This window comes from Chiloscyllium plagiosum, unplaced genomic scaffold (assembly GCF_037043375.1).
Source record: "Chiloscyllium plagiosum isolate Xiang-an unplaced genomic scaffold, Cpla_swu_hap1 HiC_scaffold_9, whole genome shotgun sequence".
Classification (NCBI taxonomy): domain Eukaryota; kingdom Metazoa; phylum Chordata; class Chondrichthyes; order Orectolobiformes; family Hemiscylliidae; genus Chiloscyllium; species Chiloscyllium plagiosum.
The window spans coordinates 101,509,672-101,581,760 of NW_028270147.1; the positions used below are offsets into that span (position 1 = coordinate 101,509,672).

A 72,089-nucleotide genomic window follows, 5' to 3' on the forward strand; every position below is an offset into this window, starting at 1 on the left:
AGTTCAGTGTTTCTTTATCTGTACTGTCAGTTCTGTGTGCTGTTTCTCTATCTGTACTCTCAGTTCATTATTTTGTTTCTCAATATGTACTCTCATTTCAGTGTGCTGTTTCTCTATCTGTACTCTCATTTAAGTGTACTGTTTCTCTATTTGTACTCTCAGTTTAGTGTGCTGTTTCTCCATCTGAACTTGTAGTACAATGTGTTGTTTCTCAATCTGTACATTAAGCTCAGTGTGTTGTTTCTCTATCGATACTCGCAGTTCACTCTATGGTTTCTATATCTGAGCTCGCAGTTCAGTCTGTTGTTTCTCTACCTGTACATTAAGTTCTGTGTGCTTTTCGCTATCTCTACTCGCAGTTCAGTGTGTTGTTTCTGTATCTTTACTCGCAGTTCAGTGTGTTGTATCTCTATCTTTATTCACAGTTCAGTGTGTTGTTTCTGTATCTGTTCTCACAGTTTGGTGTGTTCTTTCTCTAGCTGTACTCGCAGTTCGGTGTTTTGTTTGTCTATCTCTACTCGCATTTCAGTGTGTTGTTTCTCTATCTGTACTCTCAGTTCAGTGTGTTGTTTCTGTATCTGTTCTCACAATTCAGTGAGGTGTTTCTCGATCTGTACTCTCAGTTCAGCATGTTGTTTTTCTATCAGTTCTCTCAGTTCAGTGTGTTGTTTCTCTTTGTACTCGCAGTTCATGGTGTTACATCGGTATCTGTTCTCAAAGTTCAGTATTTTGTTTCTCTATCTGTACTCGCAGTTCAGTGTGTTGTTTCTCTATCTATTTTCTCAGTTCAGTGTTGTTTCTCTCTCGTTACTGTCAGTTCAGTGTTTTGTTTCTCTATCTGTACTTGCAGTTCAGTGTGTTGTTTTGCTGTCTGTTCTCAGTTCAGTGTGTTGTTTTGCTGTCTGTACTCACAGTACAGTGTGTTGTTTCTCTATTTGTACTCTCAGTTCAGTGTGTTGTTTCTCTGTCTGTTCTCAAAGTTCAGTGTGTTGTTTCTCTATCTGTACTCTCAGTTCAGTGTGTTGTTTCTCTATCTGTACTCACAGTTCAATATGTCGTTTCTGTATTAGTACTCTTGGTTCAGGGTTTTGTTTCTCTATCTGTAATCGCAGTTCAGTGTGTTGTTTCTGTATCTGTTCTCACAGTTTGGTGTGTTCTTTCTCTAGCTGTACTCGCAGTTCGGTGTTTTGTTTGTCTATCTCTACTCGCAGTTCAGAGTGTTGTTTCTGTATCTGTGTTCGCAGCTCTGTATACTGTCTCTATCTATTTTCGCCGTTCAGAATGTTGTTTCTCTGTCTGTATTCTCATTTCTCTGTTGTTTCTCTATCTGTACTCCCAGTTCAGTGTGTTGTTTCTGTATCTGTTCTCACAGTTCCACGTGTTGTTTCTCTCTCTGTACTCACAGTACAGTGAGTTCTTTCTCTATCTGTACTCTCAGTTCAGTGTGTTGTTTCTGCATCTGTACTCGCAGTTCAGTGTGTTGTTTCTCTATCATTACTCACAGTCCACTGTATTGTTTCTCTATCTGTGTTCGCAGTTCATTATATTATCTCTATCTATATTCGCCGTTCAGAATGTTGTTTGTCTACTGTACTCCCAGTTCAGTGTGTTGTTTCTGTATCTATTCTCGCAGTTCCGTGTGTTATTTCTCTGTCTGTGCTCACAGTTCTGTGTTGTTTGTCCATCTGTACTCTCAGGTCAGTGTGTTGTTTCTCTGTCTGTGCTCACAGTTCTGTGTTGTTTGTCCATCTGTACTCTCAGGTCAGTGTGTTGTTTCTCTGTCTGTGCTCACAGTTCTGTGTTGTTTGTCCATCTGTACTCTCAGGTCAGTGTGTTGAGTCTCTGTCTGCACTCGCAGGCCAGTATGTTATTTCTCTATCTGTACTCACAGTTCACTGTGTCATTTCACTATCTGTTCTCACACTTCTGTGTGTGGTTTCTCTGTCTGTACTCTCAGTTCAGTGTGTTGTTTCTTTATCTGTACTGTCAGTTCAGTAAGTTACTTCTCTATCTGTACTCTCAGTTCAGTGTGTTGTTTTTCTATCTGTGCTCGCAGTTCAGTATATTGTCTCTATCAATCTTCACAGTTCAGACTGTTGTTTCTCTGTCTGTACTCTCATTTCTCTGTGTTGTTTCCATAGCTGTTCTCACTGTTCAGTGTGTTGTTTCTCTGCACTCACAGGTCAGTGTTTTGTTTCTCTCTCTGCCCCCTCAGTTCAGTGTTTGGATCTTCTATCTGTACTCCCATTTCAATGTGTTGTTTCACTGTACGAACTATCAGTTCCATGTTTTCTTTCTCTATCTGTGCACTCAGTTCAGCGTGGTGCTGCTTATCTGTACTCTCAGATCAATGTGTTGTTTCTCAATCTGTACATGCAGTTCAGTGTATTGCTTCTGCATCTATCCTCTCAGTTCAGTGTTTGTTTCAGTATCGGTTCTCGCAGTTCAGTATGTTGTTTCTCTGTCTGTACTCTCAATTCAATGAGTTGTTTCTCTGTCTGTTCTCACACTTCAGTGAGTTGTTTCTCTATCTGTCGTGTCAGTTCTGTGTGTTGTTTCTCCATCTGTACTTGCAGTACAATGTGATGGTTCTCTATCGTTACTCTCGGTTCACTGTATGTATTCTCTATTTGTGCTCGCAGTTCAGTGTGTTGTTTGTCTATCTGTACTCTCACTTCATTGTGCTGTTTCTCCGGCTGTACTTGCAGTACAGTCTGTTGTTTTCAATCTGTACATTTCATTCTGTGTGTGTTTTGCTATCTGTACTTCCAGTTCAGTGTATTGTTTCTGTATCTGATCTCGCAGTTTCCGCGTGTTGTTTCTCTGTCTGTTCTTGCACTACATAGAACATAGAACATAGAACAGTACAGCACAGAACAGGCCCTTCAGCCCACGATGTTGTGCTGACCACTGATCCTCATGAATGCACCCTCAAATTTCTGTGACTATATGCATGTCCAGTAGTCTCTTAAATGTCCCCAATGACCCTGCCTCCACAACTGCTACTGGCAACGCATTCCATGCTCTCACAACTCTCTGTGTAAAGAACCCGCCTCTGACATCCCCTCTATACTTTCCTCCAACCAGCTTAAAACTATGACCCCTCGCGTTAGTCATTTCTGAACTGGGAAATAGTCTCTGGCTATCGACTCTATCTATGCCTTTCATTATCTTGTATACCTCAATTAGGTCCCCTCTTCTCCTCCTTTTCTCCAATGAAAAAAGTCCGAGCTCAGTCAACCTCTCCTCATAAGATAAGCCCTCCAGTCCAGGCAGCATCCTGGTAAACCTCCTCTGAACCCTCTCCAAAGCATCTACATCTTTCTTATAATAGGGCGACCAGAAGTGGACGCAATATTCCAAGTGTGGTCTAACCAAAGTTTTATAGAGCTGCAACAAGATCTCACGACTCTTAAACTCAATCCCCCTGTTAATGAAAGCCAAAGCACCATATGCTTTCTTAACAATCCTGTCCACTTGGGTGGCCATTTTAAGGGATCTATGTACCTGCACACCAAGATCCCTCTGTTCCTCCACACTGCCAAGAATCCTATCCTGTACTCAGCTTTCAAATTCGACCTTCCAAAATGCATCACCTCGCATTTATCCAGGTTGAACTCCATCTGCCACCTCTCAGCCCATCTTGCATCCTGTCAATGTCCCGCTGCAGCCTACAACAGCCCTCTACACTGTCAACGACACCTCCAACCTTTGTGTCATCTGCAAACTTGCTGACCCATCCTTCAATCCCCTCATCCAAGTTATTTATAAAAATTACAAACAGTAGAGGCCCAAGGACAGAGCCCTGTGGAACACCACTCACCACAGACTTCCAGGCAGAATATTTTCCTTCTACCTCCACTCGCTGTCTTCTGTTGGCCAGCCAATTCTGTATCCTGACAGCTATGTTCCCCTGAATCCCATTCCTCCTGACCTTCTGAATGAGCCTACCATGGGGAACCTTATCAAATGCCTTCCTGAAGTCCATATACACCACATCCACAGCTCGACCCTCATTAACTTTTCTAGTCACATCCTCAAAGAACTCGATAAGGTTTGTGAGGCATGACCTGCCCCTCACAAAGCCGTGTTCACTGCATTTAATCAAGCCATGCTCTTCCAGACGGTCATAAATCCTATCCCTCAGAATCCTTTCTAACACCTTGCAGACGACAGATGTGAGACTTACTGGCCTGTAATTGCCGGGGATTTCCCTATTTCCTTTCTTGAAGAGAGGAATTACATTTGCCTCTCTCCAGTCCTCAGGTACGACTCCAGTGGAGAGCGAGGATGAAAAGATCTTCGCAAGTGGCGAAGCAATTGCATTTCTCGTTTCCCAAAGCAGCCGAGGACAGATCTGGTCTGGGCCTGGCGACTTGTCAATCTTAATGTTTGACAAAATTTTCAGCACATCAGCTTCCTCTATCTCTATCCATTTCAGCATGCACACCTGCTCTTCAAAGGTTTCATTCACTACAAAGTTCATTTCTTTCGTAAAGACAGAAGCAAAAAACTCATTTAGGGCTTCCCCTACCTCCTCAGACTCCACACACAAGTTCCCTATGCTATCCCTGATCGGCCCTACTCTTTCTTTGACCATTCTCTTATTCCTCACATAAATGTAAAATGCCTTTGTGTTCTCCCTAATCCGTTCTGCCACGCCTTTCTCGTGCACCCTCCTGGCTCTCCTCAGACCATTTTTAAGCTCCTTCCTCGCCTGCCTGTAATCCTGTAGAGCTGAGCTTGGCCCTAGCTTCCTCCACCTTATGTAAGCTACCTTCTGCCTTTTGATGAGAAGCTCTACCGCTCTCGTCATCCAAGGTTCCTTTATCTTACCACTTCTTGCCTGTCTCAGAGGGACATATTTATTCATCACTTGCAACAACTGTTCCTTCAACAGTCTCCACATGTCTATAGTGCCTTTACCATGGAACAATTGCTCCCAATCCATGCTTCCTAACTCATGTCTAATCGCATCATAGTTTCCTATTCCCCAATTAAATATCCTCCCATTTTGCCTAATCCTCTCCTTCTCAATAGCTATGTAGAATGTGAGACAGTTGTGGTCACTATCACCAAAATGCTCTCCCACCACAAGATCTGATACCTGCCCCGGCTCGTTTCTGAGCACTAAGTCTAGAATGGCCTCTCCCCTCGTCGGCCTGTCAACATACTGAGTTAGGAAACCCTCCTGAACACACCTTACAAAAACAGCTCCATTCAAATCTTCTGCTCGAAGGAGGTTCCAATCAATATTGGGAAAGTTAAAGTCACCCATTACAATAACCCTACTACGTCCACACTTTTCCAAAATCTGCCGACCTATGCTTTTTTCCAGCTCCCTGCTGCTATTGGAGGGCCTGTAGTAAATCCCTAACGAGGTGACTGCTCCCTTGCTGTTCCTAATTTCCACCCATACTGACTTGGTAGGCAGATCTTCCTCGACAATGGAAGCTTCTGTAGCTGTGATACCCTCTTCAGTGTGTTGTTTCTCTGTCTGTGCTCACAGTTCTGTGTTGTTTGTCCATCTGTACTCTCAGTTCAGTGTGTTGTTTCTCTATCTGTGCTCACAGTTCAGTATATTGTCTCTATCAATCTTCGCAGTTCAGACTGTTGTTTCTCTGTCTGTACTCTCATTTCTCTGTGTTGCTTCCATAGCTGTTCTCACTGTTCAGTGTGTTGTTTCTCTGTTCTCACTGTTCAGTGTGTTGTTTCTCTATCTGTACTCACAGGTCAGTGTTTTGTTTCTCTCTCTGCCCTCTCAGTTCAGTGTTTAGATCCTCTATCTGTACTCCCATTTCAATGTGTTGTTTCACTGTCAGTCCCATGTTTGCTTTCTCTATCTGTGCACTCAGTTCAGCGTGGAGTTGCTTATCTGTACTCTCAGATCAGTGTGTTGTTTCTCTATCTTTACTCACAGTTCAGTGTATTGCTTCTGCATCTGTCCTCTCGGTTCAGTGTGTTGTTTCTCTATCTGTTCTCGCACTTCTGTGTGAAGTTTCTCTATCTGGACTCTCAGGTCAGTGTGTTGTTTTTCTATCGTTACTCACAGTTCACTGTATTGTTTCTCTATCTGTGCTCGGAGTTCAGTATATTGTCTCTATATTCGCAGTTCAGACTGTTGTTTCTCTATCTGTACTCTCATTTCTCTGTTGTTTCTATAGCTGTCTTCACTGTTGTGTGTTGGTTCTCTATCTGTACTCACAGTTCACTGTGTTGTTTCTCTATTTGTTTTTGCAATTGAATGTGTTGTTTCTCTATGTGTACACTCAGGTTAGTTTGTTGTTTCTCTATCTGTTCTCGCAGTCCAGTATGTTGTTTCTATTCAAAAGGGCCACAACACACTGCAGTACACCAGAACTGCAAAAAGAAGAAGAGGAACACCTATACAAGGTATTCGCCAAAAACGGATACCCGCGCAACTTCATCAACAGATGCCTAAGAGAAAGACCACGGAACGAGGACATACCACAACCAAAAGTACTAGCCAGACTACCATACATCAGGAGCATCTCGGAACTGACAGCCAGACTACTGCGACCCCTAGGACTCATAACGGCATACAAACCAACAGCCACGCTCAGACAACAACTCACCAGAACGAAGGACCCGATACCCAACATGAGCAAGATGAATGTAGTGTACAAAATACCATGCAAGGACTGCACTAAACACTATATAGGACAAACAGGAAGACAGCTAACAATCCGCATACATGAACATCAACTAGCCACGAAACGACACGACCAGCTATCCTTAGTAGCCACACACGCAGACAACAAGCAACATGAATTCGACTGGGACAACACTATTATCATAGGGCAAGCCAGACAGAGAACAGCCAGGGAATTCTTAGAGGCATGGCATTCATCCACAAACTCCATCAACAAACACATCGACCTGGACCCAATATACCAACCACTACTGCGGACAGCTGAAACTGACAACCGGAAGCGGCAGGGACAGACCACTATAAACACTGGAGGAAACATCAAAGAAGCACTTCGCAGGAGGCTCCCAAGCACTGATGATGTCGCCTAGCCAGGGGATGAAACGTTTGCAACAAAAACTTCCAGCTCGGCGAACAGAACCACAGCAACGAGCACCCGAGCTACAAATCTTCGCACAAATGTTGTTTCTCTAACTCTAGTCACAGGTCAGTGTGTTGTTTCTCTATCTAGACTCTCAGTTCAGTGTGTTGTTTCTTTATCTATTCTCGCAGTTCACTGTGTTGTTTCTCTATCTGTGCTCACAGTTAAGTCTCTGTCTCTGTCTATATTCGCAGTTCAGACCCTTGTTTCTCCACCTGTACCCTCATTTCTCTGTGTTGTTTCTATAGCTGTCTTCACTGTTGAGTGTGTTGTTTCTCTACCTGTACTCACATTTCACTGTGTTGTTTCTGTATCTGTGCTCGCAGTTCAGTGTGTTGTTTCTCAATCTGTGCTCGCAGGTCAGTGTGTTGTTTCTCAATCTGTGCTCGCAGGTCAGTGTTTTGTTTCTCTCTCTGCTCTCTCAGTTCAGTGCTTAGATCCATTGTCTGTACTCCCATTTCAATGTGTTGTTTCGCTGTCTGGACTGTCAGTTCCATGTTTTCTTTCTCTATCTGTGCACTCAGTTCAGCGTGTTGTTGCTTATCTGTACTCTCAGATCAGTGTGTTGTTTCTCTATCTCTACTCACAGTTCAGTGTATTTCTTCTGTATCTGTCCTCTCAGTTCAGTGTTTTGTTTCTCTGTCTGTATTTGCAGTTCAGTGTTTTCTTTTTCTAGCTGTACTCGCAGTTCAGTGTGTTCTTCCTCAAACTGCACTCTCAGCTCAGTGTCTTGTTCTCTCTCTGTTCTCGCAGTTCAGTGTTTTGTTTCTCTGTCTGTACTCTCAGATCATGAGTTGTTTCTCTAACTGCGATCTCAGTTCTATGTTTTTTCTTTTCTCTACTCAAAGTTCAGTGTGTTGCTTCTCTATCTGTACTCTCAGTTCAGTGTGTTGTTTCTCTATCTGTACTCTCAGTTCAGTGTGTTGTTTCTCTATCTGTTCTCTCAGTGTGTTGTTTCTCGAGGGCAACTGGACATAGTAATAAATGTTGGCCTCACTTTCAAGAGTGAATTAAACTGAATTCTGTTTAATTAGCCCAATGCTGTGATTTACTACCTTGTGCGGCAATCTCTTACATGGCACTTTATGGAATGATTTCTGGAAATCCAAATACATGACATTTACTGGCATCCCTTTATCAACCTGACTGTTATATCTGGCATGTTATGTTGGAAGAATGTCCCATTAAGTGGTGAGCCACATGAGCGCTGTCATGTGTGTATCTGAGAGAACAGTAGTGTCTGTGTATCTGAGGGAGAAAAGTAGTGTTTGTGTATCTGAGGGAGAACAGGAGCGTCTGTGTTTCTGAGAGAGAACAGTAGTGTCTGTGTATCTGAGAGAGAACAGCAGAGCCTATGTATCTGAGAGAGAACAGCAGTTCCTGTGTATCTGAGAGAGAACAGCAGTTTCTGTGTAGCTCATAGAGAACATCAGTCCTTGTGTATCTGACATCAACCGAACTGACATACCCTTCATTTAATATCATCCATGTGCTTATTCAATAATCACTTCGATGCCCCTAATATATCTGACTCTGCTACCACTGCTGGCCGTGCGTTCCATGAACCCACCACTCTCTGTATCAAGAACTGACCTCTGACATCTCCGCTAAACCTTCCTCCAACCGCATTAAAGTTATACCCCCTTGTGATATCCATTTCTGCCCTGGGAAAAAAATTTCTGGCTATCTATTCAATCTCCTCTCATCATCTTGCATACCTCTATCAAATCACCTCTCATCCTTCTTCACTCCAATGAGTAAAGTATCGAAGAGCATGGTGCTGGAAAAGCACAGCCTATCAGGCAGCATTCAAAGAGCAAGAGAATCGTCATTTCTTTACTCAGCGAGTCGTGAGTTCATGGAATGCCCTGCCAGTAGCAGTGGTGGACTCTCCCTCATTATGGGCATTTAAGCGGGCATTGGATAGGCATATGGAGGATAGTGGGCTAGTGTAGGTTAGGTGGGCTTGGATCGGCACAACATTGAGGGCCGAAGGGCCTGTACTGCGCTGTATTCTTCTATGTTCTATGTTCTATGTTCTATTTCAGGCATATGCCCTTCATCAGGCTTACGCTTGAATTGTCGATTTTCCTGCTCCTCGCATGCTGCCTAACCAGCTGTGCTTTTCCAGCACCACGCTTTTCGACTGTGATCTCCAGCATCTGCAGTCTTCACTTTCTCCAATGAGAAAATCCCTCGCTCCCTCAACCTTTCTTCATAAGACATGCCCTCCCATCCAGCATACAGTCCACTACAGCATACAGTCCACCCTCTCTAAAGTTTCCACATGTTTTCTATAAGGAGGTGACCAGAACTGAACACAATATTCCAAGTGTGGTCTGACCAGGGCTCGACAGAGCTGCAGCATAGCCTAATGGCTCTTAAACTCAGTTCCCCTGCTAATGAAAGCCAACATACCATAAGCCTTGTTAATAACCCAATCAACTTGGGAGGCAACTTTGAGGGATCTATGGACGTGGACTCTAAGATCCCTCTGTTCCTCCACATTGCCAAGAATCCTGCCTTTAACCCTGTATTCTGCATTCAAATTTGACTTTCCAAAATGAATCACTTCACATTTTTCCAGGTTGAACTCCATCTGCCACTTCTCAGCCAAGCTCTACATTCTGTCAATGTCCTGTTGCAACATCCAACTTCCCTCCACATTATCCACAATTCCACCAACCTTTGTGTTATCAGCACTTACTCACCCATCCTTCCACTTCCTCATCCAAGTCATTTATAAAAGTCACAAATAGCAGAGGTCCCAGAACAGATCCCTGCAGAGCACCACTGGTCACCGAACTCCACGCTGAATACTTGCCATCTACTACCACATTCTGTCTTCTGTGGCAGAGCCAATTCTCCATCCAGACAGACAGGTTTCCCAGTATCCCATGCCTCCTTACTTTCTGAATGAACCTACCATGGCAAATCTCATCAAACTCTGATGGTCTTGTGGTCTTCTGATCTACAATAAGAAACAATCTAACTACCATCCTTTGATATTCAATGGTGATACCATTTCAGAATCCCCCGTTATCAACATCATGGGGGAAACTCAACTGGACTTGTCATGTAAATATAATGGCTACAAGAGCAGATCAGAGGCTGGGAATCCTACTGCAACTGACTCACCTGCTGACTCCCTGTCCACAAGGCACAAGTCAGGGATGTGATAGAACATTCCCCATGTGCCTGGATGGCTGCTGCTCAACAACACTCAAGAAGCTTGACATTACGCAGGACAAAGCAATCTGTTTGATTGGCACCATATCCACAAACATTCACTCCCTCTACTACTAACGCTATTACTCTTACTAATGCTCAGTACTATTTACAAGATACACTCCAGAAATTACCAATGCTTCGACAACAGCACCTTCCAAACCCATGACCACTTCTATGTAGAAGGACAAGGGCAACGGTTTCACGAGGACACCACCAAGACAAGTTCCCCTTCAAGCACTGCTGCTTCACATTCCCAGGGACCCGAGTTCGACTCCAACCTCAGACGACTCTGTGCAGTTTGCACATTCTCCCGTGTCTGCGTGGGTTTCCTCCGGGTGCTCCGATTTCTTCCCACAATCCAAAGATGTGTAGGTTAAATGAATTGGCCATGCTCAATTGCCCATTGTGTTCAGGGATGTCAGGGGTAAATGTATAGTAGTGGGGTAGGGGAACAGATCTGAGTGGGTTACTCTTCGAAGGGTTGGTATGGACTTGTTGGGCCAAATGGCTTGTTTCCACACTGTGGAAATTCTATGATTCTACAAAGCCACGCACCATCCTGACTTGCAAATATATCTCTGTACCTTCAGTGTCATTTTGTCAAAATCCTGATATTCCCTCCCTTAGGGCATTATGTGTCAACCTACATCACATGGACTACAGTAGTTTAAGGAAGAACAGGAGAGGACAATAAATGTTGGCCCAGCTTTCAAGAGTGAATTAAACTGAATTCTGTGTTAATAGATTAGCCCAATGCTGTGATTTCCTACCTTGTGTGGTAATCTTTTACACGACACTTTATGGAATGATTTCTGGAAATCCAAATGCATGACATTTACTGGCATTCCTTTATCAATCTGACTGTTATATGATTAGATAAGATAGTCTACTCTACACCGACCCTCCGAAGAGCAACCCACCCAGACCCATCCCCCCACCCTATACTTACCCCTGACTAATGCACCTAACACTATGGCCAATTCACCTGACCTGCACATTTTTGGATTGTGGGAGGAAACCGGAGCATCCGGAGAGAACCCACACAGACACAGGGAGAATGTGCAAACTCCACACAGACAGTCGCCTGAGACAGGGATCAAACCCGGGTCCCTGGTGCTGTGATGCAGCAATGCTAACCACTGGGCCGCCGTTCCGCCCACGGTTATGTTATATTGGGTGAGCCACATGAGCACTGCCAATATTTGTGGGATTATTCTAACTTGCTTTGGTTTTTTCCAGAGTGCAAACTTCAGAACAAAGCCTCCCTGTAAAGGAAGTTCATATGTTCTTTAATTCTGACTGGAGCCTGGCAACTACCTTGTACATCAGAACTGGTGACGAGTGGGAATTGGTCAGTGTGTGTGAGAGACAACAGTTACATTTTTTTGTTTTTAACTCACCAGCATACATTGGGCTGTAAGGAGAGGAGCCACATCTGACTTCAGACCTGTATGAGACAGCAATGGGAAAGGATGGTCAATTCCTTGCTCATGAGCAAAACAAAAATGAGAGAATTCAAACTTTAAATGGGAGGAAAGGCAAAGATTATCACCAAAGTCTGGATCATATCCCTTGGCCGTTTGTGGGATCTCCTTGTGGTGGTTGTGCTGGACTGAGTGTATCGGATCTCCCCCTGCCAGTGTCAAATCCTTTCTGCCTGTGTGGCATCTCCTTATGGCCTGGCATGGGAGTCTTCCTGTGCTGGAATCTGGGGGATAACACATTACTGGTTATGAGATCTCACTGTACAGAATGTGTGCTCTCTTTGAGCTCGGTGCAGGATGTACCAGTGCTGCTTCTGGGATCTAGCTGCGTCAGGCTGTGTGATTTTTCTGTGCCAAGTGCAAACTCTTTCTGCCTCTTGCGTGGGTCGTTGAGGTGCCTTGTTTCATGGGTTCTTGCAGTATTGAGCATGCATTATCATGGTAGCTTATGGAATGGGCCCTTGCTGTACTGGGATGGGGATGTCTAAGTGCAAGTCATAGAGTCACACAGCATGGAAACAGACCCTTCGGTTCAAATCGTTCACACCAACCAGACATCCTCATCTGACCTAGTCCCACTGCCATTATTTAGCCCATATCTTTCTAAACCATTCCTAGATGCCTTTTTAAAAGTTATAATTGTACCAGGCTGCACCAGCTCATGCCATTCACAGTTACATGAAAAAGTATCAGCTCCTTTTTAAATTTTTCCCTTCTCACCTGAAATCTATGCCCTCTAGTTTTGGATTTGCCCACACTAGGAAAAAATACCTTGGCTGTTCACCCCATGATTTCATAAACCTCTGGAAGATCAACCCTCAGCTTTCGACAGTCCAGGGAAAAAAGACCCAGCCTATTCAGCCTCTCCTGATAACTCAAACCCTCCAGTCCCGGCGACATCCTTGTCAATCTTTTCTGCACCCTCTCAAGTTTTAACAACATTCTTCCTTTTGAAGGGCGACCAGTATTTTAAAAGTGGCCTTGCTAATGTCCTCTCCAGCCACAGCATGGCGTCTCCACTCCGAAACTCAATGATCTGACTGGTGAAGGCAAGTGTGCCAAGTGCGTTCTTCACCAGTCTACCTCCAACTCCGCTTTCAAGGAACTATGCGCCCTTGGTCTCTTTGTTCAGCAACGCTCCCCAGGGTCTTACCATTACTGTGTTAGTCCTGCCCTGGTTTGCCTTACCAAATCGCAACACCTCACATTAAACTGTATTGGGCACCTCCGTCCATTGACTCATCTGCTCAAGGTCCCGTTGTCCTCTGAGCTAATCTTTTTCACTGTCCACTCCACCACTTTTTTTTTGGTGTCAACAGCAAACTAACTAACCATGTGTGATCCCGTTGTGCGGGTTCTGGGATCTTCCTCTGCCGGTGCGGTATCTCACGGGGCAGCATCTGGGATCTTGCTGTGCTTGGAGTGGAATCTTGCCGTGTGAGGCTGCGGGACCTTTATGTAACCTGCTGCCAGAGCTGCCTGATTTGTCGGTCATGCTGGGTGGCTTGTTGGATCTCCCTGTGCTGGGTTTTCGGGTCAAGCTCTGCGGGATGTGCGATCACCCTGTGCTGGGGCTGAGGGATTTCGACCTGCTGTCTGTGAGATTTCCCTGTTTTTGGCCGTGGGACCTCCTAGTGCCGGGCAGTGGGATCACACTGTGCCTCCCTGTACAAGGTTTAGGGATAATTACTAAACGTGGTGATCTTCATCGATTTGCCTGCAGCGGTTGCGGGATCCGTGCCGAACTGTGGGAACTCGCTCTGCAGGATGCAGCCTCTCGCCTCCTGGGGATCCTCCTGTGGGGATTCCCCGACGCCCGGACTGTGCAGGCCGGGTGTGGAATATTGCTGCGCTGATTGTGGGATTCCCGCTGTGCCGACCCCCCCCGTCAGCTTGCAGCACCGTGCAGCGATGCTGAGCGCGGGCTCTCTTTTTAATCTTGCCTGCTTGACCAGATTCTGGGATCTTGCCGTGCCTAGTGTGGGATCTTGCTGCGCCAGGTGTGGGGTCTTGCTGTGCAAGGTGCGGGATCTGGCTGTGCAAGGTGTGTGATCTTGCTGTGCCAGGTGTGGGGTCTTGCTGCGCCAGGTGTGGGGTCTTGCTGTGCCAGATGCGGGATCTTACTGTGCAAGTGCGGGATCTTGCTGTGCCAGGTGTGGGATCTTCCTGTGCCAGGTGTGGGATCTTGCTGTGTCAGGTGTGGGATCTTGCTGTTCCAAATGAGGTATCTTGCTGCGCGAGGTGCGGGATCTTGCTGTGCGAGGTGCTGGATCTTGCTGTACGAGGTGCAGGATCTTGCTGTGCCAGGTGCGGGATCATGTCGTGCCAGGTGTGGGATCTTGCTGCGCCAGGTGCGGGATCTTGCTGTGCCAGGTGCGGGATCATGTCGTGCCATTAGTGGGATCTTGCTGTACCAGGTGCAGGATCTTGCTGTGCCCGGTGTAGGATCTTACTGTACCAGGTTTGGGATCTTGCTTTGCCAGGTGTGTGATCTTGCTGTACAAGGTGCGGGATCTTGCTGTGCCATGTGAGGGATCTTGCCGTGCCAGGTGCGGGGTATTGCTGTGCCAGGTGCGGGGTCTTGCTGTGCCAGTTGTGGGATCTTGCTGTGCCAGGTGCGGGATCTTGCCGTGCCAGGTGAGGGATCTTGCCGTGCCAGGTGCGGGATCTTGCCGTGCCAGGTGCGGGATCTTGCTGTGCCAGGTGTGGGATCTTGCTGTGTAAGGTGTGATCTTGTTGCGCCAGGTGTGGGATCTTGCTGTGCCAGGTGTGGGATCTTGCTGTGCATGATGCAGGGTCTTGCTGAGCCAGGTGTGGGATCTTGCTGTGCATGATGCAGGGTCTTGCTGAGCCAGGTGTGGGATCTTGCTGTGCCATGTCGGATCTTGCTGTGCCAGCTGTGGGATCTTGCTGTGCATGATGCGGGGTCTTGCTGTGCCAGCTGTGGGATCTTGCTGTGCATGATGCGGGGTCTTGCTGAGCCAGGTATATTCCCCCCCCCGTTTGTGTGATCACTTCTCGCCGTTAGGGGGAGCGCGCGTGACGCGGAAGTGGAGAGGAGCTTCCGGACAGAGCAGGGCCTGCACGCGCGTCGGAGGGTTGCCTGAGCGCGGGGGCGGGGCCTGAGCACGGGGGCGGGGCCCGAGTGCGGGGGCGGTGCGTGAGCACGGGGGCGGTGCGTGAGCACGGGGGCGGGGCCTGAACGCGGGGGGGGAGGGGCCTGCACGCGGGGGCGGTGCGTGAGCGGTGCGTGAGCACGGGGGCGGGGTCTGAACGCGGGGGGGCGTGGTCTGAACGCCGGGGGCGGCGCCCGAATGCCGGGGAGTGGGCGGACACCCGGAGTGGTAAAGGGTGACACAAGCGGAAACTGGGGCCTAATCGGCCCGGGGGGAGTGGAGAAGGCCAAGGTCCGTCCTGAGAGTGAGTGAGCAAGCGCGAAGTCCCGCAGCGACCTGAGGCCGGGGCCTAGCCTGAGCCCCGCTCCGGCTCCCGCTGCCATGGTTCTCCTGACGATGATCGCCCGGGTGGCGGACGGCCTCCCACTCGCCGCCTCCATGCAGGAGGATGAACAGGTGAGGGAGAGAGAGGGAGGGGGCCACAGACAGACATCTTCAACAGGCAGGCAGCTGGGTAATCTTATCAGAATAACTTCCTCCTGATCACCAGCCTGTGAGTAATGCCCGTCCAAATACTGCCCTCAATAAGACTCTCCAGATAATACCCTGGTGAGTAAAGTCCCTCCAAATACTGCCTTAAATAAGACCTTTCCGATAATGCTTCTGTGGGTAACACCTCTCCAAATGTTGCCTGAGCTACTACCCTTCAGATAATGCCCCCTCCCCAGTACTGCCTGAGATAATAACCATGTGAGCAATGCTGCCCTAAATAAGACCCTCCAGATTATGTCTGTGAGTAAAGCCTGTCCAAATACTGCCCTAAATATGACCCTCCAGACAATGCCCCTGCAAGTATTGCCTGAGATAACACCCTTCAGATAATGCTCTTCCAAATACTGCCTGAGATGATAACCATGTGAGTAATGCCCCTCCAAATACTGCCCTAAATAAGACCCTTCAGATAATGTTCCTCCAAACACTGCCTGAATTAACATCCTTCAAATAATATCCCTCCAAACCACATCCTTCCAAATACTACCCAGCTGACTAAAGGCCACAACCCTATGTTATTTTGGTCCCTCCATTATTGGAAGAATGTGACTGTACTAGAGAGAGTGCAGAGATTTACCAGGATATTGCCTGGGCTGGAGAGAGTCTGAACTATGAGAAGGGATCGGATTAGCTGGGGATATTTTCCTTGCAGCAGCGAAGGTTCAGAGGAGAGTTGAAGATAATTTATTCACTGAGGAAACTGGGAGTCTGGAATTCACTGCCTGAAAGGGTGGTTGGGGCAGAAATACAATATTGAGCAGTATTTAGGTATTCTCTTATGTTGCCACAGCCTCCAGACCTTGGGCTAAAAGACAACAAATTAAGTTAGGTTTTACGTACTTAAAACAGACACAATGAACGGAAAGGATTCCTTCTGTTCTGCAAGCCTCTGAATTTGACCAAATATTGTCCAGCCAAATGCCACTTCTCTGAATATTGCCTTACCAGTGCTACCTATCCCAAAAATGCAGACTGAGTTGGAGAGAAATATAAATATGTATATGTTATCAATATGAAATCAGAGTAAAATTTATGTAGTTGTTACATTTAACACTCCTGATCTTCATTCCATTCCCTAGTGTTCCATTTTTACTCTCACTTTGCCCTTGCCCTGAGGATATCCCCCAGCCCTCATCTCTGCATTTCTTCCTTGTTCTCTCATTCCACCTTACTCATCTCTACCCTTTGACTTTCACCTCTTCCATTTCATGCCATCTTCATTCCATCCCCTTTTACTTCACTCCCTCAGCTCCAACCTTTGCTCCTCCATCCTCTCTTGGGACAGACTATGATAAAAGGTTCAATCTCAGAATGAAGGGGTTCCTTTAAGACTGAGATGAGGAGAAATTTCTTCCCTCAGAGGGTTGAGTGTCTTTGGAACTCGTTGCTAAAGAGACCCACAAGGATCCAAGTCCTTGTGTACATTTAAGGCTGAGATAGATAGATTCTTGATCAGTAGGGGAATCAAGGGTAGGTAAGTGGATGTGAGGATTATTGGATCAGCCGTGATCCTATTGAATGGTGGAATAGGGTGAAGAAGCTGAAAAATTGCCTCCAGTTCCCCTCAGAATCAGAAATTGCTGGAGAAACTCAGCAGGTCTGACAGCATCTGTGGATGCAAACACATTAGATTACTTACAGTGTGGAAACAAGCCCTTCGGACAAACAAGTCCACACCGACCCTCCGAAGAGCAACTTATCCAGACGCATTCCCCTACATTTACCCCTTTACCTAACACTACGGGCAATTTAGCATAGCCAATTCACCTAACCTGCACATTTTTTGGACTGTGGGAGGAAACAGGAGCACCCGCAGACACTGGAAGAATGTGCAAACTCCACACAGAGTCACCTGAGACAGAGTTAATGTTGAGGCCAGTCTTCAGAACTGATAGCAGCTAAGAAAAAGTGGTATTTATGTTTTTGACGGAAGGGTGGGGGGTAAGGAGTGAGCAGTTAAGTGGAGAGGAAGCACAGAGAGAAAAATAATGTTCGGCAAGGCAAAGGGATTGCAATAATCAGCCAGATAAGTGGTATGAGTGAGTGAAATTGATTTGGCTGTGCTGGAAGCAACCCATGTCATGGCAGTATCTGGGATGTGGGGGTGATTAAAGGACAGGGAAGGAGGTATTCATGCTGTAACATTATTAAACTTGATTCCTGAAGACCACGGTGTCTCCAAGCGGAAAATGGAATGTTGTTCCTCCAGCTGACTTGAACATTGCAGTGGAGACTGATGTTGGCTAGAGAACACAGTTGATGTGGCAGGCAACAGGAAGCTTGGAGTCATTTTTATGGTCAGAGATTGGTCACAACCTGGAGCAGCCTGCGTTTTGTCTCCCAGTAATCAGTAGAGTCATAGAGATGTACAGCATGGCAACAGACCCTTCGGTTCAACCCGTCCATGCCAAAAGATGTTGTGAAGCTTGAAAGGGTTCAGAAAAGATTTACAAGGATGTTGCCAGGGTTTGAGGATTTGAACAATAGGGAGAGGCTGAACAGGCTGGGGCTGTTTTCTCTGGAGCGTCGGAGGCTGAGGGGTGACCTTATAGAGGTTTACTAAATTATGAGGGGCGAGCAGTGAATACAGTAGGCTAGATTGAGTGAAATACTGTTTCATCTGGAAGGTGTGACGGGGGCCTTCAGTAGTGAGGAGGGAGGAGGCAAGTGGTGCACTTCCTGTGATTGCATAGGAAGGTGCCATGGGTGGTGTTGGGAGTGAAGGAAGAGTGGGCCAGAATGTACGGGAGGGCACAGCTTCTGTGGAATGGTGGTAGCGACCTGCTGGAGGTAATAGAAATGGCGGTTTATGACTCTTTGGATACAGGTACTAGCAGAGTGGAAAGTCAAGGCCAAGGGGCCCGAGCATTGTTGGGGATGGAGGAGCAGAACTGGGGGAAATGGATCGGACATGGATAAGAGCCCTGTCTGAGTCTCCTGTTCCTATGTTTTATGGTCTGGTGGTCTCCCCTCTTGTCTTCCCCTCTCTTCCACCTCACTTCATTCTTCATTTGCTACAATGACAATATTAACGACTAGTACTTTACTCTTCTGTCCTGTCACACTTCTCTGTCCATTCATTGCCCAGAATTGTCTTGCTCACATATTCCATTGTGTAAAGGTATGGATAATCTCAAAGGTTGGGTTAAGGTGATGCTCCAAAGAAGCTGAAATTAGCCACTCTTCAAATTGCATGTTCTGTCTTCAGTCGTTGCTCAGTATGTGATTTCACTTTTCAGTCTGGACGTGACCTGCAGCATTACCAAAGCCAGGCCAAACAATTGTTCCGCAAGCTGAATGAGCAGTCTCCCACACGCTGCACACTGCAAGCTGGATCCATGACCTTTCAGTAAGTGTTACCCTTCCATGCTGTTAGAATCATAGAATCATAGACTCCCGACAGTGTGGAAACAGTCATTGAGCCCAAGAAGTCCACACAGACCCTCCAAAGAATAACCCACCCAGACCCATTTCATTACCCTATTACTCTACATTACTGATACACTTAACCTACACAACCCTGAACACTATGGGCAATTTAGCACGGCCAACTCAACTAACCTGCACATCATCTTTGGACTATGGGAGGAAATCGGAGCATCCGGAGGAAACCCACGCAGACACAGGGAGAGTGAGTGAACGCCACACAGTCGCCCAAGGCTGGTATCGAACCCGTGTTCCTGGTGCTGTGAGGCAGCAGTGCTAGGTTGGTATCTGAACCTCAAATGGATATTACCTTCTCACTCTCTATTTTGAATTCAACCATACTGCAATCGCTCCTTCCGAGAGGACCCCTAGCTATGAGATCATCAATTATTCCTGTCTCATTACACCGGATCCAATCTAGGATACCTTGTTCCCTCGTAGGTTGCATTATATACTGTTTGAGGAAGTTATCACAGATACGTTCTATGAACTCCTCCTCTAGGCTACCTTGACTGACTTGTTTTGACCAATCAATCCCCCATGATAATTGCTGTACTCTTTCTCCATGCATAAGTTATTTCTTTATTATTTGGTGGCCTGTAGACTACACTTATCAGTGACTTCTTCCCCTTACCAATTCTAATTTCCATCCAACCTTTTTCTCCAAAAAAACTATCATCTTTCACTCTCTTCCAGTGAATAAATACTAATTGAGATACAGGCAATGTCCAGCAGTGAATAAATCATTCCCAATACACAAGTAGATTTTTGCAGTGAATAATACACCCCAATTACAGCAGTGATTGTGAATAATTTTTCTGTACTCAGTAAATGATCATTTGTAAATGATTAGTGGTGCACAACAGCCTGACGTTGTATAAATAGTTGATGTATAGGCAGAGTTTGATGCTATAAATAATCACTGGTGTACAACAAAGTCTGACATTGTATAAATACGACTTCCCGATATACAGGCAGTGTCTGGCAGTCAGTAAATAACCCTACTAGATAGGCAGAGTCTGGCAGCGTGTATGTGTTTCCTGATATACTAGTGATGTGTGACTACACCCAATAGACAGTCAGTGGGAAAAAATACCCAACAATATACAGACTATGTCTGGCAGTGAACAAACAGGCAGTGTCTTCCACTGATTAAGTATGTCCCAATATAAAGGCAGTGTCTGGCAGTGAATAATTGATCTATACTGAATAGATTGTAAATGATCACTGATGTACACCGAGTCTCTCACTATATATGATGAATGGTGTATAGTAGAGCCTGACACTATATAAATTACCACAGAGTCTGACACTGTATGAATAATTACTGCTGAGCCTGACTGCAAATACTTTCAGAGGTACAGCAGAGCCATGGTGTAAATAAGCAATCACTGTTGCACAAGCAGAGTTTGACACACAATGCGAAGACTGTATATCAAAACTGACAACATTAGAGCAAAATCTTTCGATTTAGATTTTTGACATATGCCAGCTCAGACCTTCAGAGTGTTGAAAGTCTGTCATACCAGTGAGGATTGCTGAGGACAGATTTGCAAGAAATTCAGGCAATGCCATGAACTAGTCCAGTTTGCCGAAGCTGCTTCGATCAGATCTGCTGTGTCACTTTGCAGGAAACATGGCAGAAGTTCTGTTTTCGTATGTAAATAAGGATCTCACAGCACTTGGCTGAATTGTTGAAGTGGGAACAGCTGCAAGAAGTTGCCGGATGCCAGGAGAGGGAAGGTCAGGATGGCAGCTTAAAAAATGATTCTGGGACTTGACTGGTTTTCAGGTGACCAGTTTGGGACACTGTTCCTGTATCACAATCAACCATGTGGTGAGTAGTGAGGAGCAGAGCTGTGGATTGCAGAAAATTGTTGATGGAATGATTAGGTAAGCAGAAAAGTGACAAATAGAGTTCAATCTGGAGAAACCTGAGAGCGCACAGCATGGCTGATAAATAAGGTAAAAATAGTTCACAATAATTGGTGGAACATTGAGAAGTAAGGGGATCTTGAAGTATATGCCCACAGACCTCTGAAGCTGGCTGGTAAAGAAAGCAGGAGAAAGTGAGGACTGCAGATGCTGGAGATTAGAGCTGAAAATGTGTTGCTGGAAAAGCGCAGCAGGTCAGGCAGCATCCAAGGAGCAGGAGAATCGACGTTTCTTCCTGAAGAGGGGCTCATGCCTGAAACGTCGAATCTCCTGCTCCTTGGATGCTGCCTGACCTGATAAAGAAAGCATTCAGGGTGATTACCTTTCGTAGCCAAGAGCTGTGCTGGAATTGTCTAAAACACCAATTAGAGGCAAGCAACAGTCTAGTGCACGGTATGCAGTCTAGTGAGCAGAATAGCTCAGCGAGAGAACTTTGTGCAACCCTGGTCATCATATTAAAGGAAGAATGTAATCACATTGTCAGTTTTAAGGTTCAGGAATCACAAACCCAAAAAGCTGGGTGAGAATGCATTAGTGACAAACAAATTTAAGTCTAATAAAAAGCAACAATTTAGACATGAAATTGAATAGGCAGATAAGATGTACAACTCCTCATGGGTAAAATCATTTTCTTGGCTCCGAATCGGACAAACTGATGGTGGGGGAATCTCATCTCCATGTGAGGGAGGAGTGGTTTCTTTTGTTTAATTTAGTCATGTTGAGTGAACCAAAGTGTTAAGTCTAGATCGTATTGAAGAACACTCGCCTGTTCTTGAGTTAACCAAGGTGTTTGCCAGTGAAGTCCAACTCCTGTCTGGAGTGATTTTTGTTCCCTGACAGATATCTTTGTAGCATCCTTAAACACAGATGAGGTGCCGGAGGACTGGAGGGTTGCTCATGTTGTCCCCCTGTACAAGAAGGGTAGTAGGGATATTCCGGACCAGTGAGCCTGACATCAGTGGTGGGAAAAATGCTGGAGAAGGTACTGAGGGATAAAATCTATTTATATTTAGAAAAGAGAATGGGCTTATCAGTGATAGGCAACATGGTTTTGTGCGGGGGAGATCGTGCCTTACCAACTTAATAGAATTCTTTTAGGAAGTGACCAAGTTGATAGATGAAGGAAGGGCTGTTGATGTCTTTTACATGGACTTTCGTAAGGGGTTTGATAAGGGTCCCCATGGTAAACTAACACAGAAAGTGAAGTCACATGGTGTGCAGGGTGTTCTGGCTAGGTGGATAAGGAACTGCTTGAGCAACAGGAGACAGAGAGTAGTAGTTGAAGGGAGTTTCTCGAAATGGAGAAAGGTGTTCCACAGGGATCAGTGCTGGAGACACTGTTGTTTGTAATATACATAAATGATCTGGAAGAGGGCACTGTTGGTATGATCAGCAAATTTGCAGATGTCACAAAGATTGGTGGAATAGCTTTGAATCCTTCCTCGCTGATCTGTAACTCTCCATCGCCTCATCTGAACATGGTGTGCAGGATGTTCTAGCTAGGTAGATAAAGAACAGGTTGAGCAACAGGAGACAGAGAGTAATAGTTGAAGGAATTTTCTCGAAATGGATAAAGGTAATGAGTGGTGTTCCACAGGGATCAGTGCTGGGGTTGCTGTCGTTTGTGATATACATAAATGATTTGGAAGAGGGCAATGTTGGTATGATCAGCAAGTTTGCAGATGACACGAAGATTGGTGGAGTAGCAGAAAGCATCGGGGCTGTCAAAGAAGTACAAGAGGATACAGATAGACTGGAGAGTTGGGCGGAGAAGTGGCAGGTGGAGTTCAATCCAGGCAAATGTGAGGTGATGAATGTTGGGAAGTATAATTCAAGAGCGAATTATACAGTAAACAGAAGAGCCTTGGGAAAAGTTGATGGGCAGAGAGATCTGGGAGTTCAGGTCCATTGTACCCTGAAGGTTGCTGCACTGGTGGATAGAGTGGTCAAGAAGGCATATGGTATGCTTGCCTTCCTCGGACGGGGTATTGAGTATAATAGCTGGCAGGTCCTGTTAAAATTGTGCAAGACATTGGTTGGGCCGCATTTAGAATACTGTACGGTTTTGGTCGCCACATCACCAAAAGGATGTGGACGCTTTGGAGAGGGTGCAGAGAAGGTTCATGAGGATGTTGCTTGATGTAGAAGGTGCTAGCTATGAAGAGAGCTTGAGTAGGTTAGGTTTGTTTTCATTAGAAAAAAGGAAATTGAGGGGGTACCTGATTGAGGTCTACAAAATCATGTAGGGTATGGACAGGGTAGATACAGATAAACTTTTTCCCAGGGTAAAGGTTTCAATAACGAGAGGTCATGCTTTCAAAGTGAGAGGTGAAAAGTTTAAGGGGGATACACACGGAAAGTACTTTACACAGAAGGTGGTCGGTGCCTGGAACGCGTTGCCAGCAGAGGTGGTAGAGGCAGGCACGGTAGGTTCATTTAAGATGCCTCTGGATAAATGCATGAGTAGGTGGGGAGCAGAGGGATACAGAAGCTTAGGAATTGGGCGACAGGTTTAGACAGTGGACTTGGATCGGCTCAGACTTAGAGGGCCGAAGGGCTTGTTCCTTGGCTGTAACTTTTCTTTGTTCTTTGTTCCCTCACGGTTTATGTACCATAATCCTGAGAGCCCATACCAGTCATTTACTCAGTTGTCCATTGGCAAGTGACAGATATTTAAGGTAATCTTTCATATTTCTGTTCGCCAATGAAACATCTCTAACTTGGAACTCTGGTTTGTGTGTGGGTCATGAGGTCATCTCCCTTCCCCTCCATAATATTGCAGTTTCTTGTTTCAGTGGCAGCGATATGTCCCTGGCAGAGATAATGGCCTTTGCTACTTCATGTTTGTCAGCCCAGTATGCTTGCTAATGAGAGAGAAAAGTGTGCTACTCTTAGAGTCATAGAGATGTACAGCATGGAAACAGACCCTTCGGTCCAACCCGTCCATGCCGACCAGATATCCCAACCCAATCTAGTCCCATCTGCCAGCACCCGGCCCATATCCCTCCAAACCCTTCCTATTCATATATCCGTCCAAATGCCTCTTAAATGTTGTAATTGTACCAGCCTCCACCACACCCTCTGACAGCTCATTCCATACACCTACCACCCTCTGCGTGAAAAAGTTGCCCCTTAGGTCTCTTTTATATCTTTCCCCTCTCACCCAGGTTTACCTCTGGACTTCCCGACCCTATCCATGCCCCTCATAATTTTGTAAACCTCTATAAGGTCACCCCTCAGCCTTAGCTCCAGGGAAAACAGCCCCAGTCTGTTCAGCCTCTCCCTATAGCTCAAATCCTCCAACCCTGGCAACATCCTTGTAAATCTTTTCTGAACCCTTTCAAGTTTCACAACATCTTTCTGATAGGAAGGAGACCAGAATTGCATGCAATATTCCAACAGTGGCCTAACCAATGTCCTATACAGCCGCAACATGACCTCCCAACTCCTGTACTCCATACTCTGACCAATAAAGGAAAGCATACCAAAGGGAAATCAATATTCAATCAGATTGTTTTATGATTTTTCTGAAGTGTTTACACACTGATTTCCTACAGCATGCGAGAGGCAAAGAAGAGATTAGTTTAGATTCCCTACAGTGTAGAAACAGGCCCTTCGGCCCAACAAGTTCCGCACCAACCCTCTGAAGAGCAACCCACCCAGAGACAATTTCCTCTAACTAATGCACCTAACACAATGGGCAATTTAGCATGGCCAGTTTGTCTAACCTGTGCATCTTTGGACTGTGGGAGGAAACCAGAGCAGCCAGAGGAAATCCACGCAGGCACATGGAGAATGTTTACAAACTCCACACAGACAGTCACCTGAGGCTGGAATTGAACCTGGGTCCCTGGCACTGTGAGGCAGCAGTGGTAACCACTGAGCCACTGTGCTACCCCAACTACAGTGCGGCCCCAACCATATTGACAGGAATAGAAAAGTTTATCATTGAGGAAATACTGAATGTGCCAAGACGGAAACAAGCTAATACAGCTGATGGAAATTTGAAATAAAAGCTGGAAATGCTAAAGATACTCAGCATGTGTCATGCCTTAATATTATTTATCTCTCCTTTTTTTATGTTTGGATAACCAGTGCTTGTGTTCACACCTGCTCCGGGCCCATCTTTTGTTGGCCCATCTTTTGTTTCTTCACTTTGTCATTGCCATACCCTTTGGCTATGCATTCCCAACTTGTTTTTTATCATGTAATGAATTCCATTTGTTATACTCTGATATGGATCATGAAACTAAACAGCACAGGAACAAGGCGTATGCCTTTGGGCCCAGCATGATGCTATTATTCATTAGCCTCATTTGCCTGCATGTGTTCCTCATCCCTCTATTCTCTGCCTGTCTATCTAAATGATCCTTTAAAGTTGCTGTACTACCACCCCTGCCAGCATGTTCCAGGAACCTCTGTGAAAGAAAAGGTGTCTTGCACAGCCCCTTTAAAATTCTCCCCTCTCCCTTTAACCAACACCCTCAGTTTTTGACATTTCCAGCTATCCACCCTATCCGTTTATGTACTTCTGTCAGGTCCCTCCTCAACCTCTAATGCTTTAGTGAAAATAATATAAATTTGTCCAACCCCTCCTTTATAGCTAAATGCTCCAATCCAGGCTATATCCTGGTCAACCTGTTTTGCATTCTCTCCAAAGCCTCCATGTCTTTCCTATTCTGTAGCAAATCGAACTGCACACGATACTCCAAATGTGGCCTAACAAAACTTTTTTACACCAATTTTCCTGTTTGTTCTTTGCTACATTGCCCCATTGGTCTGTTACATTACTAAACTTTCTGAATTCTTGTACAAGGTCAGCAACATGAAATGTTAACTCTGTCTCTTCATAGATGATGCCTGACCAATTGAGTTTCCAGCACATTTTGTTTTAAATTTTGGGTTTGCTAGGGGATTTCTTACAAACCGAAAACCTGAGGGGAGTTTCAATTGAAATGAAAGTAAGCAGTTATTTTCCTTACAAAGGCTTAGAATTAAAGTAACTGGTGGAAATATTTTGGTGAGAGTGGAAGAGACAATATTTGTTGAGAACTCCTGTCTGAAAGGCTGGTAGAAGCAGAATCATTGGTATTTAGTAAAAGCTTGAATACCCACATAAGTACAGTGACCTATAGGATGACTTGCAGGCAATTGGAAAGAGGAGTTAGGTTGAAATGTTGGCTCAGATACAATGGGCAGAGTAGTGTCTTGTGTTGTAAACTTCACTTATTCTCTTAGGTCATTCAAGGCCATGTGGTCTGTGATCGAACAGCTATAAACGCAAGTTGTGATTTCACTTTCTCCAGCTGTTCCTTTAGCAAATATCCCTGTTTTGCAGCTACGTCATAGAAAAAGGTGTTTGCTATCTGGTCTTATGTGAGGCAGCATACCCAAAGAAGTTGGCTTTTGGGTATCTGGAGGACTTGCAGGCGGAGTTTGATGAGCAACATGGGAAGAGAGTACCGACAGTCTCTCGTCCTTACTCTTTCATTGAATTTGGTAAGTGTACAATTCATGAATCTTATATTTGTTTTATTACACCATGAATAGCTCACACCCTTCGCATTTCAAGAGGTAGGAACTCAGTGAATCCCAGTCCCTCGGCTCAATTTAAAGTTCTTATTCTGAGTAGCAGTAAGAGAATAATTTTTATATCGGGCTAAAAAGGATGATTAACCATGAATATGCCACATGAAATCATTCAATAGTGACTCTGCTATCCAAACAGGTTTCAAGGAAAAATCGTTTTGATTTGCACGTAATCTACACATGATTAATATCCCAATGGAGGGAGGAAACAAACAAAACAATAGTCACCATTCACAGAGGCCAGTTAGCTGCTCATATCTGTATGTTTCTTAGCTGAGATAATCTCCTGCCTTTTACTTGTAGCCCTGTAACTTTATTTTTGTTTTCGGTAATGATGTAATTCCCTTTTGAAAGTTTTGTTTAAACCTGCCTCCACCACACTTTTGAACAGTGCGGTCCAGATACTAGCTACTCTGTGTGTGGAAATCTTTTCCCGAACATTGGTCAAACAACTTATGGCAATGTCCTGAAATCTAGTCTCTCTGATTCTCAATCCTTGCACCAATAGAGGCAGTTTCTCTCTACTCTATTGTGGTTCCTTATGATTTTCAATGCCTTGATCAAATCTCTGGGCTTCCTTTTCCAAGGAGAACTGTCTGATTAACTGAAACTTCTGATCTCTGAAAGTATTCTCATTAATCTTTTCTGAACTACCTTTTCTGCCTTCATGTCCTTGCTGAAGAGTTGTGTGCAGAACTGGTTGCAGTACTCCAGTTGAGGCCACACCAGTGTTTTATACTGGTTTTATGATAAAAACAATGTTTTTGTATTCCGTGCTCTGATTAATAAAGCTCAGGATAAGGTGTGCTTTATTAACCCTTTACATGATTGCATTGGCCCAGTTTGTCTGCTCCTATGACTCTTTTTTTTGAGTTGTCCCTATTGTTTGTGATATTCATAAATGATGTAGATGAGGATGTGGAGGTAATGTTAAGTTTGCATTTGACTCCTGGACTGTTTGCTCATTTGGCCAGAGGAGATTTAACCCTAATAAGTGTGAGGTGATGTGCTTTCAGAAAAGGACATGATGAGGGATTATTCAATGAATGGCAACACTGGGTATTTCAGAAAGATCTTGGGATGCTTGTCCATAGATCTCTTAAGATGGCAGGACACATTAATAGGGTGGTTAGGTCCCCTGTCCTGATGGATTACATCCTAGGATCCTAAAAGAAGGAACTGCAGAGAAAGTTGTAACTTTCCAAAACTCCTCGGATTTTGGAGGATTGGAAAACTGCCAATGTGACACCCCTACTCAAAAAAGGCTGCCAACAATCGGCAAATGAGCCTAGTGTTGGAAAAGTGTGCCAAACAAACAGACCTGCAGAATGTGTATGGGCTCATAGAATCCTAATTGTGTGCAGGCAGGCTATTTGGCCCATCAAGTCCACACCGACCCTTCAAAGAGCATCCCACCCAGACCCACGTTCCAACCCATAACCTTGCATTTCCTGTAGCTAACCCACCTAGCCTGTACATCCCTGGACACTATGAGCAATTTAGCATGGCCAATCCACCTAAACTGTGTATCTTTGGACTGTGGGAGCAAACCAGAGCAACTGGAGAGACCCCACGCAGACATGGGGAGAATGTGCCAACTCCATGTAGACAGTTGCTTAGGGTTCAATCAAACTCAGGTCCCTGGCACTGTAAGGCAGCAGTGCTAACCACGGTGGATAATTACATAGTTCCTTGAAACAGGAGTCACAGATAGACAGGTGGTGAAGAAGCCGTTTGGCATGCTTGCCTTCATTGGTCAGTGTGCTGAGTATAGACGTTGGGGTGTCGTGTTGTGGCTGGACAGGACATTTGGTTCGGCCACTTTTAGAGCACTACATTCAATTCTGGTCTCCCTGCTTTACGAAGCATGTTATTACACTTGAAAGGTTTGAGAAAACATTTAGTGTTTCTGGAATTGAAGAATTCGAACTGTCAGGAGAGTTTGAATAGGCTGGGGCAGATTTCCCTAGAGCTGCTGAGGCTGGGAGGTGACCTTTATAGGGGGCAGAGATAGGGTGAAAAGTCAAGATCTTTTTCCCAAGGTAGGGAAGTTCAAAACTAGAGAGTGTATGCTTAAGGTGAGAAGGGAAAGATTTAAAATGGACCTGAGTGGCAATGTTTTCACACAGAGGCTGGTGCATGTATGGAATAAGCTGCCAGAGGAGGTGATGGAGGTTGGTACAATTACGACTTTTAAAAGTTATCCAGATGGGTACACGAGTGGAAAAGGTTTAGAGGGATGTGGGCCAAATGCTAGCAAATGGGATGATATTAATTTAGGATATCTCCTCAGTGTGGATGAAGTGGACCGAACAGTCTGTTTAACTGTAACTCTGTTCTGATACTACTTATAGAACCAGTTAGAAATTCTAATTGGGCAGAGTTAGCATGGCTTTCTGAAAGGGAAGTCATGTCTGAATAACTTACTGGGGTTTTGCATAGGAATCAGTAATTAATTAGACTTCCAGGGTAAGGTGCCTCACCAAAGATTTAGTCATAAGATTCGCCCATGGTTTTGGGGGGAGTGTACTGGCATGAACAGAGAATTGGCTAATGGCCAGAAAACACCAAATGGGTATAAGGGATTCTTTTTCAGGTTAGCGACCTGTAACCAGTGGGGCTCCACAGGGATCAGTGCTGGGACTACAACCGTATTCATGGCTTGGAGGAAGGAACCGAATGTACTGTAGCCACAAAAAGTAGGTGGAAGGACGAGTTGCAAGAGGCATTCAAACAGATTACAGATAACTATTGATCAGTTAACCAAGTAATGGAAAAATGTTTTCAAAATGAGTATAAAATGTGAAGTTGTTCAATTTGGAAAGGAGAATGAGAGAACAGAATATTATTTAACTGGAGAAAATCTGCAGGGTGGGACTTGGACACAAAATAGCAGCTAATCAGGAGATTGGAGTGTATGAATCTTACTCAACTGTACAAGGTGCTGGTGAGAGCACATCCAAAGTACCGGGAGCAGCTTTGGTCTCCATATTGAAGAAAATATATAATTTCTTTGGAGGCGGTTCACTAGGATGATCCCAATGTAGAAGGATTGTCTTTTGAGCAACGGCAAAACTGGTCTATTCATAGGAGTTTTGCTGAATAAGAAGTGATCTCATTGAAGTATAGGATCTTTGAGGAGAACTGAAAAAGTAAGAGAAGCAAAAAGTTTTGATAGGATAAATGCTAAGAGGGTGTTTCCCTTCATTGGAGAATCTGACACTCAAGGGCTGTTTAACACTGAGATTCTCTGAGGGTTCAGAGTCTTTGAAATTCCTTGTGACAGAGCGCTGGTAAATCCCTTGGTAAATTTAAAGCTGAGATTGATTGATGATCAGTTGAGAAATCAATGGGAAAAGCCTCACTTATGTAAGGTCAACAGTAATCCTATCGAATTGCAGAGCAGGTTTGAGAGGCCCAAAGACCACCTATTTCTATTTCTTCTCGTCTTAAGAAAGCAAACAGGATATTTGCTTTTATCAGTCAAAGCACAGATTATCAGAGGAGGGAGTTTGTATTGGAGCTGAACAGGACTTTGGGTAAGCCACAACTGGAGGACTGTGTGCAGTCCTGATCACTACGGTCAGAAGGATGCAATGGCACTGGATGGGATGCAGAAGAGAGTAACCAGGATGTTGTCTGGGATGTAATGTTTCAGCTATGGAGAGAGGCTGGATAAGCTTGAATTGTTTTCTTTGAAGTGCAGAAAGTTAATGGGAGGGACCTGATAGAGTTGTTAAAGATTGAGAGGAACGGATAGGATGGTTTGAAAGCAGCTGTTCCCCTTAGTTAAAAGGCAGGAGGTTTACAGGGAACTTGGGAGTTCAAAATGTTCAATATATTTTTAACGTGGGAAGGAAAAGTTTTTAAAAATACACGAGGGGCAACTTTTTTTTTTAAGTGTGTGGGTCGTGTATGGAATGAACTGTCAGAGGAAGTGCAATTATAATTAGAATGTTTAAAAAACATTTGGATAGGTACGTGAATAGGAATGTTTGGAGGAATATGGGATTAACGCAGGCAGGTGGGACTAGTTTAGTTTGGGAACATGGTTGGCATGAACTAGTTGAACCGAAGGGTCTGTTTCCATGCTATATGACTCTATAAAATATTTTTTCACCCAGGTCATGGTTGTGTCCGAAATGCACTGCCTGAGAGGGTAGTTGAGGTGATAATTTCACAACTTTAGATATTATTTGGATGAGCGCTTGAACATAACAACACAGTACAGACCCTTTGGCCCTCAATGTTGCACTGACCTGTGGAACCAATCTGAAGCCCATCCAGCCTACACTATTCCATCCTCATCCATATGCCTATCCAATGATCATTTAAATGCCCTTAAAGTTGGCGAGTCCACTACTGCTGCAGGCAGTGCGTTCCATGCCCCTGCTACTCTCTGAGTAAAGAAACTACCTCTGACATCTGTCCCATATCTATCATCCCTCGATTTAAAGCTATGTGTCCTCATGCTAGCCATTGCCATCAGAAGGTAAAGGCGCTCACTGTCCATTCTATCTAATCCTCTGATTATCTTAGATGCCTCAATTAAGTCACCTCTCAACCTCCTTCTCTCTAACGAAAACAGCCTCAAGTCCCTCAGCCTTTCCTTGTAAGACCTTCGTTCCATACCAGACAACATCCAAATAAATTTGCCCTGAACCCTTTCCAAAGCTTCTACATCCTTCCTATAATGTGGTGGCCAGAAATGTACGCAGAACGCCAAATGTGCACCAGAGTTTTGTACAGTTGCAGCATGATTTCATGGTTCCGAAACTCAATCCCTCGACCAATAAAAGCTAATACACCATATGCTTTCCTAACAATCCTAAGAATACAGGCCCAGAACTGGAAAGTTGGACTTGTGTAGATTGTGTATTTTTGACAGTACAGATTCGAAAGGCTGAGGTCCTCTTCTGTAGTGTATAATTCTAAACTAAATATCATCCTCTCTGGTCAGGACAGATGGAAAACACTCATTAATATGGAAGTAAGATACTGGATACTGGATATCTGAGATACAAATAGACAGTGCTGGCAAACTTGGCCAAGTTTCACTTGGTTCACCAGTCCTGACGAAGGGTTTCGGCTAGAAATATTCACTCTCCTGCTCCTCAGATGCTATCTGCTGTGCTCTTCCAGCTTCACTTCTATTGACTCTTTTGTGTCCGGCTGCACCACTACGCTGGCAGTGCCTTCCAGACTCCAACCACTACGCTGGCAGTGCCTTCCAGACTCCAACCACTCGGTGTTTAAAAAAAAAATTGCCCCTCACATTTCCTTTGAACTTTCCCCCGTTCTCCTTAAATGCATGCCTCCGACATTTCAACTCTGGGAAAAAGATTCTGACTGTCAAACCTAGTTATGTATCTCATAATTTTGTGGACTTCTATCAAGTCTCCTTTAAGCCTCCACCACTCCAGAGAAAGCAACACAAATTTTTCTCGCTTCTCCTTCTAGCTGATACCCTATAATTTAGGCAGCATCCTGGTAAACTACTTCTGCGTCCTCTGCATAGCCTGCACAGCCTTCCTGTAATGTGGTGATTAGAATTGAATGCAATACTGATGTGTGACTTAATCAAAGTCTTACAAAGCTGCAACATGACATCCTGACTCATGTAGCCAATTCCCTGACCAATAAAGTCAAGCATGCCATACGCCTTCATTACAACCGAACTACTTGCATGGCAACTACCAGGGACTTGAATCCCAAGATCCCTTTGTACAGTTCAGGGTCCTGCCATTACCTGTATACTTTTCCTTAACATTTGATCTCCCAAAGTGCAGCGCCTCACACTTAGCTGGATTAAACTCCATCTGCTATTTCTGCACCCATATCTATATCCCAATGTATTCTTTGATGATAATCTTTGCTGTCCACAACTGACCCAACATTTGTGTCGTCTGCAAACTTACTAACCCACCCATCTACATTTTCGTCCGTCATTTATATAAACCACAAACAGCAGAGGTCCCAATTCAGAGCCCTATGGAATACTGTAGCAGTATTTTCTTCTGAGAGCGAATGAAAATGCAGGAGGCAGGCAGAACTCAGGCAAGTGGAAGTTTATTCATGCAGAAACTGATTAAAGCAGGGAGAGGGCGTAAGGATCTTCCCTGAATTTAGTGTTGACTTACAGACTCAATTATTTGCCTAATCTTTGGCACAGCTCAGAAGATTGATCAATGACCCACTCTAACTTGTACAGTAAAAAGCAGTATTTTTATACATTTCTTTGTTGTAATGATCACATAACTTGGATCACACACAACTTCCCTCCTAATCCATACACCCAATCTGGTAAAACATCTAATTAATGATGGACATTATTGTGTCCAACCTTGGGTTGTCCTATTCTCATGGTGTTTAATAGGCACAATTATCTCTCGGCCTTGGGATCTTTCTCTGCATCCTGTTCATTCACATTCCAAAGTTTATTGCTAGACTCCTTGGCTCCTCTCAGCCTGGCTTTATCTGTAGAGACTGTTTGAATTTGATCTATTGTATCTCGTGTGCTGTCTTTATAAAATTCAGTTATCACTCTCTTATATTACCCACTCTCCTAATTACGTGTGCAAATATGCCAAAGACAGTTAGTTTCAACTCGTTGGTATAAGATGCGTAAAATTGATTTTTCTTCAGAAATTAATTATGAAGTGTAAGGTTAAATATAGCTTTTCCTAATCTTAGAACTTTGTGATGAATAGGCTGTAAGCAATCTATTTTGTTCAAGGTGCATGATGGTATTTCCTGAAGCTAATTTACTTTCACAAATAGACATAAATGTTTTTGTTGCATGAATCTATATTTATAGTGGAGAATCTCTAACTAGAAACTATTGCTTAATTTTTCAGAGTAACTAAGAAATAACTGTTTACTGTGAAATAGTTATCCATTGTTCAGGTAGCTATTTAGGGAGTTTAGTATACTATATCTCACATCTGGTGTTTATTTCGTTAGTGTATTAATAATTCTTTCATTAGTTGAGCTGAGACGTGACCTGTTCCGCACAAAGCCATTCTGACTGTCCCTAATTAGGCCATGTTTCCTCAATGCATGTAAATCCTAACCGTTAAGAATTACCTTTAATAGTTTCCCAGCCACCGATATAGTTTGCTGGATTATTCTAATTTCTCGTCGCGAATGGAGGAAAAACATGAGCTACTCGCCAGTCCTCCAGGACTTCAGTGGCTAGTGAGATTTTGTGCAAGACCCCAGCAATCTCCTTTCTTGTCTGTCTCATTAATCTGGAGTAGCTACCTGGAGCACTGGCAACCTATCCACTTAATGCTTTTTAAGAGACCCAATACCCACTTCTTTCTTTATCTCAAAATGTCAGAGTGCAAAAGCATGTTCAACACTAATCTCATGTCCTCCATATCCTCCTCCTGGGTGAACACCAATGCAAAGTACTCATTTAGGATCTTGCCCACATCATCTGCCTCCAGACACAAGTTCCCTGCTTTATCCTTGAGTGGTCCTAACTTTTCCCGAATTATCCTATTTTTCATGGCTGTAAAGAATGCCTTGAGATTCTACATGCCAGTGTTATTTCATGGCCCCTTCTTGCTCTCTTAATTCCCGACCTGAGATCTTTCCTGCTTGCTTCATATTCCTCATGGACCCTGTCCGAGTTTTAGCTTCCTAAACCCTACAAATGCTTCTTTTGCTATGGAATATTTTGAGATGGAAAATGTTCCTCAACACACTTGGAATTTCTTTCCCCTTTCTGCTTATCGCATTCCTCTTTTCCCAGTTTATGTTGAAATAATTCACATTTCCCAATAGAACTTGTTAATGACTGGAGGCTGTACTGAGCAATGTTTTTGCGTTTTTTTGGTTATTTTTTAAATCCAGCCAATTCAGTTCAGTCCCTGTCTCCTCTGGAATCCCACCTCTCCAGCACTGCGCCATTCTCCTCGATCAATACCAAAACTCCTCCCTCCCCTTTATTAATTTACTAACTTTTCTGAGCATCTTGTTTTGGGATGATTTAACATCCAGTCCAGCCATCCTTTCTCGTCTTTAACATTCTTTAACAAGTCTCTAAAATCCCAGAGCATCGTATCTCAACGGGACAGTCTGTATGCACCATGTTCATTTATCTCTGCACATTCACACACACGTACTGTAACCCTAATGTAGGTAAAAACAAGGACTGCAGATGCTGGAAACCAGATTCTAGATTAGAATGGTACTGGAAAAGCACAGCAGTTCAGGCAGCATCCGAGGAGCAGGAAAATCGATGTTTCAGACAAAAGCCCTTCATGTACCCTTGATTCCTTTCCTTCTTATGACCCCACCAAATAGCTTACTTATACCTGCTTTTTTTTCTATTTTCCTGTGCAATTTGCCTCCTGGTTCTCTCTCCTCTCGGGTTAAACCCTCCCAAAGACCGCGTTAGGGAACTGGAGCTCAAGCTGAGTGAACTTCGGATCATTTGAGAGGATGAGGGAGTTATGGGGGGGGGGGATGAACCTACCAGCGGAAACCACAGTGGCCAGGTTTCTGGCACTGAAGGGAAGGGAGGAGAATAGGAGAGCGACAGTGATAGGAAATTCAATCGTGAGAGCTCTGAAAGCTAATGCTTCCAAATAAACCTTTTGGGACTGTAGCCTATCCATCCCAGTCCAACACCAGCTCCTCCACATAATGGTAAGAGGAACAGACAGGAGATTCTGTGGTTGCAAGCGAGAATCCTCGATGGAATGTTGCATGCCAGGGTCAGGGATGTCTCCGATTGAGTCGACAGGATTGTTAAGGGGGAGAGTGAGCAGTGAGAAATCATGGTACGCATCACTCCCAATGACATAGGTGGGGAAACTGATGAGGACTTGAAACGAGAATGTTGGGAGTTAGGTTGGAAGCTAGAAGGCAGGACGAGCAAAATAGTAATCTCAGGATTGCTACCAGTGCCAAGAGCAAGTACAGGTGAACATGTGGCTGCAGGCTGGTGTGAGGGAGGGCTTCAGATGTGTGGATCAGTGGGATACTTTCTGGGGAAGATGGGACCTGTACAAGGGTGCGTTGGACCTGAACTAGAGGGGCACCAATATCTTGGCTGGGAAGTTTGCTAGAGCTCTTTTGGAGGGTTTTCACTAGATTGGCAGGGGATGGGAACTGGAGCTGCAGGTCAGATGGTAGAGTAGGTATTGAACAGCCAGATAGACTCTCTGCACATTCTATGAGGAGGAATAGGCAATTGACAGGGCAAAGGTGCAGTCAGTGTGATGGGTTGGAGTGTGTCTACCTCATACACTCATATATAGGTAGAATTTTGAATGTGGTTTTTTAAAATCTGAAATTAGGGGGTCGACTTAGACACGAGCTATTGTTTTCAAGGGGATAAATATTTATCTACAAAATACATAAAATGGGAAATTTACCTTCCTGGCTGCCCCTGGTCCCTGGCTCTGGAGCGTTCCCTGTAATATGTTTGGGTTGTGGTAAACTGCAGGTAACTGAAACAGACTCCACAGATTACAGTAATTCTGAAAACCTGGAGCAGAACGTTATGGCTGGTGGACTGGAAAACCCGGAACGGCATGATATGACCAGCAGACTAGAAAGCCAGAGCGGAGCATATTGGGCAGGCACACTGACTCATAAATGTTGATCTGTAACTATGAAGAACTTGGGTCAACTGAAACATGAGATATTTGGAAACATGAGATTTATTGGCCAAAGTAAGGGGTCGACGTACACATGAGACTGACCTATACATGAGTATATATGGTATTTTAATGCAAGAAGTATCCGGAGTAAGGGTGCCAAACTTAAAGCATGGATCAGTACTTGGAACTATGATGTTGTGACCATTATGGACACTTGGATATCAGAGAAGCAAGAATGCTTGTTGGATGTTCCAGGGTTTAGATGTTTCAAAAGGAATAGGGCGGATGGTAAAAGAGGTGGGGAAGTGGCATTGCTAATCAGGGATAGTATCACAGCTGCAGAAAGGGAGGTTGGCAAGGAGGATTAGTCTACAGAGTCCGTCTGGGTGGAAGTCAGAAACCGGAAAGGAGTAAACACTTTTTATTAAGACATTTCAACAGAGACACGAAGAAGCAGATTAGGAGGCAGGTTTTGAAAAGGTGCACAAGTAACAAGATAGTTCTCATAGGTCACTTCAATTTCCCTAATATTGATTGGAACCTCCTTAGTTCACATAGCAGTTTTTGTCAAGTGTGTCCAGGAAGGATTCCTGACTCAATATGTAGATAGGCCGACTAGAGGAGAGGCCATATTGGATTTGGTGCTTGGCAACGAGCCAGGCCAGGTGTCTGATCTTTCAGCGGGAGAGCATTTTGGTGATAGTGATCACAACTCCCCAACCTTTGCTATACTCGTGGAGAGGGTTAGAAACAGACTGTATGGGAAAGGATTTAATTGGGGGAGGGATATTACAATGCTATTAGGCAGGAACTGGGGTACCTAAATTGGGAGCAGATGTTCTGAGGGAAATGCATGAAGAAATGTGGAGGTTGTTTAACGAGCACTTGCTGATATTGCTGGATAGGTTTGTCCCACTGAGGCAAAGAAGGGATGGTAGGGTGAAAGAACTGTGGGTGGCAAGGGATGTGGAACATCCAGTCAAAAGGATAAAGGAAGCTTACTGAATGTTGAGGAGGTAAGGATCAGAGAGGGGTTGAGAGGGTTATAAGGTAGCCAGGAAGGAACTGGAGAACGGACTTAGGAGAATGGAAGGGGGCATGAAAAAGCTTTAGCAGAGCATTAAAGAGAGGGATCTTGACGTTTGTGAGGATGGCATGAAACAGACTAATATGCTTGAACAGGTTGATGTTAGGAAGGAAGATGTACTGAATATTTTGAAAAATATAAGGATAGATAAGTCCCCTGGGCAGGATTAGATTAGATTAGCTACAGTGTGGAAACAGGCCCTTCTGCCCAACAAGTCCACACCAACCCCCCCAAAGAGCAACCCACCCAGATCCATTCCCCTACATTCACCCCTGGCTAATGCACCTAACACAATGGGCAATTTAGCATGGCCAATTCACCTAATCTGCTCATCTTTGGACTGTGGGAGGAAACCTGAGTACCCGGAGGAAACCCACGCAGATATGGGGAGAATGTGCAAACTCCACACAGTCGCCTGGGACCATGGTGCTGTGAGGCAGCAGTGCTAACCACTGAGCCACCGTGCCGCCCCCAAGGTTACTGTAGGAAGCAAGGGAAGAGATTTCTGCTCCTTTGACAATGATATTTGTGTCCTCACTGTCCACTAGAGTAATGCCAGATGATTGAAGGGTGGCAAATCTTATTCCCTTGCTCAAGAAAGGGAATTGGGATAATCCTGGGAATTACTGACCAGTCAGTCTTACGTCTGTAATGATCAAATTATTGGAGAAGAATTTGAGAGACGGGCTTTATGATTACTTGGGAAACCAAAGCTCGATTAGGGATGATTTGGAGATGCTGGTGTTGGACTGGAGTGTACAAAGTTAAAAGTCGCACAACACCAGGTTATAGTCCAACAGGTTTAATTGGAAGCACGAGCTTCCAGAGCGCCTCTCCTTCATCAGGCCCTTCTTAAGGGCGGCACGGTGGCTCAGTGGCTAGCACTGCTGTCTCACAGCGCCAGGGACCTGGTTCAATTCCTGCCTCGGGCAACTGTCTGTGGAGTTTGCACATTCTCCCCGTGTCTGCGTAGGTTTCCTCCCACAGTCCAAAAATGTGCAGGTTAGGTGAATTGGCCATGCTAAATTGCCCGTAGTGTTAGGTACATTAGTCAGGCGTTAATGTAGGGGAATGGGTCTGGGTGGGTTCTCTTCGGAGGGTCGGTGTGGACTCATTTGGCCGAAGAACCTGTTCCCACACTGTAGGGAATCTAATCTAATCTAATACAGGGTTAAAGGTAGGATTCTTGGCAATGTGAAAGAACCGAGGGATCCTGGAGTTCATGATCCCTCAAAGTTGCCACCCAAGTTGTTCAGAAGGTGTATGGTGTGTTGGCTTTCAGGGGATTGAGTTTAAGAGCTGCGAGGTTATGCTGCAGCTCTACAGAGTCCGAGTTAGAGCACACTTGGAATATTGGTGTTGCCTCATTATAGGAAGGATGTCAAAGCTTTAGAGAGGGTGCAGAGGAGATTTACCAGGATGCTGCCTGGACTGGAGGGCATGTCTTATGAAGAAGGGTTGAGGAAGCTGGGGCTTTTCTCATTGGAGCAAAGAAGGATAAGAGGTGACTTGATAGAGATGTACAAGTTGATAAGAGGTACAGATATAGTGGATAGCCAGAGACCTTTTCCCAGGGCAGAAATGACGATTACGAGGGGGCATAATTTTAAGGTAATTGGAGGAAGGTGTAGGGGAGATGTCAGAGGTAGTTTTTATACACAGAAGGTGATGGTAGAGTCAGATGCATTCAGAACATTTAAGTGACTCTTGGATAGGCACATGGATGACAGTACAATGAAGGTTAGTTTAATCTTAGAGTGGGATAAAAAGTTGACACAACATTGAGGGCTGAAGGACACATGTTCTATATGTTCTACAAGTCACCTTGTAGAAAAGCATTTGCTGCTCTGTTTTAGGAGCTGTCATCTGGTCTATGCAGGTCCCATCAGCACTTTCCCTCCCTTCCCCAGCATCTTAATGTCCCAGGAATCTGAAGTCCTCCTCCTGGACCCTGTCTTCAGCATGAATTCATCTAGTCTATCTTTCTCTTTCTATACTCATTCGGACATATTACCAGAAGAAATTAGCTTTGAAACAAGCAGCCAGAGGTATGAGTTCTAAGGTTTACGTCAGCAAGACTGGCAAATGATGATGAGCTGAATCACTGGAGAGAACTTTGTGTCGTGTGACAATACCTGGCAGCTGGCATTGGTCCAGACCAAGTGGCCAGGCCTTCACAGCTTCCAGAAGATTTTCAAGAGAAAATGTATAAGACAGAGAAATTTTATAGCAGATAAGGAATTATACACCCAGTCACTGATGGCTCTCTGTGGAGTAATCCAGTCAGTCACATCCCCATCCTGCACCCTGTGCTCTCTCCATTATTCTGCAAGTTTGTTTTCACCAAGTGTCTGTCCAATTTTCTTTTTGAAATCATTCACCCTCTCCACCCCCAGCCCCTCGTGGTCAGAGTTCCAGGTCATTACCACTCACTGTGGAAAAATGTTCTTCCCCACAATACCCCCTGTATCTCCCCACCAAAACCTTCAGTCAGGGTCGCCTAATCCCAGTATTATCAGCCAATGGGAACAGCTTTCCTTGTGTCTCTCATCCAAATCCATTATAATCTCGTCCGTCATGATCAAATCACTGCTCCATGGAGAAAAGTCTCCGCTTCTCTCGATCTCGATCTCTCGCCCTCTCGATCTCCCTCCCGATCTCTCTATCTCTATCTCTCTCTCTCTCTCTCTCTCCCTCTCTGTCTCTCAATCTCTTTCTCTCCCTCACTGTCTCTCGATCACTCTCTTGAGGGCCCTCATGTTCTTAGCATGTGGGGACCATAATTGGACTCCATCCTGTAGGTGGGACGTAACCAGAGCTTTGTGAAAGTCAAGTAATTTCTTTACTCAATGTATTTTGTATATGAATCCCAAAATCCCATTTGCTTTGGAGGACCATTTGTTTTGTGCACCACTCTCTCAACATGTCTAGTCTCCCTCTGAAAACAAAGCACATGATTGTGTCTCACATCATCAACTCCTCCTATGTCACCATTCCTCCTGCATCTCCTCCAACTTGTGCTTGAGCTTTCCTCTTCCCACACGCACACCCCCCCCCCCCCCCACCTCCTGCTGTCCACCTCCTGTTCTGCATGTTTCTCCATGCTCATAGTTAAATTACTGTGCCACGAGGCTTTATCTGAACTGTGAAGATGAGAGATTAACTTTGTTGCTGCTTGCTTTCAGACACATACATCCAAAAAACAAAGAAATCTTACATCGACAGTCGAGCACGCAGGAACCTGGGTTCTATAAACACTGAACTTCAGGATGTGCAGCGAATAATGGTGGCGAATATCGAGGAGGTCTTACAGCGAGGAGAGGCACTGTCAGGTAAACCCTTCACCTCTGCACAGGCATCAACTTGTGCTGTGCTAACATGTTCGTTCAACAGGAATAGGATTTCTGTTATGAGTTTATGGTGTAAATGTAATGACCCTTTGGCCAACACTACACTGAGCCTGGTTGATGAAAAGATCTGGGTAGAACTCAGAGGTTGGTGCACTTCAGCCTCCATTTGACTGTTGATCAATCTTGGCAGGTGGGTCTCAAGTCATCTGTTGACCCAGATTGGTTGAGAGCAGGCAACACATCAGTCTATCAGCTTCATGGTCTCTTTTACTGATAGAAGCTTTGATCTTGACTGGATTCACATTCTCACATTGCTCACTGTGACATTTCTGCTCAAGTTTTCTGGATTTATTCATCAGCTAACAAAGCCTCCATTACTGCTCACTACTTTGTCTGATTGTGGAAACATACTCTATAGAGTCATAGAGATGTACAGCACGAAAACAGACTCTTTGGTCCAACTCGTCCATGCTGACTAAATATCCCAACCTAATTTAGTTCCATTTGCCAGCATTTGGCCCATATTCTTTTAAACCCTTCCTGTTCATATTCCCATTCAGATGCATTTTAAATGTTGTAATTGTACCAGCCACCACCACTTTCCCTGGCAGCTCATTCCATGCATGCATCACTTTCTGTGTGAAAAAGTTGCCGTTTAGGTCTCTTTTAAATTTTCCCTCCTCACCCTAAATCTATGTCCTCTAGTTCTGGACTCCCCAATCCCAGGGAAAGTATCTTGTCTAGTTACTCTATCCATGCCCCTCATGATTTAATAAACCTCTATAAGGTCACTCCTCAGCCTCTGACACTCAAGGGAAAACACCCCCAGCCTAGTCAGCCTCTCCCTATAGCGCAAATCTTCCAACCCTGGCAAGATCCTTGTAAATCTGTTCTGAACCCTTTCAAATTTCACAACATCCTTCCGATAGGAGGGAGGCCAGATTTACACCCACTATTCGAAAAGTAACCTAACCAATGTCCTGTACAGTCTCAACATGACCTCCCAACTCCAGGTTCTGACCAATAAAGGAAAGTGTATCAAATGCCGCCTTCACTATCCTATCTCGCTATGACTCTGCTTTCGAGGAACTACTGTCTCTGGACTCTCGCTATGTCATTTCTGAAGGCTTCCCATTTTCCAGCCTTCCCTTTACCTGCAAATGTCTGCCCCAATCAACTTTTGAAAGTTCTTGCCTAATACCATCAAAATGGGTCTTCCTCCAATTTAGAACTTCAACTTTTAGATCTGGTCTATCCTTTTCCATCACTATTTTAAAACTAATAGAATCATGGTTTCTGGCCCCAAAGTGCTCTTCCACTGACACCTCAGTCACCTGCCCTGCCTTATTTCCCAAGAATTTCCCAAGTTTTGCACATTCTCTAGTAGGTACATCCACACACTGAATCAGAAAACTTTCTTGTTCACACTTAACAATTTCCTCTCCATCTGAACCCTTAACACTATGGCAGTCCCAGTCTATATTTGGAAAGTTAAAATCCTCTCCATAACCACCCTTTTATTCTTACAGATAACTGAGCTCTCCTTATAAATTTATTTCCCAATTTCCCACTGATTATTGAAGGGATCTATAATACAATCTCAATAAGGTCATCATACCTTTCTTTTTTCTCAGTTCTACCCAAATAACTTCTGAATCTATTCCTTGGAATATCCTCCCTAAGAACAGCCATAATGCTATCCCTTATCAAAAATGCCACTCCCTTCTCCTATCTTGCCCCACCAGTTCTATCCTTCCTATAGCATATGTATCTTGAAACATTAAGCTGCCAGTCTTGTCCATCCCTGAGCCATATTTCTGTAATTGCTATGATATCCCAGTCCCATGTTTCTGACCTAATTTCAACTGCCTTCCCTGTTAGACCTCTTTCATTGAAATAAATGCAGTTTAATTTATCAGTCTTACCTTGTTCTCTAGGCAAAAATGCGGATTGCAGATGCTGGAGATCAGCGTCTCGATTAGAGTGGTGCTGGAAAAGCACAGCAGGTCAAGTAGCATCCGAGGAGCAGGAAAATCGATGTTTCGGGCAACAGATAAAGGGCTTTTGCCCAAAACATCGATTTTCCTGCTCCTTGGATGCTGCCTGACCTGCTGTGCTTTTCCAGCACCACTCTGATCTTACGTTGTTCTCTGATTTGTTCCTGTCTGCCCTGTTTTGAGTTGCACTGTTTCTCATTTGGCCCAGTCTCCGACTGATCTCTTTCCTCACTATCCCCCGGGTCCCAACCTCCCACCTTTATTAGTTTAAATCTTCCCAAGCAGATCTAGCAAATCACCCTGCCAATATATTAGTCCGCTTGCATTTCACGTGCAATTTGTCCTCCTTGTACAGGTCACTTCTATCCCAGAGAAGATTCCAATGATCCAAAAATGTGAACCCTTCTCCCCTGCACCAGCTCCTCAGCCATGCATTCATCTGCTCTATCCTCTGATTCCTACCCTCACTAGCTCATAGCACCGGGAGTAATCCAAATATTTCTACCCTTGAGGACCTTTTTTTCAATTCCTGCCTAACTTTCTATATTCTCCCTTCAGAACCTCACCTTTTACCCTTCCTATGTTGTTAGTTCCAATGTGTACAATGACCTCCTACTGGTTCCGCCTCCCTCTTGAGAATATTCTGCACCCTCTCTGAGATCTCCTTGATCCTGGCACCAAGAAGGTACCACACCATTCTGATTTCTCGCTGTCAGTTGCAAAAACGTCTGTCTGTGCCTCTGACTAAACAGTCCCCCCTCTCAATCGATCGCTTGGAATCTGACGTATTCCTCACTGCATCAGATCCATTCTCTGTACCAGAAACTTGGCTGTTTGTATTAAGTTTCTCTGAGAGTCCATTATCCCCTACATTTTCCAAAACAGCATACTTGTTTGAGATGGGGATTACCACGAAAGATTCCTGCACCACCTGCCTCCCTCTCCTACCTTTCCTGGAGTTAACCCATCTACCTGACTGTACCTGCGGCTTTTCTCTCATCCCATAACTGCCATCCATCACACCCACAGCTCCTGTAAATTCCTCATTGCCTCTAACTGAAACTCTAACAGATCCATGTGATCTGATAGGATTTGCAACCAAAGACACTTCCTGCAGGCATCAGTAATATGGAAATTCACCCTAAACTCCCAAATCCGACAGGAAGAGCACATCACTCCACTAAAGGCCATCTTTGTTCCTTCATAATCTACAGACCCAGAAAATAATCATCTTATTCTAAAACGAATACCTGCTCCAGCTAACTTAGTACTTATGGTTTGTATTTTTAAAATTTAATAGAGACAAATCTGATCAAAAAGAACCCACTGTACTCATGATTGTAGATTTACAGCAAGGTTACACTCAAACATTATGCACTTTTGTGTTCTTGTGCTGTGAGCTGTCCCACACAGGTTCCTCCAGAGTCAGCTATGAATTTCGCTATTTTTAACTTTTCCTAGACTGACTCCAATTGTCTAGAGTTATTTGAGCTCATACAGCAAAGACAATTACTGCAGATTCACTGCTGTGTCAGACAGCAGTATAGATTTCTTTCCCTCACCATGTTGTCACTGCCTTTGTCTTGTTGCTGTTGTTTTTTTTTTCTCCCAAAGTTCCAAAACAATGCAACAGTTGATAAAACCGAATTCAAGGAGATCACATCCAACACTTAATATACCTCAAATAAAGAGCAGCTCTTATAGTCACAATTTTTTCCTGTCCTCCATCTTGTATTACCCAGAATGCTATCTCTACACCTTCTGCAGTGGAGGGATAAAGGAAGATAAATATATTGTGTATTATTTATTATCAGTTCCACAAGGGACTGGCACTGCATATATTGAAACTATGAAATTGTCAAAAGTAGCTGAGCAGCGATTAATCATTGGATTGAGATGTTTGATTTTCTGGAATTTAGCTTCATTTTCCTTTGGGTCACACGGTAGGGTTTTAGAACATTCCCTCAGGACATTGAATGAGAGTTCCTGTAATGTGCAGTTTCCAACGCCTTTCTCCTCAGTTTGGGATTTACCAGCGTTCACATTTCAGTTTGTGCTGCTGAAGCCTGGTGGTGTTATATCAGCAGGCTGTGTTCAAAGTAATTACTTGCTGTTGTTCTCTTTGATGTAGCTTTGGACAGCAAGGCCAGTAGCCTCTCCAACCTGTCGAAGAAGTACCGACAAGATGCCAAGTATTTGAATATGCGTTCAACCTACGCCAAGCTAGCAGCTGTTGCAGTCTTCTCAATCATGTTAATCGTGTATGTACGCTTCTGGTGGCTCTGAGATTGACTGTCATGCTGACCAGCGTTGATTTGCTCTTGCTATGTGTCAGTCCCCCTGTAATGGCGTGCTCGATCTATGAGCACTCATTACCATTCCAAAATCATTAGTTTTTTGCTCAGTCAGTCACGTTGAAAGCTCCCTTTTTTTTGTTGTAATTTGGATGTGTGTGATGGGTTGCCAAAGTTGGCTCTGTCAGATTACATTTCATTCTGACTTGTCGAAATGAAGAATTCTTTCTTTCATCCCAATGCATTCTGATATTACAAACTATAGGTAAAACAAATAGAATCATTATAAAGAGCTAAAGTGGTGAAAAATACTCTATTATTAAATGTTCTGTAGAAAGAATGAATGGAATGTCTGTGATCTCTCTTCCTGTCTCTGTCCATGACTCTTTACACACAAATCCTGGGAAAGCTGCTGAGGAGGACCAGATTACTGCCTGAAAAATATGATTTGTGCTGTGACTGTGTAGATATCAACAGTGCTCTTATATTCATTGAATAAAATCACTTATGTTAAGAACGTCTTTGTTGATTTTAGGAACAGACCATGCTTCCCAGCACCTCTCCACATGCATTTGCTGCAGCGCTATCCAATGAAGTTCATAGGGCTCAGCTAATACTGAGCTAGGCTAGTGGATGCCATGGAGGAATTATCATCAGATTCAGTGGAAACTGACATGGTCAACTGTTTTCTTTAAGCAGCTGTAGATGGAGGTTCTGGTTGATGCAATAGAACACAAGTAGAGAGATACTCTGTCAGTAAACATCAGACAGATGTAGAACAGAAAAGAAGAATGAAGAGGTTGAAATAGACTACATCAATTTTGTTGAAAAAGAAAAAAGTTAAAATGTTAATTTTTATTTTAAAAAAGGATGGTTACAGAGATGTTTCCACTTCAGGATAGACCAAAACTGCAAGCATAAAATAATCACCAATAAATGCAATAAGGAATTCAACAACACTTAGCACACTTTTGGAAAATTGTGTGCAATTCTGGTCTGTTCCCACAGGAATGATGTTCCTGTGTTGTGAAACTTGAAAGGGTTTAGAAAAGGTTTATAAGGATGTCGCCAGGGTTGGAGGGTTTGAGCTACAGGGGAAGTGTGAATAGCCAGGGGCTGTTTTCCCTGAGGGTGAGGGGTGACCTTAGAGGTTTATAAAATTATGAGGAGCATGGATAGGGTAAATAGACAAGATCTTTTCCTTGGGGTGAGGGAATCTAGAATTAGAGGTCATTGGTTGAGGGTGAGAGGGGAAAGATTTAAAAGGGACCTAAGAGCAACTTTTTCCACACAAAGGATGGTGCATTTATGGAATGAGCTGACAGAGGAATTAGTGGAGACTGGTGCAATGACAACTTTTAAAAGGTGGGCTTATGAATAGGAAGGGTTTGGAGGGACATGGGCCAAGTACTGGCAAATGGGACTAGATTAATTTAGAAGAGCTGGTTGTCATGGATGAGTTTTCTCATGCTGTGCATCTCTATGACTATGACTTTACAATAACACTTGAATGTAATTCATCATTGTAGGGAAGACTCAAACATAATTTAATGTCAAGCCATGAAAGGAGACACAAGGACAGATGACTAAAAGCTCGATGAAAGAGGCAGGTTTGATGGAGCGCCTTAACGGATTAGAGAGCCATAAGGATGTGAAACAATTACCCCTTAGATCCCTTTTGTATCTTTCCCCTCTCACCCTAAACCTATGCCCTCTAGTTCTGGACTCCCCCACCCCAGGGAAGAGACTTTGCCTATTTATCCTATCGGTGCCCCTTATAATTTTGTAAACCTCTGAGGTCACCCCTCAGCCTTTGACACTCCAGGGAAAACAGCTCAAACTTATTCAGCTTCTCCCTTTAGCTCAAATCCTCCAACCCTGGCAACATTCTTGTAAATCCTTTCTGAACCGTTTCAAGTTTCATAACATCCTTCCAATAGGAAGGAGACCAGAATTGCACTCAATATTCTAACAGTGTCCTAACCAATGTCCTGTACAGCCACAACATGACCTTCCAAGTCCTATACTCAATGTTCTGACCAATAAAAGGAAAGCATACCAAATACCACCTTCACTATCCTATCTACCTTCAACTCTAGAATTTGCAGTAGACGTTGGTAGAAGTTGTGATGGGGGATTTCTTTGGGAACAGTGACCACAAGTCTGTAAGTTTTAGAATATACTTAGGACCACTCTCATCTTTGTTCTAAGGGAAGAGTATTAAACTGGGCCAAGGCCAATTATATCAAAATTAGGCACGAGCTCGGAAATGTGGATTGGACACAGCTATTTGAAGGGAAGACCACATTTGAGATGTGGGAGGCTTTCAAAGATAGTTTAACGGCAGTGCAGGATAGGCATATCCCGTTGAAGGCAAAGGATGGCAAGGGCAAGATTCATGAACCGTGGATGACAGGAGAAATTGTACCACTAGCCAAGAGGAAAAGGGAAGCATACATAAGGTCCAGGCAGCTAAGAACAGACTGGGCCCTGGAGGGATATCGGAAGAGTAAGACAAGTCTTAACCGAGGAATCAAGCAGGCTAAAAGGGGCCATGAAATAGCTTTAGTAGCAGAATTAAGGAGAATCCCAAAGTATTTTATTCTTATATAATAAGCAAGGGGGTAACTAGAGAAAGGATTGGTCCACTAAAGGATAACTAAGGAAGGCTGTGAGTCGAACCTGAGAGAATGGGTGAGATTCTGAATGATTACTTTGCATCAGTGTTCACTGAGGAGAGGAACATGATGAATTTTGATTAGTCTGGAAGATGTGTTGGGTAGGCTAGAGGTTATTAAGGTGGACACATTCCCAGGACCGGATGAGATCTATCCCAGGTTGCTGAGGGAGGCGAGAGAGGAAATAGCTGGGGCCCTGACAGATATCTTTGTGGCATCCTTAAACACAGGTAAGGTGCCGGAGGTCTGGAGGGTTGCTCATGTTGTCCCCCTGTACAAGAAGGGTAGTAGGGATATCCCGGATAACTACAGACCAATGAGCCTGACGTTGGTGGTGGGGAAGTTGCTGGAGTGGGTACTGAGAGATAGGATCTATTTATATTTTAGAAAGAAATGGGCTTATCAGTGATAGGCAACATGGTTTTGTGCGGGGGAAATCGTGCCTTACCAACTTTATTGAGTTCTTCGAGGAAATTACCAAGTTGATAGATGAAGGAAGGGCTGTTGATGTCATATACATGGACTTTAGTAAGGCGTTTGATAAGGTTCCCCATTGTAGACTAATGGAGAAAGTGAAGTCACATGGTGTGCAGGGTGTTCTAGCTAGGTGGATAAAGAACTGGTTGAACAACAGGAAACCGAGAGTAGTAGTTGAAGGGAATTTCTCGAAATGGAGAAAGGTGACCAGTGGTGTTCCACAGGGGTCAGTGTTGGGACCACTGTTGTTTGTGATATATATAAATGATCTGGAAGAGGGCACTGTTGGTATGATCAGCAAATTTGCAGATGACAAGAAGATTGGTGGAGTACAGAAAGCAAAAGGGACTGTCAGGGATATAGATAGACTGGAGAGTTGGGCGGAAAAGTGGCAGATGGTTTTCAATCCAGAAAAATGTGAGGTGATGCACTTAGGAAAGACTAATTCTAGAGCGAATTATACAATGAACGGAAGGGCCTTGGGAAAAGTTGATGGGCAGAGAGATCTGGGAGTGCAGGTCCATTGTACCCTGAAGGTTGCTGTACAGGTGGATAGAGTGGTCAAGAAGGCATATAGTATGCTTGCCTTCATTGGACGGGGTATTGAGCATAAGAGCTGGCAAGTCATGTTAAAATTGTACAAGACATTGGTTCGGCCGCATTTAGAATACTGTGTACAGTTCTAGATTAGATTAGATTATTTTACAGTATGGAAACAGGCCCTTCGGCCCAACAAGTCCACACCGACCCGCTGAAGCGCAACCCACCCATACCCCTACATTTACCCCTTACCTAACACTACGGACAACTTAGCATAGCCAATTCACCTAACCTGCACATCTTTGGGCTGTGGGAGGAAACCGGAGCACCCGGAGGAAACCCACGCAGACACGGGGAGAATGTGCAAACTCCACACAGTCGCCTGAGGCGGGAATTGAACCCGGGTCTCTGGCACTGTGAGGCAGCAGTGCTAACCCACTGTGCCACCGTGTCGCCACATTGCCAAAAGGATTTGGATGCTTTGGAGAGGGTGCAGAGAAGGTTTACGAGGATGTTGCCTTGTATGGAAGATGCTAGCTATGAAGAAAGGTTGAGTAGGTTAGGTTTATTTTTCATTAGAAAAAAGGAAATTGAGGGGGGATCTGATTGAGGTTTACAAAATCACGAAGGGTGTAAACAGGGTGGATAGAGACAAGCTTTTCCCCAGGGTGAAGGATTCAATATTGGGAGGTCACGCTTTCAAGGTGAGAGGTGGAAAGTTTAAGGGGGATACATGCGGTAAGTACTTCACACAGAGGGTGGTGGACGTTTGGAACGAGTTACCAGCAGGGGTGGTAGAGGCAGGCACGGTAGATTCATTTAAGATGCGTCTGGACAAATGCATGAGTAGGTGGGGAGAAGAGGGATACAGATGCTTGGGAATTGACCGACAGGTTTAGATAGTGGATTTGGATCAGCTCAGGCTTGGAGGGCCGAAGGGCCTGTTCCTGGGCTGTAACATTTCTTTGTTCTTTGTTCTTTCTTTATACTTTCAAGGAGCTAAGAACCTGTACTCCAAGGTCTCTTTGTTCAGCAACATTCCCAAGGACCTTACCATTAAGTATCTAAGTCCTGCTAAGATTTGCTCTCCCAAAATGCAGCACCTCACATTTATCTAAATTAAAGTGCATCTGCCACTCGTCAGCCCATTGGCCCATCTGATCAACATCCCGTTGTAATCTGAGGTAATCTTCTTCGCTGTCCACTACACCTCCAATGTTGGTGTCATCTGCAAGCTTACAAACTATACCTCCTATATTTATCTCCAAATAATTTGTAAAAATGATAAAAAGTAATGGACCCAACACCAATCCTTGTAGTCCTCCACTGGTCACAGGTCTCAAGTCTGAAAAACAACCCTCCACCACCACCTTTTCTACCTTTGAGCCAGTTCTGTATCCAAATGGCTAGTTCTCCCTGTATTCCATGAGATCTTACCTTACTAACCAGTCTGTCATAGAGAACTTTGTTGAATGCCTTACTGAAATCCATATAGATCACATCCACCACCGTGTCCTCATCAGTCCTCTATGTTACTTCTTCAAAAACTCAATTAAGTTCGAGAGACATGATTTCCCTTGCACAAAGCCATGTTGACTATCCCGAATCAGTCCTTGCCTTTCCAAATTCGTATAAATTCTGTCCCTCAGGATTCCCTTCAACAACTTGCCCAACACCGATGTCAGTGTCACCGGTCTATAGTTTTCTGGCTTCTCCTTACCACCTTTCTTAAATAATGGTACCACATTAGCCAAACTGCAGTCTTCTGTCACCTCACCTGTGACTATCGATGATACAAATATCTCAGCAAGGGGCCCAGCAATCACTTCCCACTCTTCCCACAGTGTTCTAGGGTACCCCTGATCTGGTCCTGGGGATTTATCCACCTTTATGCATTTCAAGACATCCAGCACTTCCTTCTCTGTAATATTGACATTTTTAAAGATGTCATCATTTATTTCCCCACATTCTATATCTTCCATGACCTTCTCCACAGTAAACACTGATGCAAAATACTCATTTAGTATCTACCCTATCTCCTGCGGTTCCACACAAAGGCCGCCTTGCTGATCTTTGAGGGGCCCTATTCTCCCCCTAGTTACCCTTTTGTCCTTAATGTATTCATAGAATCCCTTTGGATTCTCCTCAACCCTATTTGCCAAAACTATTTCATGTCAATGTTTTGCCCTCCTGATTTTTCTCTTAAGTATATGCATACTGCCTTTATGCTCTTCTAAGGATTCACTCGATCTATCCTGTCTATACCTGACATATGCTTCCTTCTTTTCCTCAACCAAGCCCTCAATTTCTCTAGTCATCCAGTATTCCCTACACCTACCAGCCTTTCCTTTCACCCTAACAGGAATATACTGTCTCTGGATTCTCGTTACCTCATTCCTGAAGGCTTCCCATTTTCCAGCCGTCCCTTTACCTGCGAACATCTGCCCCCAATGAGCTTTTGAAAGTTCTTGCCTAATACCGTCAAAACTAGCCTTCCTCCAATTTAGAACTTCATCCAGTCTATCCTTTTCCATTGTTATTTTAAAACTCATAGAATTATGGTCACTGGCCCCAAAGTGCTCCCCCACTGACATCTTAGTCACCTGCCCTTATTTCCCAAGAGTAAGTCAAGTTTTGCACCTTCTCTAGTAGGTACATCCACATACTGAATCAGAAAATTGTCTTGTTCACACTTAACAAATTCCTCCCCATCTTAACCCTTAACACTATGGCAGTCTGAGTCTATGTTTGGAAAGTTGAAATCCCTAATGATAACCACCCTATTATTCTTACAGATAACTGAAATCTCCTTCCAAATTTGTTCCTCACTTTCCCTCTGACTATTAGGGGGCCTACAATACAATACCAATAAGGTGATCGTCCCTTTCTTATTTCCCAGTTCTACCCAAATAACTTCCCCTGGTGTATTTCGGGGAACATCCTCCCTCAGTACAGCTATAATGCTATCCCTTATCAAAAACACCACTCCCCCTCCACTCTTGCCTCCCTCCCTTCCTGTAGCATTTGTATCCTGGAACATTAAGCTGCCAGTCCTGCCTATCCCTGAACCATGTTTCTGTAATTGCTATGATATCCCAGTCCCATGTTCCTCACCATGTCCTGAGTTCATCTGCCTTCCCTGTTAGGCCTCTTGCATTGAAATAAATGCAGTTTAATTTATCAGTCCTACCTTATTCTCTGCTTTGTTCCTACCTGGAGAAAGTGAGGACTGCAGATGCTGGAGATCAGTTTTTCTTCGAAGAGAAAGTGAGGACTGCAGATGCTGGAGATCAGGATTCCTGAAGCTCATGCCCGAAACGTCGATTCTCCTGCTCCTTGGATGCTGCCTGACCTGCTGCGCTTTTCCAGCAACACATTTTCAGCTTTGTTCCTACCTGCCCTGACTATTTGACTCAGTTGTTTTCTCAACTGTACCAGTCTCAGATTGATTTCTTTCTTCACTATCTCCCTGGGTCCCCCCCCCCCCCACCTTACTAATATAAATCCTCCCGAGCAGCTCTAGCAAATCTTCCTGCCAATATATTAGTCCCCTTCCAATTCAGGTGCAATCCATCCTTCTTGTACAGGTCATTTCTACCCTAGAAGAGATTCAAATGATCCAAAAATTTGATATACCAGCTTATCAGCCACACATCCATCTGCTCTATCCTCCTGTTCCTACCCTCACTAGCACTGGGAGTAATCCAGATATTAGTAACCTTAAGGATCTTCTTTTTAAATTCCTGCCTAACCTTCTATATTCTCCCTTCAGAATCTCATCCTTTTTTCCTTCCTATGCCATTGGTACAAAAGTGTACAATGACCTCCTGCTAGTCCCTCTCCCCTTTGAGAACATTCTGCAACCTCTCTGAGACATCCTTGATCCTGCTACCAGGGAGGTAACACATTATTCTGATTTTTCGCTGCTGGCTGCAGAAACGTCTGTCGGTGCCTCTGACTAGAGTACCCTAACACAATCGATCGCTTAGAAACCAATGTACCCCTCATTGCATTAGAGCCAGTCTTGATACCAGAAACTTGGCTGTTCATGCTACATTCTCCTGAAAGTCCATTACATTTTCCAAAACAGCACACTAGTTTGAAATGGAGATAGCCACAGGAGACTCTTGTACCACCTGTCTACCTCTCCTACCTTTCTAGGAGGTAACCCATCTACCTGACTGTATCTGCAGCTTTTCTCCCTTTTTATACCTGCCATCCATCACACCCCCTAACTCTTGTAAATTCCTCATTGCCTGTAACTGTCTCTCCAAGCGATCCACTCGATTTGACAGGATTTGCAACCAATGACATTTGTTGCAGATATAATCCCCGGTAGCCCTTAAACTTTCCTAAAACTCCCACATTCAACAAGAAGAGCATGTCACTTTACTAAAGGCCATTTTGTTCCTTCCAATCTACAGACTAGAATAGTGTACTGGAAAGAGCTGTGTGGTGCAGGTGTTCCTCAATTGTGTTCAGGAACGTTTCCTGCAGCAATACATATCCATTACAACAAGAAATGCACTGATAGATCTAGATCTCGTTCTTTAAACAAAATTGATCAAGTAGTGCAAGCTTTTAGTCGACTGCAATCCTTATATCATAAGGTTTAGCATGATGGTAGAAAATGATTGTATGCAATGACCCCATATTTACCTTGGCTAATCCAGTTTTTTTTAGAATGACCTGGATGAGGCGCAGAAGGATGGGTTAGTAAATTTGTGGATGACACTAAAGTCAGTGGAGTTGTGGACAGTGCGGAAGGAGCTTGCGGGTTACAGAGGGACATAGATAAGCTGCAGAGCTGGGGTGAGAAGTGGCAAATGGAGTTTAATGCGGAAAAGTGTGAGGTGATTCACTTTGGTGATTCACTCTGTATTCACAGGAATACAGAGTACTAGGCTAATGATAAGATTCTTGGTAGTGTATATGAGCAGAGAGATCTTGGTGTCCATGTACATGGATCCCTGAAAATTGCCACCCAGGTTGATAAAATTGTTAAGAAGGCTTATGGTGTGTTAGCTTTTATTGGTAGAAGGATTAAGTTTCAGGAGTCTTGAGGTCATGTTGCAGCTGCACAAGGGTCTGGTGCGGCTGCCCTTGGAGTATTGCGTACAATTCTGATTGCATAGGAAGGATGTGGAGGCATTGGAGATTTACCAGGATGTTACCTGATATGGAGGGAAGGTCTTATGAGGAAAGACTGAAGGACTTGAGATAGATGTTTTAGATTCTCTACAGTGTGAAAACAGGCCCTTCGGCCCAACAAGTCCACACCGCCCCTCCAAAGAGAAATCCACTCCCCTACCCTATATTTACCCCAAACTAACGCACCTAACACTGTGGGCAATTTAGAATGGCCAATTCACCTGACCTGCACATCTTTGGATTGTGGGAGGAAACCAGAGCACCTGGAGGAAACCCACGCAGACACAGGGAGAATGTGCAAACTCCCCACAGACAGGCAGGAATCGAACCTAGGACCCTGGTGCTGTGAGATAGCAGTGCTAACCACTGAGCCACCGTGCCACCCAGAGGGAGAAGAAGGTTAAGAGGTGACTTAATAGAAGCATACACGATGATCAGAGGATAAGATAGGGTGGACAGTGAGTGCCTTTTTCTTCAGATGGTCATGGCTAGCATGAGGGGACATAAGTTTAAATTGAGGGGTGATAGATGTCAGATAGATGTCAGAGGTACATTCTTTACTCATAGAGTACTAAGGGCGTGGAGTGCACTCCTGCAACAGTAGTGGACTTGCCTACATTAAGGCCATTTAAATGGTCATTGGATAAACATATGGATGATAATGGAATAATGGAGACAAGATGGGCTTTAGATTGGTGTCACAGGTCAGCGCAACATTGAGTGCCGAAGGGCCTGTCCTGCGCCATAATGGTCTCTGTTCTGTCCATTAAGTTGTGTTGCTCCTGCACAGATCTTTCAGGTGGCAGGATGGGTTGAGAGTGCTGTTAAAACACACCAAGGATTTTTTGGAGACCCAGAGAGTCATGATTAATTCCTCTATTCTCGGCCCCTCTCCTAATCCTTAGCTAGTTTCCATAGGTTTGGTTGCGGACAGAGTCAAAAGCCAAACTTGTGAAGATCCTGAGGGGGAGCAGAGCTAAGGCCAGTCAGTTCAAAATTAGTCTGTCCAATATGGGTTGGAACAATCGATCATATCTCTTCAAAGAAGAGACAGTTCTGGTGTAGAGTTAACTTGTTCCTGTAAGGATATCCAAAGCTAGACATAAAATGGAAACAGAAAACAAAAACAGCTTATGACAAACGATGAATGTTTTCAAGAAGATGTTAGATTATAGAATAAGTTGGGAGGCATGCATTTAAGGTGACAAGGGGAAAGTTCAAAGGAGATGAGGGACACGCTTTTTACACAGAGTGGTGGGAATCTGGAATGCGCTGCCGGGATGGTGATGAAGACAAGTGTGATGGAGGTGTTAATGGGACTTTTAGATATGCAAGGAATGGAGGGATTTCAGCACAATATCGCAGGCCGAAGTGCCGGTTCCTGTTCTATGCTCTATATTCCTGATTTTAAGGGCAGAAGTGATCGAAGGGTATGGGGAGAGTTGGATGATCAGCCATGATCATTTTGAAAACTGGAGCAGGCTTGAAGGGCCAAATGGCCTCTTCCTGTTCCTACTTTCAATGTTTCTGTGGCTGATGTAAGAATACATTGCATACATTGCATCTGCTGTTACTGAAGAAAATCATGCCACACTTTAGTGGAGGAGGTAGCTGTGACATTGAGTAAGATGTAGGAAAGTTAACTTAATCTGGATGGGCATGCCTGAGGTGACTGAGGGAGGTAGTTGAAGTGTTGTGATCAAAGTCTTCCAATCATGAGAATGGGGACAGAGGACTGAAGAACTGCAAACATAATATCCCTACTTAGAAAATGGAAGTGGAATAAAATGGTCACTCATCTCAGACAGACTAGAGTGAGTGATGGAGGAATTGCTTGGAGACAACACTCAAGATTTTGCCTTTATAGTAGCAAGAATGTGGAGAGACGATATACACTAAATGGCACAATTTGTAAGGGATGTAAGAACAGGGAATCTTGGTGGGGAGCATATACAAATCAGAGAAGGTTGTTAAAATAAGGCATTGGGATCCTCATTAATACAGGAACAAAGTAATGCACAGAAGGAAGTTATACTGACTTAATATTAAATATCAGTCAGTGCATGGATATATTGTGCTCAAATCGGGAAGCATAGTTAGGAAATAGAACAGTACCCTGGTGAGGGTGCAGAGGCGGTAAACCAGGAATGAGGGACTATAGATAGTCTGAGAAATTAATTGTTCTTCTCAGAGCAGAGAAGTTAGGAATTATTTTCATAATTAGGAAGGATTTTGATGGAGTAAATAAAAAGTCTTAATTTCCAATGGCAAAAATGGTCAGGAACCAGACAATATAAGTCAACAAAAGAGCCAGGGGCAAATGGGTATGGAAGGTTTGAGTTATAAGGAAAAGCTGGATAAGCTGGGACTTCTTTCCTTGGAGCATTGGAGCTTGACAGGTGACTTTATAGAGGTTTATAAAATCATGAGGGGTATAGATAGGTTTAATGAATGGTGTCTTTTCCCGAGGTTGACAGATTTCAAGACGAGGAGATGTATTTTGATGGTGACAGGAGAGAGATTTTATAAAAGGCATGACACAAAGTGTGGTTCACATGTGGAATGAACTTAGAATCATGGAGATATAAACTGAAAACAGACCCTTCAGTCCAACTCATCCATGCTGACCAGATATCCGAAATAAATCTATCGGTGGCACAGTGGTTAGCACTGCTGCCTCACAGCGCCAAGGACCTGGGTTCAATTCCTGCCTCAGGCAACTCTCTGAGTGGAGTTTGCACATTCTGCCTGTGTCTGCGTGGGTTTCCTCCGGGTGCTCCGGTTTCCTCCCACAGTCCAAAAATGTGCAGGTTAGGTGAATTGGCCATGCTAAATTGCCCGTAGTGTTAGGTGAAGGGGTAAATGTTGGGGAATGGGTCTGGGTGGGTTGCGCTTTGACAGGTCGGTGTGGACTTGTTGGGCTGAAGGGCCTGTTTCCACACTGTAAGTAATCTAATCTAATCTGGCCAGCATTTGGCTCATATTCTTCTATTTCTTCCTATTCATATACCCATCCAGGCGCCTTTTAAATGTTGTAATTGTGTTATGGACCTGACCAGGTCCCCTCAAAACATTTCAGGAAGGTAACCCCAACCCTAAGTTTTCAAGTTGTTTGAAGCAGGATGTTCCAGGACTGCTGCAGCTGGCCTAACCACTTGGTTACAAACAAAACAGAATGTATTTGCAAGATTATCGAATGAAACACAAACTCAATAGAACAGAACATAGAATAACTTAACCTACCTGAAAACCCAACAGGCTATCCCAAATATTTGCAACAATCCCCATGAACACCCCTTGGACAAAAAGGTTAAATCAAATACAGGGTCTTCCAGGAGAGATGCCAGAGATTCAGCATGGAACACCTTCCATGTAGTTGTTTCATTGACCGGCAGCCTCAAAGCTGACTGACTGCTTGCTCTGAACAGCCAGACTGCTAAAACGCAAACCAAACCCAACCAGAGAATTGGCCACTCCCCTTTCATTGTTTTTTTTAAAACTTTAAAGCTTCTTCAAGTAGACCAAGTCAGACATTTTGGAACCCAAACCTCATAAAACAGTTTTGAAAAAAGCCAAGGAAAACACAACCTTGTTAAAGGAGCAGCATCATCACACCTTCCCCCTGAAAAAAAAAACCATCAATATCCAAAGACGGCTTCATTTTAAAACCCCTTAATCTTACACTGTCAGTAGACTACAATACCCATATACATTACAGACTATAAACGTGGAAGCATGGACTGCTACATTCTGTTTCAATCTGTTTACTCCTGCCACCAAACGCCTCTGTTTCTTATCCAAGTCTCAACAATGCGTTGGTAATCATGGTTTCTCATCTGCTACCTGCACAATTGTCATATGGAATGGCTGTAACAACAAGTTCCACCTAAACAGTCTGGAATTTTTGTCCTTAAATTTCTCCACAACCTCAATGGGTTATGATCAGTGTATATGGTTGTCTCAGATGCATTACTGTAAGATAAACATTGAAATATTGTAATGCCAACACAAGCTGAAAGCCTCCTCCTCAACTTGAATATTTCTGTTGACGAGTGTTCAGTTTCCTGGTGAAATACCCAAAAGTTATTTCTGTTTTCTCATCGTCTTCCTGTAAGAGCACAACACCAACACCCATATCATTCACATTGAATGGCTTTGCATAATTGGGTGTAGCTAACACTGGGGCAATGATTAACACAGCTTTCAGACTATCAAATGCCTTCTTGCAGTTTGCTGTCCACCGAAATCTCTTGCCTTTCTTTAGCAATTCAGTGAGTGGAGCAGCCACTCTGCCAAAATTTGGTATGAATTTTCGGTAAAATCCATTGAATCCCAGGAATCGCAATACTGCTGTTTTTGTCAATGGCAGGAAAACTCTCAGTTACCTTTGTTTTTGCATTTTGTGGGGCCAAAAACATGGTCCAGGAAGGTGAGTTGAGCTTTGGCAAATTCACTTTTAGCCAGGTTTATCACCAAGCCTCCCTTCCAAAATCAATCAAACAATTCAGATAAATGTTGCACATGTTCCTTCCATGTCATGCATTTGATTAGATTACTTACAGTGTGGAAACAGGCCCTTCGGCCCAACAAGTCCACACCGACCCGCCAAAGCGCAACCCACCCATACCCCTACATTTACCCCTTATTACCTAACACTACGGGCAATTTAGCATGGCCAATTCACCTAACCTGCACATCTTTGGACTGTGGGAGGAAACCGGAGCACCCGGAGGAAACCCACGCAGACACGGGGAGAACGTGCAAACTCCACACAGTCAGTCGCCTGAATCGGGAATTGAACCTGGGTCTCTGGCGCTGTGAGGCAGCAGTGCTAACCACTGTGCCACCGTGCCGCCCACTAAATGTGTGACTAAAAATCACCAGATCATCTGTATATATGACACAATTGGGTAATCAGGCAATGACCTTACTGGTTAGTCTCTGAAATGCAGCTGGCGCATTTTTCATACCAAATGGCATAACGTTAAATTGATCCAGTCCGGAGATCCAAGATGGCGGCGACCCAGTAAGACTGAGTCTATAGTGCTCCTCCCAAGACTTGGGTACAGTGGGTCACCTACCCCCTACCAAGCTCACCAAATCATTTATAATAGTTTTGTATTTAATTAGTTGTGTAATATTACATTTAAACAATTTAATCCTAAGTTAAAATGACTAAAGGGAAGGGAGCCCGCAGCTCTCAGCAAGCAGGAACCCCTCCCCCACACTCTCTAGCTGCAGCAGAGGCGTCCACAGCCGCCCCGGGGGACTTACCTACAGTAACAAGCCTTGCAGAAATGCTTTCCAAGCTTGACTCGAAGATCGATGCCTTTATTGTCGAATCCAGGAATCGTTGGGAGTCGCTCTCGGCCGCGCTGCAGAAGCACGACCGAGAGATTGAAGAAATTCAACTCCGACTCGGAGGGGCGGAGCTAAAGGCCGCGACCTCCGAGACAACCGCTCAATCGGCCGTGGATCAGGTCCGGACTCTTGAGCAGCGAGTCCGGACCTTGGAAAATCATATTGACGACCTCGATAATCGAGGTCGCCGAAAAAATATTCGTTTGCTGGGCCTTCCCGAACGGGAAGAGGAAGGCCAGCTTACAGCATTCCTGGAGCAGTGGCTGCCACAACTTTTAAATCTGCAAGCTGGATCAGGCCAGATAAGGGTGGAATGGGCCTACCGGGTCGCAATACACGGGCCCGGCTCGAACCAGCGGCCGCGCCCGGTCCTGTTCCGGCTGCAGAGCTACAGGGAGAGGCAGATACTCCTAGAAGCCTCTAGAAATCTCGGAAAAGACCCCCAAGCTATGATCTACAAAGGATCCAAGATCATGCTATTTCAGGACTTTTCCCCGGCTCTGGTTCGAAAGAGGAAGGCATTCGACGAGGTGAAGAAGCGTTTAAGGGACTTAAATATTCAGTACTCCTTACGCTACCCAGCGATGTTACGCTTTAACCGTGAAGGATCCGTATATAACTTTGGATCACCAGAAAAGGCTAAGGAATTATTGGACTCTCTTAGATAAACTGTAGGACATAATGGATGTTGGTCTGCCTTTCCCCCCCGCTTTGGTTTATATCCCCTCCTTTTTTTTTCTTTCTCTTACCTTACTGCTTAATATTATCATGGGGGGTGGGGAGAGGGATTTGATTTTCTCCCCCCCTCCCCCTTGGAGTTGTTTTCTGTTATTATTTTATGTATATATGAGGGATGTATGTATATGTGTATATATATATATATATGTATGTGTATGTATATACATATATATATATATATATATATATAAGCTGGGGGATTTGGTTAATGTTGGTGGGGGGAGGTGGTTACCTTATTCAATTTTACCTCTGTCTTTAGGAGCGGGGTTGTTTTCCCTTCGTTATTTTGTATTATCATATTTAATTATTATTTGTTGAAGTGGTAATTTTATAGTTATATGTTTATATAGGGGATTAACATTACCAAATATACCCAGGTGTTGGTATGGTTGGGGGTGGGGTGCTCACTGTTAACTCTAGCTTTGTATTATATTTGAATTCTCCTCATTTTATTGAGGAGTGCCTGGGTCAAGGGTGGGGCATTGGTTGGGAGAGGATATGAGGGACTTTTGGAGAGGAAGTGACGCCCCCTGGGAACAAGGGGGAAAGTCTCCACTTAGATACGTTTTATATTTTTTTTATTTAGAAATAGTTTTTTACTGTATTGTTGTGGGTGTATTAAAGAGGCTTTATTTTTGTAAATTTTACATGTTCCACGCTCGGGATGTTCTGGATAGGGTTCCCCCTCCCGAGGGGTCTCGGATTGGCCCAGAGGATTATGGTTGATCAAGGGGAGTAATGGAATGTCAAGGGGAGTAATTCGCCACTCAAAAGGAAGAAAATATTATCAAATCTTAAGAATGAAAGAGTTGATATAGCTCTTCTACAGGAGACACACCTGTCAGATAAAGAACACTTGAAATTACGACAGGGCGGATTTGATCAGGCCTTTTTTTCTTCTTTTAGCTCAAAAAGCAGGGGAGTTGTTATTCTTGTTCGGAAGAATTTCCCTTTCAAAATCCTAAAGCAGATAAAAGACGAATCTGGACGATATATCTTGATTAAAGCCCTCATAAATGGAGAGGAATATGGGATTTTAAATTTGTACTGCCCCCCGGCACACCCCTTTAAATTTATAACGGAAGCCTTTTCAAAATTGATGGCTTTTGATGCCCATCATATAATTATAGGGGGAGACTTTAATTTTATTATGGATCCGGAAATAGATAGGATTCCCAAGAGTACTGCAGGAGTATCTCCCAGATCTAGACAATTGATGGATCTGAACAAAGAATTAGGATTAGTAGATGTATGGAGATGTCTTCATCCACAGGGTAGAGATTTTTCTTTCTACTCTAATCCACATAAATGTCATACCAGAATTGATATGTTTTTTGCCTCCTCGATTTTTTTAAATTCCATATCATCCTGTAAAATAGGTAATATAGCAATTTCTGACCACGCTGCTGTATATATGGAAACTAAGGCGAGGAACAATGGGACATCCCCTCGGCATTGGCGTATGGACCCCTTCCGAATGAAAGATAGTAAATTTGTAAAGTACTTCTCTCAAGAATTTAAAACTTTTTTAGAAATTAATTCAGGTACAGCTAGCAACCCGTCAATGATGTGGGAGACCATCAAAGCTTACACGCGAGGCTTGATCATCTCCTACTCAGCGACCCAGAAGAAATTAAAGGGAGAACAACAGCGTCTGCTTGAAGCCCGCTTAAAAGCGGCTGAAACAGCATACACTGATAGACCTTCTATTATTAAATTGCAAAGGATTACAGCTCTTAGGACAGCTGTAAACACTACACTTACTCAAACGGCTAAGAGGGAAATATTATTTGCAAAGCAAAGGTTATATGAATATGGCGACAAACCGGGTAGATACTTAGCATTTCTTGCAAAGAAAAAAAAGGCCCCTCAGACTATTATGTCTATCAAGGAAAGTACGGGTATTTTGACTCATGATCATAAAAAGATTAATGCGACCTTTAGAGAATTCTATTCTGAGTTATATAAATCACAGGATTGTGAAGATAGGACGAAGAGGATGCAGTCATTTTTTAAAAATTTGATTTTTCCAGACCTAACTGCGGAACAAGTATCGGTCCTAAATGCTCCTCTTACACCCCAAGAAATAGTTGATGCAATTAGGCACCTTCAAAATGGTAAGGCGCCGGGCCCAGATGGTTTTCAAGCTGAATTCTATAAAGAATTTACAGAAATACTGGCTGGTCCACTTATGGACATGTATAACTATGCATATAGTCAGGGCTGTCTCCCGCCTTCGCTGAAAGAGGCAAATATCTCTCTTATCCTTAAAAAAGGAAAGGACCCAGAAGATTGTACATCATACAGACCAATATCCTTGCTAAATGTAGATTTTAAAATCCTCTCTAAAACGTTAGCACTGAGACTAGAAAGGATACTGCCACATATTATAAAGGAGGATCAGACGGGGTTTATTAAGGGCCATAGATCATCCAATAATGTTAGAAGGGCTCTGAATATGATTCAAGCTTGTCATCAGGGAAAGATACCAGGAGTAGTGGTTTCATTAGACGCGGAAAAGGCATTTGATAGGGTTGAATGGTCATATTTGTTTTACACATTGGAGAGGTTTGGCGTTGGACAGGTGTTTACCAAATGGGTCTCAACATTGTATAGTGATCCCAAAGCAGTTGTGGTTACTAATGGATTAGGCTCGGATAGCTTCAGTGTGGGTAGGGGCTGCCGTCAGGGATGTCCCCTCTCGCCATTGTTATTCACGCTAATAATTGAACCACTAGCAGAAGCTATACGAGCTGATCCTAATATAGTGGCCCCAAGGATTGGTACAGGTAAACATAAAATTACCCTTTATGCAGATGATGTTCTTCTATTCCTCAGTAACCCTTTGATGTCCATTCCTCGCTTAATCCAAGTTATTAATACATTTAGTGCATTCTCAGGCTATAAAATTAATTTTTCAAAATCGGAGGCTATGCCAATGGGTGGCCTTGCTATGATACCCCGCTTAGCGGACGGTTCCCTTTTTCCCTTTCGCTGGTCCCTGGAGGGTTTTTTGTGTATTTATTGGAAAGGATAAGGCAGGACCTCCAGCGATGGGGAGATCTACCAATTTCCTGGTTGGGTAGAATAGCATTAATCAAAATGAATGTCCTGCCCCGTCTCCTATACCCTATGAGAATGCTTCCGGTGATGCTGCCGAGGACGGCTTTATGTAAATTATATGGCTGGCTGAGTTCCTTTATCTGGAATCATAGGCGGCCCCTCATTAAGCTGAAGAAGCTACAGCTTCCACAGGCAAGGGGTGGATTGGACTTCCCAGACTTTAGGAAATATCAGTTAAGTTCCCTATAAAGTTACATAGCTGATTGGGTCTTGTCTGATCCACAATCAATCTGGTTGGACATCGAGGCTTCTCAAGTAAAATACCCACTTATTAACCTTTTATTCTCAGACAAGAGGAAAATCATTACAGATGACTGTAAAAACCCTATAATACTAAATACAATCAAGGCTTGGAATATAATGCGGCAAAATGAGGGTAATTCACATAAAACATCCCCCTATGCACCGATAGTGGGAGCATGGGGATTCCAACCGGGGTTAACAGACGCCACTTTTAAACTCTGGAGATCCAGGGGTATCTCATGTCTAGGGGATTTATTTAAAGATGGGGTCCTGATGTCTTTCGGACAGCTGCGTCAGAAATTCGGATTACCCAATGGAGACCTCTTTCGATACTTCCAAATTCGAGATTATATACAGAAGAAGACTACGTTATTAGATAGTCTTTATAAATCCGATAGAGAATGTAGTGTCCTACGACCAGTGGGGGTATCTTCCGTCAGTAATATTTATCATTTACTACATGATGAAGTATCGGGAGATATGGATAATCTGCTTAAAACATGGGATCAGGATCTGGGACTAGAAATCTCCACAGAAACGTGGAATGATATCTGGGAAAATGCTAGAAGAATTACTATTTGTAACAGAACCCAGGCTATCCAGCTGAAGATACTTCATAGGGCCCATATAGCACCGGTTCGATTGGCAAAATTTAAGGCAGGAGCATCTCCAATGTGTCCTAAATGCAAAATAGAGGTGGGGACTCTTGTACATTGCTTATGGACCTGTCATAAGATCCGTAGATATTGGACTAAAGTAGCAAGTACCCTGACAGAAATTTTAGGAACGGAAATTAAAGTGGACCCTGTATCTCTCCTCTTGGGCTTTTCGAACTTTCCCTCGCTGGACACGTACGGGAAGAGACTATTTTCTATTCTTTCTTTCTGTGCAAGGAAAAATATTTTGGTGAACTGGGCGGCTGAGGGGCCCCCTGGACTTTCAAATTGGCACAGACTAATTATGGAATGTATTCCCCTTGACTTCCTTACAAATATGGTGCACCGAAAGACCGAATTATTTTATAAAATATGGCAGCCCTTTTTGAATTACATAAATACAGATATTTCGGCTATCCTAACAAGGGCTTTTATTTAATTGAGATTACAAACCTGGCTGGTCCGCGGCCCCTCGGGGGAGGAATCCCGCACGAATACGGGTTTTATTATATCTGATGCTAACACATCCCGAGCATGTAAGAGACTTAAATATACACCTTGGTTAGTTGTAGGTTAGATTAGTAGATAGTTGAGTTTTGTTTGTTTGTTTTTTTTTTCTTTTCGTTTTTTTTTTGTTTTGTTGTTTTTTTTGTGTGTCAAATTTTGGCTATTGTATATTTGAGCTAATTGTATATCAATGTTTATATCTGAGAGTTTTGTTTATTTTTGTAAACTTGTAAAAATGTTAAATTTCTAATAAAAATATCTATTAAAAAAAAAAATTGATCCAGTCCATTTGACGTCGCTCTTTCGGACAAAGTTACCTGCTAGTACCCTCTGAGCAAATGCAACTTAGAAATATGAGGTGCTTGTCCCAGCTTTTCAACTCAGTCTTCCAAACATGGAATCAGATATACATCAGTCTTTGTGAATGCATTGACTTTGCAACAGTCCACTCATAACCATTGGGTACCATCTGGTTTTGGCACCATTACTATGGGTGAGCTCCAGTCACTGTAACTCAATTCGATTTTGCCATCTTGGAGCATACTTTCAATCTCCTTTTTAACCTTCAGAGGGTTATGCCTCAAAGAATGTTGCTTAATCAGAACAACATCTCCTTTATCTGCATTATGCATAATTAGTTTAGTACTTCCCAGCTTATTTCCACATATATAATAGTAATGTGATAGTAATAACTCTTCCAGGTTATTTTGATTTTCTTCTGGAAGGTAACACAATAATTTATCCCAATTTTTGACAACTTCCTCATTGTCCAATTTAATTTGAGGAATATCCAATTCAGAAACCCCTGAACATAGTTCTTCCCTCTGTGTTGTAACCAATAACACAGTCTCCTCTTGCTTTCCTTCCCTATCAAAACACCTTGTGACCATATTCACATGACACATTCTATGAGATTTCTTTCTGTTTGGAGTCTGTGTCAAATAGTTCTCCTCACTCAATTTCCTTTTGAGTTGATAAAGTTCACTAAACCTTATTTTTAAAGGTATCACTGGAAGTAGAACCTTATCTCCCACATCAAAATTGAGAGTTTTTGATTTGTTGTCTGCTTCCCATTTCATTGTATGCTGTAATACTTTTAAGTGCTGTCGAGCCAACTCTCCCGCTCTATTTAATCGTTCCCTAAAATTTAACATACAGTCCAAATGTGCGGTTTCGGAATTCTGACTTAGCAATTTCTCTTTAATCAATTCTCGCAGTTCTCTCACTTCTTGCCCAATAACTAATTCAAGTGGACTGAATTTTGTCGATTCATTTGGTGCACCTCTGATGGCAAAAAATATAAACAGAATTCCCTTATCCCAATCCTGTGGATTGTCTTAATTGTAAGCACTCAATATGATCTTTAATGTCTAATGCCACCTTTCTAGCGCTCTGCCCCTTTGGATGGTACACAGTAGGTTTGAATTGTTTTATTCCTAAGCTGCCAATAACTTCCCTGAATAATTTTAATTTAAAGTTTGACCCTTATTCTGTTTGTATACCTGTAGGTAGTCTGTATCTGGTGAAAACTTTGACTAATTCCTCTACAATCCATTTAGCTGTGATTTTGTGTCATGGAATGGCCTGTGGAAATCTAGTGGACATATCCATTATTGTTAACAAATAGTGATTCCCACTTTTTGTTTTAGGTAGGGGTCCCACGCAATCAATTAAGATACTTGTAAATGATTCCTCAACTGCAGGAATGGGTATTAAAGGTGTGGGTTTCATTACTGCCTGTGGTTTTCCTGATATGTATGTCATGCCTGCCAAAATTCACCTACATCCTTGTGCAGTCCAGGCCAGTAAAAATGTTTTTGTATTTTAGTTTGACATTTTCTCACCCCTAAATGACCACTGACTGGTATATCATGCGCCACCCGCAACACCTCCGTTCTATAACTCACTGGCAATACGACTTGGTGAACTTCTGCCCATTTTTCATCTGCCTGAATATGTGATAGTTTCCACTTCCTCATTAAGAAATCATTTCTAAGATAATAGCATACAGGGATACATGTAGACTCTTTCTCTGTGTATACCTTTTGATACAATTGATTTAAATTTTCATCTTTCTGGCTGTAAGTTTGCTTGCTGAGCTGGAAAGTTCATTTTCAGATGATTCGTCACCATACTAGTGAGCCTCCAGTGAAACACTGGTGTTAGTGACCCACTTTCTGTTTATGTGTTTAGGTTTCCTTGGGTTGGTGATGTCATTTCCTGTTCTTTTCCTCAGAGGGTGGTAAATGGGGTCTAAGTCAATGTCATTATTGATAGAGTTTAGTTTGGAATGCCATGCTGCTAGGAATTCTAGTGTGTGTCTCTGTTTGGCTTATCCTAGGATAGATGTGTAGTCCCAGTCTAAGTGATGTCATTCCTCATCTGTATTTAAGTATACTAATGAGAGAGGGTCATGTCTTTTTGTGGCTAGTTGATGTTCATGTATCCTGGTGGCTAGTTTTCTGCCTGTTTGTCCAATGTAGTGTTTGTTACAGTCCTTGCAAGGTATTTTGTAAATAACATTAGTTTTACTAGGTTGTCTGTATCGGGTCATCCAAGTTCATTGACTATTGTTTTAGTGGTGGGTTTGTGCACTACCATGATGCCAAAAGGCCTGAGTAGTCTGGCAGTCTACTCAGTGGCTAGAGTTTCTGGATGCATTTTGTCTCCAACCGGAATGTTATCAACAAACACATTGACTTAGACCCCATTTACCACCCTCTGAGAAAAAGAACCAGAAATGACATCACAGAGGAAATGACACCACCACAGGAAATGATGTCACCAGCCCAAGGATATCTAAACACATATATAGAAAGTGGGTCACTAATACCAGTGCTTCACTGGAGGCTCACTGATGATGTCACCTAGTATGGTGACCTAATGTGTAAAAACAAACCTTCCAGCTCAGTGAGCAAACTTACATCAAGAACCTCAATCTGAGCTACAAATCTTCTCAAACCTCATTTTCATCTTTCTGCTGTAACTCAGTTAATTTATCTGAGCTCAAGACCATTATCATCTATCATCTTGTCATCTATCTGCTCCTGTTTTGTGTCAACCATTTGATCTTACAGGGTCTCTGCTAATTCCAACTTTCTTATCTGGACTCTTATCTCTCCTGGTGACTTTGTGACTTTGTTACCGCATAGTCAGGTAAAATCCCAGAATATGTGTCCTGCAATAGTTCAGTTGCCTGCATTTCCACTGGCTTTTCAACCACAGTAGGCAGCACTCCCACATGTGAACCAGCTATATCGTTAGCAAGGACAAATTGTATTCCTGGAGCTGAGAGTTTGTCCAGTCCTCACTGGACATTCTCACCACACTCTACATAATTGAGCACTTATTGTCTCCCTGTGAATTCACAATACTAGCACCTTTTCTGGCAATAATTATTCAGAAGTAGATATCTCCTTATCTTTGAATATCAAAGATTGAGAGGATCCTGTAACCTCTTTACCTGCTGCTCCTGGCCTATGCTAGTAAACTTTACCTTTGCAGGTATATGGTTTAAGAAGATCTGGCACTTCCTCCTTAACCAACCTCTGACCAGGCTATACATTCTGGTGCAGCTTTCTAGCTTCCACTGTGCTTTCCATTACTACTCCAACAAAATTCACTGGCTTATCCTATTTTCCTACATCTGCCTTCCCAGTGCTTTTCCTAACCCACCAACGCTTTGATTTCATGTGGCCTATTTTATTGCAGTGAAAACACTGGAGCTTTTTAACTTCTCTTTCTCCTTCAAGGGTTTCCTTCTTACCCTGTGGTAAGTTATCCTTGTGATCTTCACCGAAATCCACATGAGGATTTATCAATTTCCCCAATTCCTATTCCTCACGGATTGAAATTGATTTTGGAAGCCAAACTTTGAGTTATGAACCAACTCATAATCATTAGCCATTTCACTTGCTGATCTTCCCGCTTTAATTCTCTGTTCTTCCACATGAGTTCTCACTATACCAGGAAGTGCATTTTTGAACTCCTCCACAATACTTGTCATTCTAAGACAGTCATAGATTTGCTCTACTTTTAATCCCCTTATCCACCTACCAAAATTAATTTGTTTGCTCCTTTCAAACTCAATGTAGGTTTGACCAGGGTCCCTCCTTAGATTCCTGAAAGACTGTCTGTAGGCTTCTGGCAGAAGTTCATATGCACTTAAGATGGCTTTCCTCACTTCCTTATACGCCCAGATCCCTCCTCTGATAGTGATGCAAATACCTCACCAGCTCTACCTACAAGTTTTGTTTGGATCAACAAAACCCCCAAGGTCACTGGTGACTGCATTTTTTAGCCACCTTTTCAAATGAGGTGAAAAAGGCTTCCACATCCTTCTCATCAAATTTAGGCAATGCATGAATATATTGAAACAGGCCTTTGGCTGCCATGAGTTTGCTCTGTTCCTCACTAAGCTTACCTCCTGCATCTCCGTTCCTTTCAGCTGACCTTCCTGTCTAAGTGCCAATTTCTGAAGTTCGAACTCCCTCTCTTTATTCCTTTTCCCTCTCTCATTTCTCTTTCTCTTTTTGTTTTTGTTCTTTTTCCCTTTCCTCTGTTTTTAACTGTAATTCAAACCATTTCATTTCTGTTGCCCTTTCTTTGTCTTTTTCCTCTAACTCAAGCTGCTTCATTTTCAATTGAGTTTTAGCCATCTCTAAAGATTCTGATAGCATTTCCAGCAAATTTAAATGCTGAGCTTTTGCTGTAATTATTTCTCCTTTCCTCCCGGAAGGAGGCAGCTCCAACCGCAGCTTGTCTGCTAATTCCAGTAGCTTGGCCTTAATCACCTTTTCCAAGGCCCCATAGAGTCACTTCTTCCACCTCCAAAAATCTCTCAGTGACTGAAAGAGCCAGTATTATCCCAAGCGCTGATTAAACCAACCGAATTCAATTCCCAGAAAAGACCCTAACACTGACCACTCGCTGTCTTCGAATCCAGCAAACTAATTCCAAATTGGAATGATAGAATAAATCCCGCAAAGAGTCCCCAATCTGTTATGGATCAAGCCAGACATCTCGGAACCAGTATCTCGTAAAACACTTTTGAAAAACAGTCAAGGACAATACATGCTTAAAGGAGCAGCATCAACACAATTGTACCAATCTACACCAATTCCTCTGGCAGCTCATTCACATACCACCCTCTGCATGGAAATGTTGACCTATAGGTCCCTTTTAAATCTTTCCCTCTCACCTTAAACTTTTACCCTCCAGTTTTGGACTCCACCACCCCGGTGAAAAGATCTTGTGTATTTGTGCTACTCATGCTCCTCATGATTTTATAAGCCTCTGTGAGGTCACCAACACTCTACGAGCCACCAACACTCCAGGGAAAACAGCCCCAGTCTATTCAACTTCTCCCAATAGCTCAAATTTTCCAACCCTGGCAAAATCCTTGTAAATCTTTTCTGAACCCTTTCAAGTTTAACAACATTCAGGACGACCAGAACTGGACGCAGTATTCCAATAGTGGCCTAACCAATATCCTGTACAGCCCCAACATGACCTCCCAATTCTTATACTCAATGCATTGACCAATAAAGGCAAGCACACCAAATCCCTTTACTGTCCTATCCACCTGTGACTCCACTTTCAAGGAACTAACGAACCTGCACTCCAAGTTCTCTTTGTTCAGCACCTCACATTTGTCTAAATTAAATGCCATCTGCCACTCCTTGACCCATGAGCCCATCTGATTGAGATTTTGTTTTACTCAGAGGTAATCTTCTTCACTGTCTAATAAACCTCCAATTTTGGTGTCATCTGCAAACTTACTAACCATACCTCCCATATTCACATTCAAATTATTTATATAAATGGTGAAAAGAAGTGGACCCAGCACCGATCTTTGTGGCCTGTTTGTTACAGGCCCCCAGTCTGAAAAACAACCCTCCACCACCACCCTCTGTCTTCTACCTTCGAGCCAGTTCTGTATCAAAATAGCTAGCTCTCTCTGTATTCCGTGAGATCTAACCTTGCTAATCAGTCTCCCATGGGGAGCCTTGTTGAACGCCTTGATGAAGCCCATATAGATCACGTCTACCCCTCTGCCCTCATTAATCCTCTTCATTACTACTTCAAAAAACTCAATCAAGTTAGTGAAACCTAATTTCCCACGCACAAAGCCATGTTAACTATCCTTAATCAGTCCTTGCCTTTCCAAATACATGCAAATCCTGACCCTCAGGATTCCCTACAACAATTTGCCCACTACCAATATTCAGCTCAGCGGTCTCTAGTTCCCTGGCATTTCCTTCCCATTTATCTTAAATAATGGCACCACGTTAGCCAACCTACAGTCTTCCAGCACCTCATCTGTGGCTGTCGATGATACAAATATCTCAGCAAGGGGCCCAGCAATCACTTCCTTAGCTTCCCACAAAGCTCTATGGTATACTTGATCAGGTCCGAGGGATTTATTCACTTTTACGCATTTTAAGACATCCAGCACTCCCTCCTCTCGAATATGGATATTTTTCAAAATATCATTACTTATTTCCCTGCATTCTCTATTTTCCATGTCCTCCTCCATAGTAAACACTGACTCGAAATACCCCTTTAATATCTCCCCTGTCACCTGCACTTCCACACATAGGCTGCCTTGCTGATCTTTGAGGGGCCTTACTCTCCCCCTCGTTACCCATTGCCCTTCACGTATTTGTAGAATCCATTTGGATTCTCCTTCCCCTATTTGCCGAAGCTATCTCATGTCACCTTTTTGCCCTCCTAATTTCCCTGTTAAGTATACCCCTTTTGCCTTTATAGCCTTCTCGGGATTCTTTTGATGTCTCCTGTCTATAACTGACATATGCTTCCTTCTTATTCTTAACCAAAACCTCAAATTCTCTGGTCATCTAGCATTCTCTCCATCTACCAGCTTTGCCCTTCATCCTAAAAGATATATACTGTCTCTGGACTCTCATTATCCCTTTTTCTAGCTGTCCCTTTACCTGCAAACATCCACCCTCAATCAACTTTTGAAAGATTTTGCTTAATGCTGTCAAAATTGGCCTTTCTCCAATTTAGAACTTTAATGTTTAGATCCAGACTATCATTTTCCATCCCTATTTTAAAACTAATACAATAATGGTCACTGGCCCAAACATGTTCCCCCACTGACACCTCAGTCACCTGCCCTGCCTTATTTCCCAAGAATAGATCACGTTTTGCACCTTCTCTTAGTAAGTATGTTCACATACTGAATCAGAGAATTTTCTTGTACACATTGAACAAATTCCTCTCTATCCAAGCCCATTCACCCAAACACTACGGCATTCCCAGAGTACCTTTGAAAAGTTATTATTCTTACAGATAACTGAGATCTCCTTACAAATTTGTTTCTCAATTTCCTGCTGACTGTTGTTGGGTCTATAGTACAATCCCAGTAAGTTGATTATCCTTTTCTTATTTCTCGATTTCACCCAAATAACCTCCCTGGATGTATTCCCAGGAATATCCCCCCAGAACCACCATAATGTTACCTAATCAAAAATGCCACTCCCCCTCCTCTCTTCCCCTCCTTTCTATCCTTCCTCTTGCATCTATACCCTGGAACATTAAGCTGCCAGTCCTGTACGTCTCTGAGCCACATATCTGGAATTGCTATGATATCCCAGTCCCACATTCCCAACCATGCACTGACAGCAGCTGCCTTACCTGTTAGGCCTCTTGCAATGAAATAAATGCAGTTTAATTTATCAGTCCTACCTCATTCTCTGCTTTGTTTCTACCTGCCCTGACTATTTGAATCACAACGTTTCCGAACTGCACCAGTATCAAACTGATCTCTTTCCTCACTATCTCCATGATTCTTTTTTATAAATTCACCTGAGCAGCTCTG

General features: G+C 43.7%; 1 protein-coding gene across 1 annotated transcript; it reads left to right on the forward strand.

The window, feature by feature from the left end:
* Positions 1 to 15,169: 15,169 nt before the first annotated feature.
* LOC122554083 (vesicle-trafficking protein SEC22b) lies at positions 15,170 to 45,286 on the forward strand. The gene is made up of 5 exons (XM_087990940.1): positions 15,170 to 15,378; positions 18,714 to 18,823; positions 26,174 to 26,334; positions 40,314 to 40,460; positions 44,607 to 45,286. Exons 1-5 carry the CDS (start codon positions 15,304 to 15,306, stop codon positions 44,759 to 44,761), a joined length of 648 nt encoding a protein of 215 aa, XP_087847066.1. The 5' UTR covers positions 15,170 to 15,303; the 3' UTR covers positions 44,762 to 45,286.
* The last annotated feature ends 26,803 nt before the right edge of the window (positions 45,287 to 72,089 follow it).

Excerpts from the sequence above, each read along its gene's own strand:
- LOC122554083 (XM_087990940.1), top strand. The coding sequence starts at position 15,304 with ATGGTTCTCCTGACGATGATCGCCCGGGTGGCGGACGGCCTCCCACTC. Across the intron at positions 15,379-18,713 it reads CCATGCAGGAGGATGAACAG|TCTGGACGTGACCTGCAGCA; the intron begins GTGAGGGAGAGA and ends TTCACTTTTCAG. Across the intron at positions 26,335-40,313 it reads TTACTCTTTCATTGAATTTG|ACACATACATCCAAAAAACA; the intron begins GTAAGTGTACAA and ends GCTTGCTTTCAG.